The sequence below is a fragment of the Manihot esculenta genome, chromosome 15 (assembly GCF_001659605.2).
Source record: "Manihot esculenta cultivar AM560-2 chromosome 15, M.esculenta_v8, whole genome shotgun sequence".
NCBI lineage: Eukaryota > Viridiplantae > Streptophyta > Magnoliopsida > Malpighiales > Euphorbiaceae > Manihot > Manihot esculenta.
Window position 1 is genome coordinate 11,781,794 of NC_035175.2, and position 60,948 is coordinate 11,842,741.

The following is a 60,948-nucleotide window of genomic DNA, read 5'->3' on the forward strand; positions in this document are numbered from 1 at the left end:
TTCACAACCTAGAACAAAACACAGATAATACAAGTGGCATTATGATCAAGAAACTCCAAGATTGCATGAACAAATCAGTGACTGAAAGAATTCAAAAAAATCATCTAGTTTGCAGGTATACCTCAGTTCTTGCTAATTCAGGCACTCCAACAAACTTTTGAAGCCGTGGAGATAGGGCACATAGCTTCGTAAAGCCACCTCCTCTTTTCTTGCCTACTTTTTCAACCTTATTTGACCTAAGGGATAAATTGAAAAACCAATATTTAGCATCATCAACAACAGAAACCTGCAGCCATAACGGTTGGATACTCCCAAATATATTAAGCACTAAAAAGAATGAAGTTCCCTCATCATCCTTCATATCATAAACAACTACAGCTTATGGAGAACATGTCTCTGCATTCTTTTTAAAGAACAAAAGATGTGATTTAACTTCTAAAGTGAAGCTCAATGATTGCACGCAAAACTGAATCTCTGAAGACCCATAAGAGAGAACAAGCAAAAACTAAAAAGGAAGAAATTATTGTATGAGAAATATAAAGCACAGAGAAGAAAGGTACATTAATCATAACAAAAGATGTATGTAGTTTCATATACAGTTACCTAACTTCCTTCCCAATTTAACCAATAACCAATTCCTTTATGATTGTTACTCATCAATAAAGCTTATTGAACCTGAATCTTTCATTTCCTCCTATACCAAAACAAAAGATAGCCTTTCAAGAAAAATAATTTGAGGAAAAAGAAATACCTTTTTCTTTTAGTTCCCCGTTCCTCACTCTCCTCTTCTTCCTCCTCCTCCTCTTCCTCCTCTTCTCCTTCTTCTTCAACGGCGTCGATTTCATTGCCTTCCTCATTCTGATTCACATCCACTGGCATATTTTCTTCTTCGTCTTCATCCTTATGCTCATTCTGTAGGGTTTCGAGGTAAATGTCGATTTGTTCCCGAATAAACTTTTTCCGGTCCGATAAATCGACGCCTAAATCCTCCTCCAACTTCCTACGGACACTGCCAGCGGTGGCGGTGTCGAGGTCAGAGGTCCGGAGGATTTCTCTAAGGCGGGTCACGAGGTCAGAATCCGAAACCATATCGTATTTCGGGCTTCGATATCGACGAAGCTTTCGGCAGCGGGAACTCGAGATATTTTTGCGGAGAAGCGAGAGCACCAAATAGTCTTTTTATTCTGTCGACTTTGGATTATGGCGTGCTCGTGGAGGTTTCCGTCTTACAAATTCTACAATCTGTATTATAATATATTTAATTTTTTAAAAAAAAAATAAGGAAGGGAAATTGAAGTTGAAAATTTAATCGCTTAAATTTACTTAAATATATTTATTATTAAATTAAATATATAAATATAATATATTAAATTATTATTAAATTTATTTTTTTATGTATATTAAATAAAAATTAATTAATAAATTATTATCTTAAAAATAATTTATAATTTTAAATAAAAAAAATCTATTATTAGGTGGAAAGAATTTTTTGTTGTGTATAAAATTAGCTGCTTGTAAAGTCAAAACTTCAAATCCCACACACCATTTAGTCAAAAACTTTTAAAAAAATTTTCAAAATAGAATTCAATTGTGTTTGCATTTAAATAAATAAATAAAATATTTATTTATTATTCAAATCTCTAAATAAATATATAAAATGTTTTTTTTTCTAATTATGTAATACATAAACTTACTATACATTTTCCAATGACATTATTTATATTATTATATAAAATATATGAGATATATAAATTTATTTTATATTTATTAATATATTATTAATGGGTTAATAGGTTTGTTATTGATTAGTACAATAATTTTTTTTAAAAAAAAAAAAAACATAAACTTCACAATAAAGTATATATTTTTCTAAAAATTTTATTGAACAATAATAAATAGTTAATGATATATCAGAAGAAATGGCTTCAAATTTTGGTGGCGAAATCAAAAAATTGGCGATTTATAAATATATGGAAATGTGAAGGCAGGACAAGGGAAGGATTATACAAAGCTTATCAGCCACAAAATCCTCTATTGGGCTTTAGCATAATGGACGAAAGTAAGAGACGAAGTGGTCCATTTGGCAACATAGGAAACCAAGAATCATGCTTGCTGATTTTTGTTCATTTCTTTCCACACAATATCACAATAATAACGTGAAATGGGGCACCCAAAATTCATTAAATTTTAATTTTTATATATATTTTGATGGAACTGAATAGTTGAATTTTAACAATTAAGAAATTATTTTGTAAATATGATTAAAATTTAGAGATTAAATTATAATTTTTTTAATATTATTTTGATTGTGTGTGGGTAACAATCCTATGTGAAGGGAGGTTGATATTTTATTTAGGTTATTGTGGTAAGTGTGGGAGATGGTAGTGCTACACAAATTTGGAACATGCATTGGGTTGCCTAACCACTGATTTGTGCATTTGGTCAACAACTCAAACATGGATGAAGTTGTAGTTCAAGATTTGATGCTGCAAGAAAAAAAGAGCTTGGGATCTGAATTTGATAATTGCCACTGTTAAAAAATGTATTTATGCATTTAATTAATTAGTCATGCTTCTTGTTCTTGATCAAGCACAGTCTGTTTGGAGAGCAAATAGTTGAGTTTTTAATAGAATTTTTATTTTTTACATCTTATTTTCTATTTTAAAATTTAATTAAAACATTTCAACATTGGATTATAATCTAATTTATTTATATTATCAAAAATAATATGCTATTATCATTAATCGATTCGATTCGATTTTTTTAATTTTTTTTTACTAAAACTGAATCGAATCGAATTAAATTGAAATAACTGAAATTTTTTAAATTAAAAATTAAATTAAACCGAAATAAATAAAAAATTAAATAAAAAATTTAAATTAATTCAATTTGTTTGAGACTAGAGTATACTATAATCTTCATTTAATAATCATTTTTCACTGATGTGTTGCATTAGCTAAAAAAGAAAAAAACATTTAAAATTATTATTTTATTTCAAATAAAATCTCTACTTTTCTTTATTTATTGTATTGTTCTAATCCCCTTTATTTTTCTAATCCTCTTATCCATTTTTCTCTCACCCTCTTCTTTATCATGATCCTTTTCTCAATCTTCCACCATTCCTTCATATCTCTTTTTTCTTATATTAGATAATCCGCCCATCTTTAATGCTAAGGTTTAATCCAATATTTCAGCGGTCGCATTAGAATTCCTTAACATATAAGAAATTAAATGAAAGGTCATAGGGCAATCCTACTTTCATCCCAAGTGAGGATAGGTTAATTCCACTCTTTGAAAACCTTTTCTTGATTTTGCCTGACAGTTAGGTCTCTCTTAATTTGTGGATCCTCTAATTTTGCAGTTTGAATTTTTTTAAGAGTGAATTTTCTTTCCATTTTCTGATTTTTTTTTTCTCTTTTTATTTAGCTTTTCACCGTGAGATCTAACTATACGAAAGGTTTATATTCAAAAACAGATTTATTAAAAATCCAACAATTAAATAATTTAAAAATTAAACTCAAAACTAAAATGATTTACTAATTTAATTACGTTCACAATAGTTAAAATTTTTTATTTTTTCATAAATTTTTAAATTTATAATGGATTCTGACATTCTTTTTTCCAAGGATTCTGAAACTCACCTGTAAAGAAGTAAGAGAGAATTGCTATTTATAGATAATTGCTACTTACAGATACCAAGTCAGACTGGTCATCTGACATCGTGACATACATCGTACCTAACAGTTATGAAAAATTATTGAGATTAATTCAATTAAGATCCACATTATTTTGATTGGATAATCAAGCTGACCTAATTTGTGAACCATAATTTGTTGCACTTAAAAAATTAAAAAAAAAGAAAGAAATGATTTAATCCCTCTGACCCTTGATGACAAGCTATGCTTGCATTGCATCAACTTCCAGAAATTTCACGATGATGGAGCTGCCTTCATAGTTGTCTTCTCTTGATTTTGTGGCTATAATTCAATATTAGTTTGCCCATACTATGTATACATTATAAAAAATTAATGTAATTTTTCTTATTATTTTAAATTCACTTTTTTTATACACAATAATGTTTTGAAATTAAAAAAAAAAAATTCAAGTATATATGAAAAAACTTGGTCCGTAAGAGTCAACTTTTCCTCTTTTATTTTTTATTTATTTTATAATGACGCATAATTGCAGAGTTATACGTATAGGTGTATCTGTCTGTCCATTCTCATCAGACAGTTATTTAATTTCTTTTCAGCACGCATGTATTGATAGGGTCATAGCATAATTGAGTATGCTCTCCTACTTCCGTCACATCAAATAAGCTGAGTTCTCTTCTGATAGGTCGGGACCTGAATCAATCCAGTAGCGAATTGGATGGTGTGTTGATTAGTCGGCATACTTATTGGATTCAAATGGGTTTCGAGCCTATTTTTCTCTATAACTCGGCCTCAATCCGGATGTCAGAAATCCAGTGATCATCACACAATAATTTATTTATTATCTTCATTTTAAGATAATAGCAAAAAATAAATTTATAAAAAATATAAGAATAATGATATCTTTAATTATATCAATATTTTCTTAAAGCATAAAAAAATAGAAATAAATCTAAGAGAAAATCTTTATATAAAAACAAAAACAAATCTATTTTTCTAAAAGGGTTGATGAGCTCATTGTTCAATCTATTCAATGCATTACTAGATTTTTTTTTTCTTGAGTGGTTCAAAGTGGGAAGGGAATTAGGTTAATCAGTGATTAAATTAATCATCCAAGAAAAGAATAATTCTTCACATATACTTCTTCATAGATATATATATATATATATATATATTATTTTAAATTTTAATAATTTAATTTTTTTATATTTTAATTCTATCAATTATAAGTTATTTTATCTAACTTTTTATCAATTATTTTTGAATAATAAAATATAGAAATTAAAATATTGAGTTTTAAAAAATAGAGGGATATATATGTATTAATTTAGATATATTTAAGAAATGTAATGGAAAGTTTTCATTGTTTTAGAATAGATTAAAAAATTTTAAAAAATTAACAATTTATTTAGTGGTGCAATATTATACTCCTTCCATATTAGTTATTTCAATATTATTTTAAATTTCTTTTATTAATTTTAAGAGAATCACAAAATTTTTATAATATTTAAAATTTATTATGGAGTGATATTTAAAAGCTACTACACGTACCGCTTTTTATGTAACATGCAAATATTTCATTATATAAAAACTCGTAAGAATATATATAACATTAGACTCGAAAGTAAGTTTATCTTCTCACACCAATAGATATAGATCTATAGACTTAAATGAACTTCAACCTAATTATTAATATGGCTATTGCTGCTATTTTTTCCGCCTCCATAGCCTTCATCACCATCATCGACATCCAACGAATAATAGAGAACAGAGAAATGATCTTTATATTCTCTATTGTCGACTTTTTAAGTAAAAAATATTAAGTATCAATGTTTTAAAAGACAGTAATTAACAATAGAAAAAAATAACAAAAACTCAATATTTATAATTTTGACATAGTTAAAAAAAATCATCTAACCGATTTTTAATATCGGTATCATAGCTTGTCACTCAATAAAATCTCTTTTTGGATATATTTTAAATACGTAAAATATTGTCACAGTTTTAAAATTGAAGAGATTATATTTTAATTGGAGATAATATAGCCAGCAATCTGAATTAAAAAAATATTATTTCAAACTAACTAATGTAGTTTTAAAGTAAATTTTTTTAATTATTTACTCTTTATAAAGTTTATATTAAATTTAGTGATTTTGTATTTTAAAAATAGTAAGATTTATGTATTAGACATAGCTTTCTTCTTGCATAAATGAAACACTAACGGAAAGGTTTTCTTTCCCTCGTGAATTGTGAAACCTTATCTAAGCAAGAAGCCTAAAACAGTAATTTCCAGTCGCTTCAGGTTCAAAATACACCTATGGTTCACTGAAAGGGTAAGGGCATTTCTGTCATTTCATCACAACTTCACTGACTTTGAGACAAATAATTGACCACTGTCCAAAAGAAGAAAAATAAAAAGAAAGAAAAGGTGAGAAAATATCCTCTCTCTCTCTCTCTCCTACAGGTTTGGATAAAACCCACGCACAACGCAAAAGCAGAGCAAAGTCTCACATAGAGAGAGAGAGAGAGGGTTGTTTCCTTACAGAGAGGGAAATCATGGGAAAAGGGGCTGGCTCTGGTTTTTTATATTAGAGAAAGTTCGAGTCTTTTGAGGTTTTAGAAGGTGGAAGAGTGTGAGGTATACAGTGTAAAGATAAATATAGCAACTTCACGAGCTGCTTCTCTGCCACCCTTCCTTCTTTCTGTTGTTTATATTCTTAAAAAGAATACACACAACCCCATTTAGCTTGGTGTCCACTTATTCATCTACCTTCGATTTCTCTGGATCAGGACTTCCTCTGATGATGATGATAATGTGAAAGATTGTCTAGAGCTTTTTATTTTGGTGGGTTTTCGTTTTTTTTCTTGTTAGTGGAGATTGAGAATACAGAGAATGGATCGATCGGCGGTCACCGTTGGTTCAAGTATGGATATGCGGATTATGCATGATAGTGGTCGTTACGAGCTGGTTCGAGATATTGGGTCTGGGAATTTCGGGGTGGCAAAGTTGATGAGAGACAAGCAGACCAACGAGCTTGTTGCTGTCAAGTATATCGAGAGAGGTGAGAAGGTTAGTGTGGTCTAATTGCCTTTCTATTTATGTGCTTACTATTTATTAGATTGGTTTTTGTTCATTTGTTCATTTCTAGTTAATGGTTTAAGCTTGTGTTTAATCTGTGGTATCGTTAGGTGTTTGAGCTAGAATTTTCATTGGCTAATCAGCTTGATATGCATCTATGTTTGGCTAGATTTATGTTTCATTTTTGTTCAACTTTAAAGATAAATGATTTCTAATTTAGGATCAGATTTAATTGCATGATCTATCTATGGTTTCAGATTGAATTCATTTCGTAAATCAATGAAGTGATTTGGTCTAGTAGGTGTTTGCTTTAGTGTCTAACTAAACCAGCTAATTCATTAATTTTTATTTTCAAACGTATAGCAAGCATTAATTTGAATAGGTTTCATTAAGCTGCAATTATATATTAATATTTCTCTTCTGGAACTGGAGGATTCCACACCAAGGTACCAGTGGATGAAATGAGAATTCGTGGATGCCCATGGAGTCTAGAAATTTGTTTCCTATATATTCTGAACGTCAACAATATTCATTTGTTATAGAAGACAAGACTATGGTGGAAAAAAGATTGGTTACTTTTCACAAAAAGTAGCTTGAAAAGTTAGAAGGATCGATGAGGACCAAGAATCTTCAAATCAGACCACTCATTTTGAGTTTTCATTCTGAAAATGATGTGGATAGCACCACTTTAGTTGGATTGATTCTATGTAATTTGATTCCCTTCCAAGCTTTTTTAGAAATTTCCACTTTTGATATTGGGATTTACCTTGCTTTTATTTTTTTGTATAACAGATAGATGAAAATGTACAAAGGGAAATTATTAACCACAGGTCACTGAGGCATCCTAACATCGTTAGATTCAAAGAGGTCTGTGAATTCCCATAACTTGTTTTCTTCTTCTTTCCAGAGGGATTATCAATAATTTATATATTGCAACTATAGGTCATATTAAATCCAACACACCTTGCTATTGTGATGGAGTATGCATCTGGTGGAGAACTTTTTGAGCGGATTTGCAATGCAGGACGCTTCAGTGAGGATGAGGTTCTTGCTCAACAAATTTGATTTTATATAAGTGGTCTTCATAATTTCTTAATTTGATCTGGGTTATAATGCAGGCTCGATTCTTCTTCCAACAACTTATATCAGGAGTTAGCTACTGTCACGCAATGGTTAGTGAGAGATTACTCTTTTTATTTCACTAAAAAATTTTACTGACAGGGTTGATCTCCTTTTGATTCATCCTTTATGAAGCAAGTATGCCACCGTGATTTAAAATTGGAGAACACATTGTTGGATGGAAGCCCAGCACCTCGTTTGAAGATTTGTGACTTTGGTTACTCTAAGGTAAAATGATTCTTTCTTGTTTTTGCTCTTAATTGTTAAGACAAATACCGTAAGGTGATTTCTTGAGTGTCCATGCGATTGCTGCCATTGATTGTTCATATTCTTTTGTATCATCTGCTTTTAACAGTCATCAGTTCTCCATTCACAACCAAAATCTACTGTTGGAACTCCTGCATACATTGCACCTGAAGTGTTACTTAAGAAGGAATATGATGGCAAGGTAATATTCCTAATCTCTTTCTCTCTCATTCTCTTTGATTAAAAACTTGTTTTAAGCTATATGAACTTATAGGGCTGTCAAAATTAATATGTTGTACTCTTGAGTATGTGGTCTTCTTCTCAAAATCATGTTATTTTTTGAAACATTTGTATCAGCACTATCTGAACTTCTATATTAGTTGCATCCCTTATATACAGGTTGATGCTTGTTTGGAAATTAATTTAAGGTTTATGAGGCCAGTGATACAATTAACTAAACTGTATAGAAGTACTCTCTGTAATTAAGACTTGATTAGAAATTGCAAAACTCATGCAGAATAAATATAAGCAAGAGGAAAATGTAAAAGTAGGTTAAGAAGAGTGAGGTTGCATAAAAGTAGGAGATAGAAGGATTGCATTCATGAGGCATGTTCTAAGCTAGAAAGTTTCTTACAAATGCTTCACAGGAAATGCCATTGGATTTTGAATATCTTTCAACAATTTCAACTTCAAAATTGGAGTAAAATTCTAACTTCGTGGATTACCAAAATCAAGAATTAGATGAAAATTTCTCCTATTTGTCTTTTACCTTGCTGCATTAACTTGTCCCTGTTGTGATGCGATACTCGTTAGCATCAAAAGAGCTGCAACTTTGAAGAAACTGATATTGCATTGGGCTAAAAGTTGAGGAGAACAGGTTGAATTTCCTTTCACATTGTTTCTAAAATATGATGATTGAATGCATCAGTTCATTTGCAGTGGTTGGCCTCCTAAACAAAAATGCTCAATAATTTATCTATTTACTTTACTAATCATTGGAGCGAGGAAATTATTTTCACTCGAAAATATGCGTGTGCTGATATCTATACTAATGTTTTGCTCTTATTTTATCATTAATCAGATTGCAGATGTATGGTCTTGTGGGGTAACTTTATATGTAATGTTGGTGGGAGCATATCCGTTTGAGGACCCTGATGAGCCTAAGAATTTTCGGAAGACAATACATGTAATTTGCCACCTTAAGATTAATGTGCCATCTTTTCTGAGATACTTCAGTGAGATATTATGTTCTTCTTGCAGCGAATTCTGAAAGTCCAGTACTCGATTCCTGACTATGTTCAAATATCTCCGGAGTGCCAGCATCTAATCTCTAGAATATTTGTGGCTGACCCTGGAAAGGTCAGTATGCTCTTCCTGGTTACCGAGAACATGATTAGATACTTATATTATATGTGAATGTTAAAACACTCTAGTAATGGCAATTGTTCTGAACATATCAGAACTGGAATAATAGGAATCCTCTTATGTATTGGTAGGATTGAGATCTGATACGCAATAACATAAAACTTGGAACAACCAAAGTTTTTGTGTAACCGAGCTACTAGATAAGCATAAACCTGAACTTCTAGCAGACCCATGCAGCTGTAAATCCAACTCCTTCAGCTGAAGTTTTCCACAACAGACCTTTTTGTACCTTGGTCCTTTGAGTTCCCACTGGGTTCTATTTATCAGTTTTCTTCTGAAATTCCAAATCTTCTACCATTCAGATTGGTCAGAAACTACCATATCTGCTTGCAGAGTGCCTTGAACCCCTCATTGTGAAACTTGTATCCAAACATAGCATTAAAGAAAACATGGAGAAAGTTGAATGGAAATTTGAAAATTGGGCAAGGGGAGGCTTATTGTCGTTCGGTTTAATATTTTGTACATTCTTCCTTATTTTTACCTTGACCTTTTTCGTTATAATTATTTTGCTTCATCAACCTTCTGTTTAATTAAACATTTGCATTAGAACAAATATAGATTTTCTCATTTGAATACGTTTTTTCAACAGAGGATAAGCATTCCTGAGATTAGGAATCATGAGTGGTTTCTAAAGAATCTTCCAGCAGATCTCATGAATGAAAATGCAATGAACAGCCAGTTTGAAGAGCCTGATCAGCCCATGCAGAGTATTGATGAAATCATGCAGATAATATCTGAAGCCACCATCCCAGCAGCTGGTGCCCGTAGTCTCAATCAATATCTGGCGGGAAGCCTGGAAATGGATGATGAAATGCAGGATCTAGAGACTGATCCTGAACTTGACATGGATAGTAGTGGAGAGATAGTATATGCTATGTGAATGACTCAGAATCAATCTACGACAATCCTATAGTTAGGAATTTGTGATGTGTGGCCGAGAATCAATGTACAAGAATCCTGTCATCCATCACCGCTTGTGGAATGCATCTACTCTTTTGTGATATGGTTGCCACTTCATAGTGGCACATATAGACTGTAGTGCACCCTCTCTGTTACATGGTAATGTAATAAAAGACGAGTCTTGATCTTGAGCTTTAATTGTATCACTTGCTGATGTTCTCTACAGGATATATCCCATAATTCTGACTGGTGGAGTTAAGTATTTACTTCTTAGGCTTCTCGTTATTGGCTGTGGTCGGCTTGTGTCTCATGAGGCTTTTTCCAGCTTTTACGGGTCGACCTCTTTCCCCCACCATCAAAGCTGTGGGTGGATATCCAACGGGCAACCAGCAGGGTGAATAATTAAAGATGTTAGATTAGACCTGATACTTGATGGAAGATGGACAAGAAGTAATTTGGGGTATAGGTGGTTCGAACCACAAACTCTGGCCTTTACAGGGCCTTGCTGAAGAAAATCTGAAAAGACGGGATTTAGTTTTCGAAGGCAGAGTGGGCAAGCAAAATATCACATTAATGGCAGAAGCATTTAACAAATAAATATCACAAGCCATCTTGCTGAAGACCAAGGAGTTCCAATGTTCCATCTTTATGACGTAGCCAACCAGACCCATATGAAAAATTCGACATAAACAAAAGAATGCCAATCATTGTGTTTAACCTTCCTGCCAGTGAAGTTGCAACGTAATATCAAATGCCAACGGTGAGAACTGGTCTCATCATTCTGGTTTACACCGGACCAGAAAAACAATGATTTTTTTTCTTATAGAACTTCCAATCCAACCAAAATCTAGGACCAAATCTGCTAAAATATCTCAATCGTTTAAATGGACTCGGCTAATTTTACTTCTTTTCAAGTTCAAATGCAGCTAACGTTAAGAATAAACATACAAGACAATTTCCAAACACTATAAGCCTAGAAATGGAAACCCCTCCCATGATACAATTTAGTGTACAATCGCCAAACGGGACTCATTTAAATGAACATTAGGAAAGTGGAACAGACAATATAAAGGGATAAATTCAGCTTTGAGAAGGAACCGGTTCCTGCACGGCAGAATTTGAATTCCCATCATGAGTTTCAGCTCCATAAGCCAATGATTGTGAATAACCATTGTTTGATGGCTGTGACTGGGGTTGTGTGTCCTGAACATAATTTACTGCTGCAGCAGATGGCTGAAGAGGATATCCACCTTGTCCATAAACTGGCTGGGGGGGTGGGGGCGGGACTTGACCTGGTTGCATCCCTCCATAAGCAGTCTGGGAGTACCCCGTTTGATCATATCCCATTTGTGGTGGTTGGCCAGCATAGCTTGAAGAAGTCCAGTATGTTTGAGGATTGGCCACTGGTTGACTATAAGCAGTAGGTGGATATGCAGGTGCTGCTACTTGAGATTGGGAGGAAACTGCCCCATCTGGTTGAGATGATACAGTAGCTGATCCATAACTAGAAGTTACATATGGTTTCTGCTGTTCTTGTGTTGGAGTCTGACTAGGAATGTTTTGTCCATAGCTTGGTGTCTGCTGACTGTAGCCATGATCATAAGGTGTCTGATTGTAGCTATAGCTAGGATTAAGAGGAGCTGATCCCAGTTGAGGTTGTCCATAGTAACCATATCCAGTCATTTGCTGAGGTGTTTGAGACATGGTCAATGGGTTTGACTGATCCCATGCTGGTTGCTGGGTGTAGTTGCCATAGTAAGAAGAGGTTGTAGGTTGAGTTCCTGGTTGAGCATACCCATATTGGGGCTGTTGTTGCATGGTAGGTTGTCCTGGCTGGACCCAGTTAACAGCAGCAGTATAAACTGGTTGTGCATAGCTATTGGCTCCAGATGGGTTTATGATCCGTTTCTACAGGAAAGAAACTAAATAACAATCAGGTAAATGCACATGACAAGCAGGAATGCAACATCCAGAAGCCATACGTCTTATAATCATGACTTAATGCTTAATTTAACCCTTGTACTTATTGGAGATGCTCAATTTCACCTATTTTCAACTTTTTGTGCTAGTCCAGAAATTTCAATTTAGCCTAAAAATTAAAAAAAATTAGCTTTGTTTGGGGGGCTCGGGGGGCTAAATTAAGAAATTTAGCCTCAAAAATCAAGAAATCGAGCTATTGATTTTTTGGCTAAATCAAGAAATTTAGCCCTTTTATTTTTTGATTAAATTGAGCTTAAACTGAAATACTTCGGGGTTAATTTGGATAAGAAGTTGAAAAATTTACTAAATTGAACATCCTCAAGAAGCACAAGGGTGAAATTAAACATTTAATCTTACAATAATAGATATTCTGCTTTCTACTTGACATGTAAGTTTTAGTTGGCATTGGATTGAGAGTACAACTCCTACTAAGATAAATGCAAAGGTGCTTTTTTCTGTATATTCTATTTTTTATTTTTACATTCCAGCAGTGTGCTATCAAACACAAAAGTATTGCCCAACTTAAAGATCTAATTTCATAGTAGGAATGAATAATTATCAACTTTTTCTTCTTTTGAAAATGAAAAACTACAAGAAGCAAAAATCCTCATTTAGTACACTATTTGTGCTCACAGCATGATCATCCAATTTCTTGCATGCCAACATTTCTAAAAATATTTTGATCTTTTAGAAGCACATGCAGTAAGTAATAGATGAGAATCAAAAGTATTACCAACATGACTTACCCCGCTGATCACATCATTAACCAATTCTTTGGCTGCCTCAATCTGTTCTGTTGAACCATTTAAATATACTGTTCTCTCTGCCATTGTGTCACCAGGAGGAAGGTGCAGGGGAATAATCTAAGGAAAAGAAAAAGCGTTTAACAACTTCCATGCATAAAACATGGAAAGAGGAGGAAATGAGAAATGAGATTCCAAGAGTAGAACAAAATGGACTATGAGGACCAGAGTTGATAGTATTGACCAATTACTTCAAATAAGAAACTACGTAAATATTGAGATTAGAATGGGAGGGGAAGTGATGTGTACTGTGCATTCATATCATAAAATTGACTAAGAATCATGGTTAGGAGGGGAACTGATGTGTACCGTTCAACCATATCATAATACTGACTACCTAAAAATCATGGTTAAATTACATTTCAATACAATAAAAGAAAATAAAGAACTTCAACCAAAATTATTTAAAAAAACTATCATTGATTACTTTTTTTTTTTAAATCTCGATCATCACAGAGGAAGTGATTTTTTGAATCTCGATCATCATATAGGAAGTGTAATAACAGTCAAGGGGGAGAAAGTGCTAGGCAAACACACTTAGTTATATCTTATGACCATTTACCATCCAACATAATAAGCAACCTCACATTCTTGACGGCTTGATTTATGGTCAGTTGAATTTACCATAAATCATGTCATGAATGATTAAAATTTGAAAATCTATGTTTTCACTAATGTCTTGTAAAGGATAAGACCAGCCTAACAATAGAATTGAACTGTCTAGAAACATGGAATCCTAAATGATTAAATAAGTGCATCTAGAGTGTGGACACAAAGATTTTCTGAGATGGTGAGGAAACGAAGCTCAAAGAAGGAATACATTTATACCAATGTCCACATGAATATTATTCTGGAATTAATTATTTTCCTCCCTAAGGCAAATAAAATAATAATAAATTTATACCAATGTCCACATGAATATCATTTTGGGATTAATTATTTTCCTTCCTAAAATTCATATTGTTTTATTCCTCAGATTATTAACTTCCATATCCTAGTTAGAATCAATCAATCTACTCTCTACTCTTGCAACAGCACCGATATGGGCAAGACTCACAATTATAACTTCAACACGGGCAAATTACGTACTCGGGGGGGGGGGGGGGGTTGGTTAAAAAGTGCTTTTAAATCAGGATATTTTTTTATATACATTTTGATTTATTTCCAATTTTCTGTTATTACACACCTGCATACGAGCCCCTGATCTGCTTTGCATGTACTTGATGGTTTCACCGCCCTTGCCAATGAGCAATCCAACCTACAACTCTTAACAGCACAAATTAGAAAAGGTAGTCTTAACATTTTCATTTTACTTGCACCAAAGTTGAAGATGCTAGATCTAGATTCACCTTGTCATTTGGGACTTTCATTGCAAACTGTTCAGCTCCAGATTGCTTTGTGTTTAATCCATGTTCTGCAGACAAAGCAGAGCCCCCTGCATCTGCCTGTTCCAACAATTAGGTGATGGCATAACATAATGAATGGATCCTCTGATTTTCTAAACCAAGATTTTCAGAGGCACAATTTGAGCATAACTACACCTCTGTAATCACATCATTGATCAATTCTTCTGCCCTGCTAATTTGTTCTGAAGTACCCATCAATTCTACGTCCCTTGTTAAAGAATGGGGATCGGCATCTTGATCCTTGGTAATTTGAATTTTAGCACCTGACTGCAGTTGAATATGTTTTATTGTTTCTCCTCCTTTCCCTATAACCACACCAACCTAGAGGAATGTAGGACTATATAAGACAATGACATCTGATGATAGTGCATTATGTTCAAGAGATAGCAAGATAATGTCATACCTTGCCACTTGGAATTGTAATCTTCTTGCCCATGCCATGCGAATATAGACTTGGTTGGGCAGCAAAGGGAACTGGAACAAGTTGTATCAAGCAATCATGAGGTAGAAAATTCAAGAAAAATGAGATATGGCAACATCGACAATGACAAATGTATAGCTTGCTTCAGAATAAAATCAATAGCATGAAAATAGTATATTACCATACTGAAACAAGTTGCATCAAGCAATCATGAGGTAGAAAATTCAAGGAAAATGAGATATGGCAACATCGACAATGACAAATGTATAGCTTGCTTCAGAATAAAATCAAAAGCATGAAAATAGTATATTACCATACCAATTAAGAAATGCCACAACAGTGACAGTAAAAAAAAGCATTTAAAAAATTTGTTGCAACAGGAAGTCTCATGTGGAACAACATTTAATACCATAGCTTAGAGTAAAACGCACTACCTCTATTACTAAACAATGTTGATGGAGAAGTTAGAGACTAAACACTAGCCAGAGAAGTACTGTATACACCAAGCCATCCCGAGCTGGCTGAAAGTACTAACTAGCCAACTGAGTGCATTAATATCAAGAAGCTTGAGAAATTCTTATTTAAACACCACATTGACATGCCTACTGTATTAGGACATTAACCCCAAATGAATAATAAAAAATACCCCCTTAGTATAAAACCCTTTCAGCTCTGTAATCATTGTCACCAACTTTTAATGGTTATTCAACTTAATTAGTGATACAAGTTCATCAAATGTTCTAGACTATGTAATATTCATCTAAAAACTCTATTAGTTATAGAACTACCATTATACATACATAAATGAGTTATTTTTTATTCATGATCATATATATTTACACGAAAATATTAGTTATTTTGATATCTGGATGAGAGAAAAATAAAACTTATGTCTATACAGATGCATGTACGTAATATAATAATTTTAAAATTATGTCTATACATGAAATCAGTATGATTGAAGATATGAATTATAATTGAGAAAAGACAAAAATACATGAATGAAAAAATATGGATTTTATGATTTAAGGCTTTTCTGGGTGATTTTGAACCAACATGAAAGGATTAGAAGTCAAGAATGGTATTTTCATATCCAGACTTCAGCAAAGTACTTCACTAATAAATATACTATTTTAGGATGATAGTGTCATCTCAACAAATTATACTAAGCAGAGGATCCATGTCCTGTCCTTTCTCTCTTTAGGATTATAATGTCATCTCATCTAGAAAAAGTTGAACACAAATCAGACCTCCTCCATTTGTAATAAAGAATTTTGTGAGAATTTAATTAAATTGATTTTTTTTATTAATTCAATTGTTTGAAATGAAACATTTTTTAACTCAAAAAAGTTTTGATTTTAATTCGTACGAACTTACTTAAAATTTTTTTATTCCAAAATGAATCATTCAAAAAGAAAAATTTTCCTTTCGTACAACATAGTTATGTTTCGTTTCTTTTATTTTATTTTCTTCAAACAAATAATTATTGTCATATTTATACATGACCAATGATAAATTGCATTATCATGCTTACCAAGACCTTAAAAGGGAAGGATATTCAAGGTTCTCCCTAAAGTGTGCATGAGCATTACACGTCATATATTTGGAGATTCAAAAATAATATTCTCCACAATGACAAAGCTATCATTCAAGAAGTGATATCACCACAAGGTTCTTCTTCCTCCTTTGTTCTCAAGAACAAACAAATCAAATATAGCAAGCACCTAATAAAAGAATCCTCGACTAGAACAAATATAACCACTACAAGGGAATTCGATTCCATGAGCATGTCGAAAGCAACCAAACAACAGCCAAACGTTTCGTGAATGGATTGGAGTTATGAAAAGTATATAACTTTACACAAAGAAATAGCTACAACGTACACCCAAACCCTAGAAACCGCAGACAAAGGTAGAGTGGAAATTACCAGGGAAAGAGAGAGGAGCAGAAACGGAACTTGAGAACAATGAAGGCTCGGACGAGTTTTCAGAGACGAGTCGAGGGCGTTTCAGCTCAGCGTCACTAGCGATTCGAGAGGCGATTTCTTGAGCTCTCTGTTTAGCGAGTTCGAAAGCGTCCAGCTTTCTCTTTCCACCGTCAGCGAACTCTTTCTGCTCATGTTGCTGTTGCTCAGGTTCTAATTCTCCCATGGCTGTGGACTCGTTTCCGACGAGGAAAGACACGGTGAGCCGCCACCGAATTCAGTGGCTGAATTACGCGCAGAAAGGAAAGAGAAGAAACAGACAATTTCTGTTTACAGCAAATTGGATAAAACCGTAGCATTCCAGAAAGGAGGGAAGTTAAAAAGCTCATGACCGACCAAAACGGTGTGTTTAAGGTCAAACCGTTAGAAGTTGTGTCCTTTAATTTAAGAGTACATTCTTTAAACCTCAACACTTAAATTTATGTATAATCAATTATTTAAATTTAAATTTTTTTTTATTTATAATTTTATTAGTTAAATTAATAAAAAATAAATATTTAAATATTTAAAATATTTTCTTAAACACTTACATTTTTTAATATAAATGAAAAATTTTATATTATATAAATTACACTTTTATTTTTAAATTTTAATATAATCGATAGATTAGTTCTGATATTTTTACATTTAAATCTTTAAAATTTTTTTAATTTAATCAGTTTAAAATTATAATTTTTCATTCGTTATAAATATTAATTTAAAATTAGCTAATAATCAATTTTTAAAAGTATAATTTTTTTAAAATAATATTTATAAAAATTTATAATTTATTTAAAAATTATTTGATAACATTTAAAAATAGCTGAAATGGTTTTAAAATTATAAATATTTAAATATTTTAATAAATAAAAATTAAAAAATAAAAAATGTTAAAAATTAGTTAAATCAGATATTATAAATAAAAGTTAATAGGGATTTAAGTATTATTTCAAATAAAAGTGAAGGATCAAAATATTTAAATTACTAATACGAGGATAGATTGATTATAAAGAGATTTAAGTGTATGATTTTAAAAATATAAAAACTAATATGATGTTCTAAGATCCAATAAAAAGTTGAATTAGATATATGTACGTGAATTTAGCCCAAATGGCTCAGATCTTTTTTCTTTTATTTGTGTAATCGTAGCCACCTTATTATAGTACAATATGTTGTTATGTTGTTGTTATATAGACTCGTACATATAGATATATCGTGTCTTTTTCCGTCCTCAGGCGGCCATTTAATTTCCTCCAGCAGCACCTGTGTTGACATAATTCCAGATGTGTAGGGATCTATTGTCTCACTGACCCATCAAGTCAGGATCTTTCTCAGTTAGGCCTGAGCTTCACTATGTCCATTTTACTGGCGTGAGGTCTAGATCGCGCTTACATGGATGGACCGGCACGTTGGTCTTTCACATGGCTACAGTTTGGTCTTCCCTTATGGGTCAGCCGTTGCCTGAGTATTCGAGACTCAATTATTATTACAATCTATTAATTATGCTGAAATTCAATGATTTAAATATAATTTATCTATCTAAAAAAGGGTAAGAAAAATATTTTTACACTTTTAAAGTAAAATGGAAGGATTTCTAATTTGGATGGATTGATTATAGAAAAATTTAAGTATTAGAGATTTCTAATTTGGATGGATTGATTATAGAAAAATTTAAGTATTCGATTTTAAAAATATAGAGATCGATTCTGTAACGACCCCAAAATGGACCGTCACCGGCGCTAGGATTCAGATCGGCTTAAGGCCGCCAGAACCCGTAGCAAGCCTGCTATATTCTCTGAGTACCTATAAATCTCATACATGGTCATACATTTTCTGTGAAAATAAAAACTTTGCTCTGGATCAAGACTTAACCTGTGCATGCACTATCTCTGTACTCTGTACTCTGTACCCCTGACTAGAGCTTGCTCTAGATGGGTTCATTTATACCTGTTAAGCCTGATTTTTCACATACTCTGTAAACAGTTCTAGGAACAAACCATGTACACAAAAGATTTACAACACAATAACAGCTAAGTCAAGCACAACTCTAACTTTATACACAACTGTTACATCTCTTTAAATTTACATGTCCACTATATTCTATTACACAATTCTTCTCTCTTTCTGACCTCTGCTGGACTGTCCCTGTACACTGTACACTGAACCTGCAAAACTGGGGTTAAGGGAGTGGGATGAGCTCTATAGCCCAATGAGTAGAACAGTAAAACAAGTCATTCACACATGATCTTATGGAATGCATCATATCACAGACAATCCACATCAAGGGTAAACCTGTCACCACATAGTCCCGGTAACTCTGCCGTGCCAGGGCGTAGAATCGAGCACCTGGTCTTCCTGTCATATATGTATATGTGTATATAACACCTCTGTACTTACCGTTGCCAGGGCGTAGTCAAAGGCTCCTGGACTTTACTATATACCTGCCAGGGCGTAGTCAAAGGCTCCTGGACTTCTCTGTGCCAGGGCGTAGTCAAAGGCTCCTGGACTTCTCTCAGAGACTATTGGATCATTCAGCATTCACCCACAACAACAATTAACTATGCAATGCAGCATATTCATGAATTCTAATGCAATCAACCTATTATAAACTCATGATGCATGAACTATGCTGAAAGCAGTTTAGTTCTCAATTAAAAGCATTAAGTTTAGTTCCACTCACCTCTGGCTAGCTGAACTGACTCTGCAGGTTCTGACAACTCTGGAGCAGTACTCACTGCTGCTCTCTCTGGTTCCTCTGGTCTGTATAGATACAGATAAACTCAAATGAGGGACCAAACTAGCTTATGAACAACTCTATTAAACTCCCCAAGAATCCTCTTAAACTCACTCTAACATCCATGCAAAGCATGCAAAGGAAAGCTGGACAGAACACTTTCGGCAGCAGGTTCGGCGGCCGAAAGTCCTCTCCAGAGACGAAACTCAAGCACCTTCGGCGGCCGAATCTCTACTTTCGGCTGCCGAACCCTTTCGGGGGCAAGTTTCGGAGGCTGAAAGGCACTCCAGAGACGAAAGTCTCTAACCTTCGGCGGCCGAACTTCCCTCCAGAGCCGAAAGTCCAAAAGCTCGGGGACAAGCTTGGGTAGCCGAAGCCACCTCCTCATGGGTTCGACGGCCAAATGTACCTTCGGCGGCCGAACCTGAGTTCATCCGCAAGGCAGAAACTTGCTCTGCCTCTCGCCAAAAGCACAAAACCCCTCTCAACTCAAACACCTCAATTCCTCAACTTGCATACACCTAAGTATATGCTCAAAGGGGTCAAAACCTACCTAAAAACCCCAACAACACAAACTACATAACACAAAAACAAGCTTTTCTCACAAAAGCATCAAAACTCTCTTTTTAAACCTATTCATGCAACTCTCTCCATAAACCCCATAAAACCATAAAAAATCATAAAAACAAGTTCAGGATCTTCACTTACCTTCTAATATTAAGTAGATGAATGATCCTAACGTGGAGTTTTGAAGCAACTCTCCTTCAAACTCTCCAAATTTCACAACTTTGTGTTTTTAGCTCAAAACCTTCAAAATAACATAAAACTCAATCAAATCTTTGCAAGATTGGATGAAAACATGAAAGAATACTCAAAAAGGACAGAGTCTCACCTCAGCAGGTGAAAGAAACGGCGAAGCTTATCCTTTCAACCGACTGAGGGCCGTTTTATAGGTGGCTGGCCAGACCACCTTCGGCGGCCATACGTGAAACCGAAAGCCATGCACGTTCGGCGGCCAAACCTCAACTTCGGCGGCCGAACCTGGCTTTTCTGCCTTAGTTCATTTCACTCAAAAACTCATTTCCTTATGCTTAAAACTTTATGAACATATCAAAACATTTTAGAAAACCATAAATCGAACCCTTCTAGAGACTTCCGACATCTCGGATTCCACCGGAAAGTAGAATTCTGATGTCGGACTCCAGCCGGGTATTACAGATTCGTTAATTATATTAAAATATAGAGATTAAAATGTAATTTATCATTAATTTAATAATGGTTAATAATCCATATAAATGCAAGTATTTCTCTAATTTCTTTAACACAATTGTGGTACTTCGAGTTATTTAATTGTTTACTTAATAAATAATTTAATATTTAAATTTTTATAGTTTATATTGTAAAAATAAATTTAAAAATAACTAATAATTTGATATTTACTTTTAGTAAATCTAGTACTTGTTCTTTAGAAATATGATGTAATGAGAATAGTTTTATTCTGCCCAAATTGTAGTTTGGGGCATGGTATTTGCTGATCTTGACGATGGGTTAAAATAATAGAGGTGGTTGGTTTAGTGGGACGGTAAAATTGAAAAATGAAAACTGAGCAGAGCTCAGATTGTTTTGTGTATTTTTGATGTGGTTTTCACCGTAATTAACCATGTGGATCTCAGTGGGTATGATGAGAATTCTAATGATGAAGAGATCTCCAAAGTCCCACAAATAGTATCAATTGATATTCTCAAATTTAATAAAAGATTGGATTAGGTTATGTGTGTAGGAATTTAGGCCGAATAGCTCAAGCCTCTCTTCCTTTTTTTTTTTTCCTTTTTGGTTTTTAGTGACATGTAACCGCGACACTACTATAGTATAACATGTCGTTGTTACGTACGTACGGATATACTATATATTTCTCCATCATTAAGCAACCATTTAATTCTCTCTGTTACTTATGTTAGACATGATTCCGAATGTATAGGGATTTATTGTTCCACTGATTTATCAAATCAGTTGAACTGGATCTCTTTATCCGTAGTACCGGCGCGTATAGTCTTCTCTCGTGAGCTCACCTATGGTTTGGATAAAATTTAACAATTTAAATATAATTTATCCATTTAAAAAGGTAGAAAAAATATTTTTATATTTTTCAAGTAAAAATAAATAAAGAGATTTTTAATTTGGACAGATTGATTATTAATTATTTAAATGTTTAATTTTAAAAATATATAAATCGATTCGTAATTATATTAAAATATAGAGATTAAAATATAATTTATCCTTAATTTAATAATCGCTAATAACCTATATGATGCAAGTATTTCTCTAATTTCTTTAACACAACAACTGTGGTATTTGGAGTTATTTAATTGTTTATTTAATAAATAATTAATATTTATATTTTTATAGTTTATATTGTAAAAATAAATTTAAAAATAACTAATAATTTGATACTTATACTTGTTCTTTAGAGATATATGATGTGATGAGAATAGTTTTATAATGCCTCAAATTGTAAACTTGAAAATAAAAGAGTTTTTGAATAACTAATACTTTTATTTTAGATAAAACAAAAGTTACGTTTTATTATTTAAATAAATTATATAATAAATTATTGTTCATAAAATACATATGGTCTGAAAATTTCTTTTTAATAATTGTAACAGTTGAAGAAGACAGCTTTTATTTAACTTTTTTAAAAACAAATTATTTTGAATTTTAAGAAATGATTTGATTAAGTGAAGTTAAATACAACATTAATTTAAATAATAATAAAAATATAATTATAAATAATATAAAAAAATAGAGTGTATTTTTTCCAATTCCATTATTATCCCTTCCACTTTTACATATAATATAAAAAATATATTAATTAATCTCTACCTTTTCAAATTATAAACTATTCAATTCATTATCCCTCCATTTAAAATAAAAAGTTTTATAAAAATTCATTTTAATAAATTTATTTTTTAACAATAAAAAAATTTAAACATGAATTTAATTTTTTTTTTTTTTTTTATAGAAAAGCACGTGAATGGCATAAACAAAATAGTCATAATTTTAAAATTACAGAAATTTAATAGCAACGTTTTGTGTCATTGAAAACAAAAATATTTTAATAATTAAGATTTTAAATTATAAAAATGGTCAGTATAGGCTACCCGCATGTTTCCATTTGGTTTAAATTTATAGAGCAGTTTACAAGATTAGACGTCCCAGTAGGAATGTGGGAAGTTTCCTCAGTGATGCCTGGATAAATTCAGGTGAGAAAATTACATTAATACTAGCTTTCAGGTTTCCTTCATACAAAAATTCAAGACCAGACTGTCAACTTTATAGAGAAACCTCTCCTGAGAAGGTGGAAAAGAAAGAAGTACAGAGAAACCATGACTAAAATCTCATCAATCTAGCCATTGATTACATCTTATGGATGTCTAAAATCAAATTAAACTTGTGAAAGGAAAAGCTAAGCACAATGAATGGATGCTGTTGATTAAAACAAGACTGATAATTATCTTCCCAACACTAGGAAACCTTTGTTAAATTGCTGGGGAAATTTTGATGAAGATTTCTTCAATCACTTTATCATTAACTTTAACCACCACCAACATTGATGCGCAGAATCTTTAATATCGCAATTAAAATCGCCCCCAATTTGAGACGTACGCAAAATGTATCACTTGAACTGTGTTCACTGAAAAAAAAAAAAAAAGTAAGAATGTCAAACAGTAGGATGAATATATATATATATCATGAGGCACTGGAATTTCCAAAAAAGCTGAAGATGAACATGCACAACTATATCAACAGAAATTCATATATAAAACCTCCACAACAATGACAAGATGTTCTGAGAACATTGAAAGATTTTTATTTTTTATAGTATCGGCAACAGTGCAACTTTGACACTTTTCTGCCATCTCAAATGACCAAAAGAAAGTGATTGATATTGAAGCCATCTCAAGAACATAGAAACACACATACTCAAAGAAAATATCAATGGGCCATGAGCAAACACTTGTTAGCAGCCTTTCTCCAACTATTGAGGATTATTTGTTAGATATTTCTAGAAATATGAGGATGATCCTTGGTGCAACACTTAGGTTGCTTCATTATGACCAGGACATCTTGGGTTCAAACTGGAGAAACAATAACGTAAGATGAAGGTTGTGTATATCAACCCCTTCTCAAAGTCCAAAAGGTGGGAAGTGGACATCAGCACGCACAAACATTTTTCTCATATGCTAACATGCAGTAAATCCAAGTATATGAATTTAGTTTTGAACCAAAAGATACTTAAGTGATATCAGCAATATGCCCAGACAAGACACTTGAGTGATATCAGCAAAAAAATTTACAGCAACATTAATTTTACTGCTATATGGAATAATATACAACAATAATATAAATAATTGCCGCTAATGATACATAAAAAAATACAACAACAATGAAAACTGTGGACATTAACAAAAGTTTTTTTTTTTTTTTTTTTGCTGCAATAATTATTGGCAATAACTATTTTTTCAGCAGCAAACAGATTTTTATTTGTAAATTTTATAATTTTGATAGCAAAAACTTTTGCCGCTAATTTTAGTATTTCTTGTGGTGCCAGGTGCAACAACTTATAATGCAGACAATAGGTTCAACATAAAAAAAAGGGACATATGTTTTCTGCAAGTGTAACATTAAGTACCTCATAATATTAGAGTTCATTTGTTTCAGATTGACCGTCATTTACCGAATTTTTGTGTATCACTTCTCCTGATCCCTTTCTGGGTCTTCTGTACCACAAAAATACAGACCATAAAGTTCTCCATAATGCCCCATTCGCAATGTGAGGAATAAATATCCGGCCCCAGTATGGATAATATGGACCTGGCAATTTGATCAGCGTAAAAAATATTGCTGAGGCAATCAGATGCCATGGAACTTCTGCATCCTGCCAATTAAACCAGAAGTCAAGTCATAACAGAACACGAACTAGAAATTCGTTTAGAAAACTTTTTCTTTTCTTCCCCCTCAATTTTACATATCTTGCCATGACATCTGCTAATTTATCAGCACAAAAGACATTATAAATTTATATTAAACACTGTGTACCAATCTGCTAAACTAAAGTTTATGGTTCCAAAACAGTTATTTCTCATTTCACTAATATAGCAACCTTGAGAAGTGGTGATAGTTCCAATGCAGTTTCTTTTAGGACTCCACCAACAGCAATGCCAATAAGGAGTGGCAAAGGAACAAAAAGTAGCTTCTTTTGATGCGCACAATATGACATCTCGCTGAGGGAGGAAATTGCCAGTAAAGGTACACACAAGTATTTGATAACTGCAATGCTAAGATCAAGGATGAGCTGCACGAAGTTCTCCAATGCTCTCTTCCACGGAAAGGTCTTGACTGGCCGAGGAGAACTGTCCCATAATTTTCTTGCCTTGCTCATAAAATGGTCAAAATTGAACTTCTCAGGTTCACCTGATTGTCCTGCAGCCATATTTATTGCACTAGAGCTATTGAGCCTAGTATTCTGAAAGAACCCATTGGGTTTAACACTAAAACTCTTGCTGCGTGCTTCCAAAAACTGAAATGACGCCTGCCAATTAAACATTTTTTTTATTAATTAAGGAAGACTATATACTAATTATTGCCAAAGTTAGAAATTTGAAGCTAACATGCTTACATACTAAAATGGTTCTTCTATCATCACAAACATCATTCTAACAAATATGGACTAGCAGGACTCATCTTGGTACTTGAGAATGTCAAATAAGCTATGCAATAAGGGGCAGTTTTCCCCTTCCATGTTCCAACCCTAACACAAACAGGATTCAGAAATGAGTCCTCTTGATGGAGTCTCAAGTTTGTAGCACCAAATTGTACCCTTGGAAACAATTACAATACCCTAATTCAAAAAGGCACCAATCTAAGCAATTTAGCGGTATTTATTTTTCCCATTTGGGCAAATCAGCACTGACTTGATCTTTAATCCATTATTTCAGCACAGTTCTCTTGTCAAATACATAACCAAATTTAGGGCTAGGGTTACTAGCCACATGAATTGGTTTAACCAATGTGTTAGAAAAGCAAAGTCCAATAAAATCAACTGACAAAATAATCCTATGCTCAGCAAACGTCAATCAAATAGGATATGTGGGGGAGAAAATATATACACTCAAAAGGTCATTATACCATTACTGACGAACTGTATCTGCTTCTTTGCTAGGCAGATTGCAGAAACATGCAAAATACTAAAAACCTATCAAATTCAAAAGCTAATTTCACTATGAAAGCTCAAACATCCAAGTACTTAAGAAGTTCCCACTTCCCAGACTACCATGAAAATGTACAAGTCCCATAAAACAGCAAGCTAAACATACAAACTCAAATCCTTCATCTAGTTAGACATATAAAATCAAGTCCATATTCATAGACACACTATCATTTTAACTTTGAAAAGCTTAGAGACTGCCTTTTGTTTGAAAGCAAGCATCAAAACCCTTAAGGATATTATCATTTATACGAAATGATTTGCGCATTCCTGCATATAGCCTATTAAAAAATTTGGTTTCACAATAAACCCAAAAAAAAGGGAAGCAAACCATACACTGTCACCACACAATACCAATTGTCTCATTAGCGTAATAAAATTCTATTTAATTTATGAAATTGACCATCTTAGCTCAAAATTGCTAGAACCCATTTCCTAAATCTTCGTCCCATCAAACAAAGCCTCCAGCACAGAAAGAAAAAACTAACCTTGAGTCTGTGAATGGGAGGAGAATGAACTCTGAGAGCCATTTTAGTGGAGGATTGGAGATAAGGGGAAGAAGATAACAAGTATGAGGGATGCGGAGTCGCCATTTCCAAGGGATGATAGAGCTAATGCTTGTTCATAGCTGGGAACCCAAATGCCAATCGAGAATTGAGGAAGGATAAGATCTTTAGTTATGGGAGTTCGCTCGAGAAAGTAGTTTCAGACGGAAGGTTTAAGGGGTGGGAGCCATAATCCACTGATGCCGATTCCAGGTTTGTTGCGACAGGGATTAAATTTTAATTTATCACTAAATTTCATATAATTCTCAAATTTTAGTTCATATCAGTGAAAATATTTAATAAAATATTAATATCACAAATTAAAAGATAAATAACCTATCTTCGGAAAAAATATAAGATTTCTTCTATAAATTAATTCCGATAATACATATATGATTAATAAACAGATTTTCAATTATAAATCATATTAAATTAATAAATAAGAGTCTTTTTCCAAATACAAATTAGATTAAAGTTCGTTATTATTTGACAAAAACTTAAAATGAAATTTTAATAAAAATCTAAGCTATCAGCAATATTTACATAAATTAAAATTTTAATTTTTCAATGAAAATTAATTTGGTAATGATGAAATATTTGAGAAAAAAATAAACGACCATAAGTAAAGTCCCATTATCAAAATGTCACATTAATTTTTTTAATTAATTTTTTCTTATTCTATGCATGATGAGGATCTAAATTATCTTATAATTTAGGAAATGAACCAGCACAAGGGGACAAATAATAATAATAATAATGAAGTACGTTCCATAAAAATAAAATCTTGAATGAGAGCAGCCCTTATTCAGAATTTACAGAGTTATAATTTTATATATTATAATTCCTGCAAATGACAAAATATTTCTTCTATTTCTTTATTTTGGTAAATGGTTAGATTAGAACATTATCTTTATGATGATAATTTATGTTTTATTTGATTAATGTTTCAAAACCTCACAAAAAAATACATAATCAGGTCTACCCATGCTAAAATGGCTGTTGGAAAGTAACTCTCATTCATTCGCTTAAGCTTGCAAAAAAACACAAAAATTGAGCCAATAACAACACCAGGAACCATTACAACTCTAGCAACTCAGCTCTCCAATGGCTTAGCAAGCTTTCCTGCTTCCATCATCTGATTGCATATGAGGTCTTATTAAATAGGCCCATGCTTGTTGTAAAGCTCAATGGTTAGCTTAATTCCAGAACTTCAAGACAATAGCAGCTCTCAGAAACAAACATTTCACAACACCTGCAACAAATAAAGAATTGAAATGAACAAATATTGGGTGAGGATGGCTTGATGATTCACCCAAAACAAAAATTCTCCGAATGGAATCAAGAATTTCTCAATAATTCAATTCAATTGATATCCTCTTTAACAATTCTCTTATTTGGAATGAGAAAATTCAATTCTTTTTAACTTAAAAATATTTTATTTTAAAAAAAAGTAGAAATCTTGTATGATTTTGCCAGAATTCATTTGAATTCTTTTCTGAAATGAATCAAAAGGCAAGTTTTATGGTTGAATCAAATGCTAGACTCCTGAAAAACCAAAGGTTGAAACAGACGAGTCACTTTAGTTTGTGTGGAGATACCCAAAAGATGGCCAAAGTTTTTCGAATGCACTATGAAGGTAAATGCTCTAATAGATTCATGTATCAGAATTATGTTGTCAGCAGAGGTGATCTTCCACAAAAAGCAGTTTCTTTCTAGAAGCTTTAGGTAAAGAAATGATGGCCTATGGAATAAATTGGAAGCTGAGTCGTAGAGAGTCACCAATGATGTTTCAGGCAAAAGGACTGCAAAGTGTCAAGGGAACAAGGGGAGGTAGCGAAGCCCGGTATTTTCTGGAAATCCCATCATTATGTTCAGATTTTGTAGAGCTTGACCAGAAGCTCCCTTCACAAGATTATCGATCTGCATCAGGTTTTAAGAGATTAGCCAGTGTGAATACAGAAGAACAGCAGTATACTAAAAGCGAGAATAAAGTTGGGCGTAATGATGGAGGAACTGATACATACAACTGATATAATTATAGCTCTACCAGAAATTCTATCTGGAAAGACATTCATGTAGCAATAGTTAGAACCTCGAACATCGTGAGTTCGGGGAACAACTCCTTTCTCCAATAACTTAACAAATTCTTCATCCTGTGATGGAAAAACTAAGAATGAACAGAAACTCGATTTCCTATACTACAATATCATTTATCAGCAATATATGTATTGGTATTTATTTAAGCAACAGAAACGATTAAAATATACCTCATAGGAAACCTTCAATTGCTGGTACAAATCCTCAGCTGTAACTCCAGAAGCCATTTCCACATATATAGTTGATTGCATCCCACGGCTCTAGAGAATTGCAAAGGTAAATACTTTAAATGCAAGCAAATAAACAAGGTGAATCAGTTTTCACATACATTGGTAGACAGCTGTTACCATTGGCATCAAGTGTGGGGTGAAACTGACAGTTACTTTTGAACGTGCAGCATCAGATAGTCCCTGTTCAATCTCTGGAACTGCAATTCAACGCCATAATCCATATTATTGCCTCGAGTACCAACTGAATATGATCACGCACTAACAAGATACATCAATCATACATCACAAGAATCCTCCAAAATTAGAAAAATTAAAGAAAATGTGCCATATAAATAAGAGCAAATCAATACTTCTAATGATGTAGATTTAATTCTTTTGAGTTACATTCAAGATTCAGTGATTCATATCACAGATGCACAAACTGAAATCCTATGATTGAGGTTCACCATGTCGATGCCTTGTAACACCATAAGACATAATTCCTTCCGTTAATTCAGTATAGAGATTTGCCACCTTAGCACCACGTCCTGCACAATGTACCAGCCATAAAACCTGCTGAAGAAATTGATATAAAAAGCAACGAAACAAAATTCAGTTCAATATATAGGATGCAGCAGAGAAACCCATACCTGCTCCACTCACGCCAGATTTTGAATCAATAATGATATTTTTATATTCAATAAGCTTAGCCTGCAATAGTTAGAAATCACCAGCATTAGGAAATCATTGATGGAAAGGGACATAGCCTTGTTTGGTATGCATTTCTTACAAGAAAAGAATTGAATTCTATTAATAATAAAATTCAATTCATTTCTTTTCATAAAAGAATTCATTTGTTTAGAATCAATTTAAATATAATAGAATTCAACTGAACACAAATTAATAATAAGTTCAAATTGATTTAATTTATTTATTGTTTTATTATTTTTAAACTAAATACAAATATTTATTCTTATAAATAACAATCATTTTTATCATATTGATTGAAAAATCATTATTAATATTTTTATAATATTTAAAATCTGAATTTTACATAATTTTTTACCATTAAAAATATAAAGATTGTTTTTTTTTAAATTAACAAAATAATATAATAAATTTCTTAATATTAATTATAAATGAATTAAATAGTAATAGTCAATATTAAATTAAGTTAATTTTCGTAAAGCGCAATTATTAATTAAAAAATAAGAAATAAATTTAAAATTAAAACAAAAGATAAAGGAGGAAAAGAAAGAAAGAGCATTCCTAAGGGCTAATTGAGTAATTTTGATGTAAATAGTCTTAAGTGAAATCATTTCTTGCAAAATCCTAACAACTTTGGCAAAATTTACTTTTAATTCAAAACCAATTCTCACAAGAATTCAAGACAATTAAATTCTTACACTATTAGTTTTGCCAAACACAAAAATTTAGGAAAAAGAATTCATTTCTTTTGAATTCTTACAATTAGGCATTTCAAACAGGGGCACAGAGAAAGTCATGTAAGAGAAACCCTAAAATGGAAAAAATTATGTGCCTGGAAATAGTCAAAAGAAAACACTGACATCTTTACGCAGCAGAGGACAGAGTTTCTTTCTAGGGGTGGGATGGAGGAACTGGCATTGGTATTGGCAAGAAGAAGTGGGGTGGGACTGGGGGGTCGGGAGAATGACTGCTGTCTAATATTACCGTTGATCCATCTGGTAGTTATGCAGCCTAAGCTTAAATCACCAATGTGGCATCATCTTTAACGTTCCATTAACATAAGCTCCTATGTTCTAGTTGATTTTCTGTTTCATTTCCAATTAATACTTCAAGCTTATCCAAAGAAAATAAACACAAAATGCCTTCTTTCTTTTTAAAAGATATTTAGCAGTCCATACAGCAGCTACCATGACAGAAATGTAACAGTGTCGCAAAAAAATTTCCGCAACATAGAAAGCTAATAAATCATAAAGCAGGCAATAACTTCAAACATTACATTGGACACAAACCTTTAGCAAAGGCACAAGAGGCAGTTGAATTGATGTTGGATAACAACCAGGATTAGCAACCAGGCGTGCATTTTTTATTTCCTCTCTGAAAATCTCCGTCAAACCATATACTGCTTCTACCTGGATCCAGGTAAAGAGAACTAAATAAGATTAGAAAAACATGCATTGGGAAGCAAACAATAACCATTTCAAGAATGATAATGGAAAAGTTCCAGATGTTATATGCTAATCCTAGCATGATATTTCACTTTAAGAAACAAAGTTATCATAAGAGCATCTTTCCCTAAATCAGCCCCCAACCAGCAATGGGTCCTAATCTCTGATGGTTTTTACCAGACCAACTTGCTTATACTTCTATTCTTAAGTTGTTATACCCCAGATTTGAAATTAAAAGAACACATTATCATCACAAGTAGGAAGTGAACCACAGTCCACAATACCCAGTCATCCAACCACTAGCACACAAAGTTGAACTCAAGGTCAAGGAAATGATATGCACAGTTGAAAACTTGATAAATGTAATAGAAACTTGATACAGTTAAAAGTTCAGATTTGGCTACTAACAATTGTATGTCCAAATCTATTTAAAGAGGCTTCAGCTTGCACTACAGTTCTCTTCCAAAGATAAAAATCTTCAGGCAGAACCACACAAATAAAAAATGTCATGTTTACGGGCAGAGTTGAGAAATCAGAAAGGAAATGGATCTCAAGTATGATACCTGCAAATCTGTTGCTCTGTGTGGCTGGCCATACCATTCTTGATATTCAGAAATATCGCGAAGCCGGAAGTCCTGAAATATTGTCAAGAAATATTTGGTATAAACATATTCTGAAATTTCATATTAGAGCATGATACCTTAGAAACTGGACTACAGAAGAACACAAAATGGTGAGTGAGGGTTCAAAGCATACTGCAGAAAGATCAACAATCTTTATCCCCTTGGGAAGAGCTTTGATGATTTCCTGCAGAAAAATGAACCAGTGATGAAGACAAAGAGACTAAGTAAACAAATTTAATCTTTGAGAAGATAAACTTCACTCATTAAGCCCTGAAACTATAAGAAAGATGGATTAAATGACAAATGGGAAACAGAATGGACCTGTGTGGTTCCATGAGGCAAACAACAGAATACAGCATCCACGTCAGAAAAACTTGCATCATTGCTAGAAACCAAAATTGGTAAATCCTGCAAATACAAAGGAATTCAAGCATCAGCAATGAAAGAAAAGGACAAAAAATTCTCAATCTGATATTTCAATCAACTTTTTAATCAACATAAAATAGCTTAGTTTTACTATAAGGCATTTAACAATAAGGTTAATGTCATAAGAAATTATTAAACAAAGAGACAAAGATATATTTCAATTAAAAACTTCAATAAACTTTCATCAACAAAAAATAGCTTAATTTTAGGAGAACGCAGGTTATTGATAACTTTCTTAACCTCTTTAGCAATAAGGTTAATGCCATATAGTTAGGGACATTGCATTCTATGCCCTCTCACCTAGCAATTTCATTCATAATTATTCTAACTATAATTAGTACATCATTTGCTCACATGCATCCACACATATACAAAACACAGTTCTGTCCTTGACCAAAGTTCTACTGAACATGTGAAGAATCATACCTTCTGTGTGATGAAATGAGGAAACACAGACTCCATTGATTTGCCAGCATTTCTATCAGCAGTCATTAGAGTGATGCCAAAGAAAGGATGGTTTGCAAGAAGTCGAATGATCTGCACCAAAAAAAAAAAAAAGATAATTTCACTTGTCTTTTCTTTTTTTTAAAGAAAATGATTATTTTCCAGGTGGAGAATTAAAATTTCAAATCCATCACAGTAGTGAAATTACTGTAACAGATAAAATAAGAAGAGAACAAGTTAGAAAATTCAGCTTGAAAAAAAATTCTAAAACTACTACATAACCATAACTGACTAAGTTTTCAAAAAATGCCTTTCAAACTTGCAGCTAGCAACATATACCACGTTTTCTCATTATATTTTATATATATACAATATGTAAAGAATTGAGAATCCAATAGGAGACTAAAGATAAGACCCTTCTCTTTTATCCAAGAGAATAAAATGCCTGCTTAGCTGTGAAAAGGAAATTTCTCCCTCACATAAACAAACAACGTATACATTTTAGCTGAAGTTAACATCTTAACATCTTCCCCCTCCCTCAAACTCACCATCCAAAAAAAGGAAAAAAAAACTGAAAAATGCACAAACCTCTGCACCAGTGTAACCACTTGCACCGAGAAGAGCAACACGAACGTCCTTTTCCTGCTTAGAATTTCTAATCTTCAAGCTTCTGGGTGACAATGCCGTCGATCTCCCAACATAGAGCCTATGACAATTTCGTTTTCCCAATTTGGAAGATTTCACTTCACCCTGAAATACTTGTGAGTAGTCTTGAATGTGACATTTTTATAGAAAAATAAAAAAAAAATGATTTGGAAATAGAAATTATCATTTCGAACACTGACCTTCCACGAGCAACCTCGATCAAAGTAAACTGAGTTGAATAGTGAAGTACTCATCTTCTCTACAAAACTTTACACAACTAGAGAGATGTCAAATTTGGGGTTTTAATCAGAAACAAATGAAGAATAAGGACAGCATTTTTAATTATTAAAGTGAATTTTATATTCCCTTCAAAAAGCGACAAAGAAAAAAGCTAAAACCCTAGAATTGAGAGCGAATTAAAAGGACTTTTTTTAATAATAATAAAAAAGAAAGTGAAATTAGAGATAGCATCGAATCCAATTTTTTCTAGTAGTCAATTCCACCCGATTTTAATAATATAAATTTAAGTAATTATAATTAATGTGAGGTAGATTTAAATTTAAAAAATAATATTTATTATGGATTTAAATTGAAATATATATTTATTGAATTTATTTATATAAATAATTAATTTAATTTAAAATATATATTTTATAATAATATTTATAATTTTTTTTTATATTTTTATTTAAAAATTAAAATTTAAGTATTTTTTAAAAATATTATATTTTTTTAAAAAAAATTATTAATAAAAAATAGATCAGTTCCTCACCCACTAATCTTAGGCAAGGCTATGGGGTGGATTACAATCAATACAGATGGTAGTATGCGTCAAAATTCAGGAGCTGCAACCGGTGCGGATTCCTTTCGAGACAGTTATGGTAAATGACTACTTGATTTTCGTTGTGTGTTGGGAGTTTGTAGTGTGGTTGAGGCAGAATTATGGGTCATATATCATGCTTTGAATGTAGTTTGGAGTAAGGGATGGCGGAAAATTGTTATCCAAACTGATTCTCAAGTTGCTGTTCAGCTTCTTCAAGGTCGTGATGTTTATAAATTGCAGTCTTTAGTTATTAATTGCAGAGCTCTTATCCGGCGGGAATGGAAGGTTAAGGTCGTGAAAATATATAGGAAAGCTAATATGGTAGCGGATTATCTTGCGAATAGTGCGCATGGTGGAGTTTTTTGTATGAGTCTTATTGATTTGTCTTCATCTAGTATTAAACTCCTCTCGAATGCTGACTGTATGAATGTTTTTCATGATCGTATAATAAATTAAAGGGCTCTACTCCTCCTTTTCAAAAAAAAAATATTTTTTATATAAATTATTAATTAAATCAAATTAAATGGATTTAAATTTATACGATTAATAATAATGAAATTCGAGATAGATTTAAATAATTTAAAATAATTTTTAATTAAATTTAAAATAAATTCAAATATTACTAATATAAATTAATTTAAATTTAAATATTTTAATTTTTATGGATATCCACCATTTCATATTCCTAAACAAAACCATTAAAAATAATTAAGTACGTATTTAACGATATGAAACTAAAACTTACATTCAATTATCCGTCAATTTTATGGTAATTATATAAGCAATAATTAAAAAACACTTAAAATAAATTACATTTTCATTTTTAAATTTTGTAAAACATAATTCATATGTCTACAATAAATAATTAAATTTGATTTGCTATTAAAAAAATTTTGTACAAATTTTTACTATTTAAATTAATTTTAGTACTTATATTTGTATTCAGATATTAATGGAAATAATATTCTATAAAAATTAAAATAGTTATTAAAAAATCAATTTAAATAAAAATTGTTTTTTTAAAGAAATCATGTATATTAATAAATTTATAATTCTATAATATATATAATAAATTTATAATTCTATAATTATATATAATAATAGTAAAAAGTGAAATAATGGGATTGCCAAAATTATCCTTTATGATTTAATTATTAAATTATTAATTAATCTAATTTAATAAGCGATGATACATAAAATAAATCGAACATGTGGTTAAAATGAAACTGCAATAGATAGAAAATATGAGGTGGTTGGCATCTACGGCAGCTACTCTGACGTTTAAGTCAGTAAGTTGAAGAGAATAGCGAGTATAATGTTTGGAATTTAAGAATAGTTGTGTGAGAGAATAGCTGTGTGAGAGAATAGCGTACCTTTTTTTTCTGTGATTGTTTCCCTTTTATACTGTAAGAAGGTAAGGATGAATATAATATTTTCTGATAATCCGACGATGATGTGATCGACTCGTTGGTAAGGGATTTTCACCGGCTAATTGATCGAGAATTCCGTGATCGTAGACGTAAAAGAGATCTGCAGGATTGTAGCTTTTTAGCAGTAATATTCTTATAGAGACTCGCCCTGAAGTTGAGAGGCCGAGTCTGTTCGACTTGAGGCTGACCTGTCCTGAAGCCGACCTGAAGCGCGCGAGTCTTATTTTCTACGGATGGGACTGCGTATAGGTTTATCAGATTCTTGCCACATGGCTCTGTCTTATGGTGACAGCTCATTGCCTACTTTGGATGAGTCTTATGTAGTATCAAAAGTCTCAGTTGGAATCGATTTTTTAGATTCGAAGGTAACAGTTGTCTTAATGATCTGGGTCATGTGGCTTGTTTGTCCGGGATGAGCGCATGATGTCCTTACTTTCTTCTTACTTGTCCTGCCTACTAGATAGATCTAAGATCTTGTCTGACAAAAATTAATCCGACTAATACAGTAATGCCTTGACAAGTTTCTGGGCTTTCTCTAACCTTAGATCATCTGGACATCTTTTAGCCATTATGAGCCCCTTGGCCTTTTTCAGCCTTATCGAACTTCCGGATATTTTTCAGCCCTGGCGTATTTTCGAGCATTTTCATGCTCCAACCAGCTCTGACGAGCTTCTGTGCATTTTTCTACATTGGACAAGCTTTTGAGCATTTTCTCAGCCCTGACGAGCTCCTTGGCTTTTTACAGCCCTGATAGGCTCCTTGGCCTTTTACAGATTTGACAGTCTTCCATGTATGGTTCTAGTCCTGACGAGTTTTCAAGCATTTTCTCCTGACAAGCTCTTTGGCTTTTTACATCCTTGATGGACTTTCGTGTATTTTTCCAGCCTTAACGAGCTTTCGAACATTTTCTTAGCCCTGACGAGCTTCTTGGCTTTTTACAGCCCTGACAGGCTTCCTAGCCTTTTATGGCTGTGATGAGTTTCCAAGCATTTTCTTAACCCTGATTAGCTCCTTGGCTTTTTATAGCCCTTACGGGTTTTTTGGCCTTTTACAGCCCTAACGAGTTTCTAAGCATTTTCTTGCCCTGACGAGCTTTTGGTCATTCACCTCCTTGCAAAAAGTTTTAGATTTTTGTAGAGTGATTTGAAAGAGTAGCGACACATGCCTATGATTCTCTTTGTGAGATGGGACCAATATTCTTGGTCGCGTGGTCTGGCTCACACTGCCTTATGCCTTAGGCATCAAATGCATCAGAAGCTTCTTGTGAAGCGAGAATAACTCCCGGTTGTAAGTCGGAAACCCATCAAGTCAAAAGACCAGGTGTTAGTCCCACTAAACAACACCATGAGTCGAGAATCTATTAGGTCAGAAGACTGGGTATTAGTCCCACTAAAATAAGGCCATAAGTCAAGAGCCCGTCAGGCCAGAAGACCGGGAGTTATTCCCGCTTCACAAGGTATTTCTAAGGCATTTGATGATAGGCTTCAAGGAGGAAATACATCAGGCCAACCAACCTGTGTTAGTCCTGTTTCATAAAAAGTTTCTAAGGTATGTAATGTCAGGTCGTAAGGCGGGTATATGCTAGACTGACCAACCGAGTGTTAGTCCCATTTCACAAGAAATTTCTAAGGTATTTAATGCCAGGGCAGAAGACCGGGTGTTAGTCTCACTTCACGAGAAATTTCTAAGGCATTTAAGGTATTTCTAAGGCATTTCATGATAGGTCTCAAGGTGGAAATATGTCAGGCCGACCAACCGGGAGTTATTCCCACTTCACGAGGTATTTCTAACGTATTTCATGATAGGTTTCAAAGCAGAAATACATTAGACTAACTAACCAGGAGTTGTTCCCACTTCGCAAGAAGCTTCTAAGTTAAAAATGATTAATTTAATTTATGTATTTCAACTTTATTAAACTGTAAATTATAGTTTTTAAATATAATATGATGAATTTTTAATTTTGATAAAGTCAAAATTTAAGAGTTGAATTATTGATCTATTTCAAAAAAAAAGAGTTGAATTATTGATATATGTATTAATTTTGAAAAAACTTATCTATTTAACTTTTTCAAAAAAATAAGAAAAATAAAATCTCGGTTATGAAGGGAATCATGTAGAGGATATCTTGCTAATATATAATTCATAAAACCTTTATTTGATATGCATTTTTTATATATAAAAAAAAGTTGAATTCTACAATTTATTTCTATTAATAAAAAATTCATTTATTTAGAATCAGTTTAAATATAATATAAATTAATTAAATTTTTCATATTAAATAAATAAATAATAAATTTAAATTAATTTAATTTATCCATTATTTTTATTATTTTTAAATTAAATATAAATATTATTATAATAATTAGATAATTTCAGTTTGTTTTTTCTATTGACGTACGTGTGTATATATATAAATTATAAAGTTTTGTTAAGACAACTCCTTAGAATTCTCTATCAATCAATTAGGTTATGATTATGTAATTTGCTTTAATTATATACAAATTATGTTTACACCCTAGCACTCCCCTCAAGTTAGAGTATAGATATTTATCATACGTAACTTATTAAAAAAATATTCTATTCAAGACCCATTTGAAGTTTTGGTGAATAGATCACTCAGTGACTCTCTTGTTTTCACATAATTGGTAAAAATTAAATTTTCTTGAATTTTCTCACAAATGAAATGACAATCAACTTCAATATATTTAGTTTGTTCGTGGTATACTAGATTGGAAGTAATTTGAAAATCAATATGATTATTACATCAAAGTTTCGCGGATTACGCAATATCTGTACTAACTTCTTTCAGCAGATAATTTATCTACAAAATTTCATAAGTGGATTGAGTCAAGGTCCTGTATTTTAACTCGGCACTGGATCTAGATACCACAGTTTACTTCTTATTTTTTTAAGACATTAGATTTCCTCCAATAAATATACAGTAGCTTGTAGTTAATCTTCTATCACTTTTGGATCCCACCCAATCTGTATCAAAAAGACACTCAAGTGCAGTATGCGCATGATTACTGTAGAGTATATCGATTCCATGGATCCCTTTTAGATAACATAGAATTTGTTCTACAGCAGCCCAATGTTTCACCGTAGGTGCAGACATGAACTGGCTTGCAATACTTATTGCAAAAGCAATATCTGGTCCAACCATTATCATAAGGTAGTTCAGCTTTTCAATCAACTCTTGTACCTCTTTGGATTGTCAGAAGGGTCTTCGTCATCTTTTGTGAGACATATATTAGGAAGCATTGGTGTGCTACAAGATTTAGCTTCCATCTTCCTAGTTTCAGCAAGTGAGTTAACGATATACTTCCTTTGAGATAGAAAAATTCCCTTTTTACTCCTCAAGACTTCGACTTCCAAGACATACTTAAGCTGACCCAAGTCTTTGGTATGAAAACTCGCATGCACTATCATTCCCTATCAGTATCAACAAGACACTCAAGTGCAGTATGCCCATGATCACTATAGAGCATATCGAGTCCATGAGTCCCTTTTAGATAACATAGAATTTGTTCTACAGCAGCCCAATATTTCACCGTAGATGCAGATATGAACTGACTTGCAACACTTATTACAAAAGCAATATTTGGCCCAACCATTATCATAAGGTAGTTTAGCTTTTCAATCAACCTTATGTACCTCTTTGGATCGTCATAAGGGTCTTCGTCATCTTTTGTGAGACATATATTAGGAAGCATTGGTGTGCTACAGGGTTTAGCTTCCATCTTCCTAGTTTCAGCTAGTAAGTTAACGATATACTTCATCTGAGATAGGAAAATTCCCTTTTTACTCCTCAAGACTTCGACTTCCAAGAAATACTTAAGTTGACCCAAGTCTTTGGTATGAAAACTTGCATGCACTATCATTCCCTATAATGACAATGTCATCAACATATACAACAAAGAGAATAATACCGGTATCTGAATTTCTATAGAAGACTAAATGGTCACACTTGCTTTTTTTCAACATAAATTTTTGAACAACTTCAATGAACTTGCCAAACCATGCATAGGGACTTTGCTTTTCAGCATTGGCCTTTACACCAGTTAGGGAGATGAACAAGCGAACTGAGGTCATTTTTTTCATAGGAGAAAAAGTGTTAGAATAGTCATTGCCATAGGTTTGTGCATAATCTTTGGCTACAAGACGGGTCTTAAGCCTCGCTACGGAACTATCTGGATTGACTTTGATGGCAAAAATCCATTTACAGTCCACAACCTTCTTGCAAGAGGGTAAATCAACTAGTTCCCAAGTATAATTTTCACCTAGAGCCTTAATCTTCTCAAACATTGCATTACACATTCCAGAATGAGCCAGAGCCTAACTATTTTAGGCAAAGAAATGAAATTTAGAGAGAGAATTAAGAAGGTAGAAGGAGACAGGTGATCATAAGACCGAAAATTAGCAACAGAATAGGTAGACTTACACTGTCATTTACCTTTACAAAGACTAATGGGGAGGTCAATGTCACTCAGTGGTAGGTCCGATGGGAAAGAAGATTCTGGTGCAGGACATATATCATCAAATACTGGTCTCTGAGAGTAAACTTGAACAACTGATGGTTTAACAAGAGGCTAAGTACTACGATAAATGTTACTATCAAATTGTACAGCAAAAGACATACTTGAATATTTCTCACCATCATGTATGATTCTATAGATGAGCCATTCATCGTCCCGCTCTTGACTAGTAAAGGTTTGTGCAACAAGATAAAAAGAAATTTGCTCAGAAAAGGTTACATCTGTTGAGATCAAATATTTGTTGAGGTCTAAAGAGTAACATTGATACCCCTTTTGAAAGCGAGAATATCCAAAAAAAAAAAACACACTTTAAAGCTTTAGGATCAAGTTTAGTCACATGAGGTCTGACATCCCGAACATAGTAAGTGCTGCTAAAAAGTTGTAGTTTCATAGTCACATAAGGTCTAACATCCTGAACATAGCAAGTGCTGCTAAAAAATCGTAGTTTCAGAGGAAATAATAGCTTCTTAGGAAAGAGGACATTATAAGGAGTATTACCATTTAGTATTATGGAGGGCATACAATTAATGAGAAAGCATGCAGTAGAGACAGCATCGGCCCAAAATTGCTTAGGAACTTGCATTTGAAACAATAGAGCTCGAGCAGTCTCAAGGAGATATCGATTCTTCCTTTTAGATACACCATTTTGAGCGGGTATATCAACACATGATGATTGATGAAGAATACCATGTTGAGTCATATAAGCCTAGAATGATTTTGACATATAATTTTTAGCATTATCACTTTGCAAAATTTGCACAGAAACATTAAATTGAGTCTTGATTTCAACACGAAAGGCAGAAAAATGAGAAAATACTTCTGAACAATGCTTCAGAAAATAAATCTAATCATCTACAAAAGTGATAAAATATCTGAATTCAGTCTTAGATTCAACTGGACATGGGCTCTAAACATCTGAATGAATTAATTCAAAAGTAGACTCAGCTCGTTTATTGACTTTAGGACTTAAAGAGTTTCAATGATATTTTGCAAAATGACATGACTCACATTCCAGTGAGACTCACATTCCAGTGAAGATATCTCATGAAATTGAGGGCATAGCTTCTTCAAAACTGGTAAAGAAGCATGTTCCAACTGACAATGTGCTTTAAACGGAGAACAACACTGTAGCAGGCAACAGATAGAGGCATCCATGCATCCAAAATATAGAGACCCCTAGGTACATGTCCTTTACCAATAATCTATTTTGTCACAAGAACCTAAATGAGACAATGATCAGAAAAAAAAAGAAAATACAACAATTTATGTCTTTGGTAAGTTTACTCATAAAGATTAAATTAAAGGCAAGTTTAGGTAAACTTAGTACATATGTGTAATACCCGGCTAGACCCCGGCATCGAAATTCCTACCTTCCGGCAGAATCTCCATTGGAATCCGGAATTTTCGGATGTCGGAGCCTTCTAGAAGGGTAAAATAAAGGATTTCTAAAATGTTTTTATATGTTTTTATTGTTTTAAAGAAGAAAGAAATTGAGTTTTGAAAAGAAAAGAGCTTGAGGGAAAAACCCAGGTTCGGCCACCGAACCTCATGTTCGGCCGCCGAACATAGGGCGGACGCGGAGACACTTTTGGCCCCAAAGGTGGTCTGGCCAGCCACCTATAAAGGGCCCCCTGTCCGAAAATGGGCGAGTTTTCTCTCTCCATTTCAAGGCAAGATGAGTCTCCGCCACCCCTTGTTGATCTTGTGCTTCTCCTTCAAGTCTCTCATGATTTTTATGAGTTTCTATCTTGTTTTTGAAGATTTTAAGCTAAGATCAAAGTTTTGAAGCTTGGAGACCCCCGGAGCTCGATTTCTCCCAATCTCCAAGTTTGGATAACCTCTCCTCTCGATCTTCAAGAGGTAAGCGTAGATCCTCACCTTCTTTTATGTTTTAAGTAAGTTTTAAGAAGGGGTTGAGAGTTTTGATGCATGTTTAGGCTAGTTGTAAAATGTTAGGGTTTATGTTGGTTTTATGATGAATGCATGCCTGTGTTGTTTGTGTTGATGTTTGTTGGGGGGTTTAGGTTAGTTTTACCCCTTATGCTTGTGGGAGAGAGTATGCATGTTTTTAGTGGTTGGGTGTGAGGATTTGAGAGTTTTGGAGTTGGAAATGCTTGTGACAGATTCGGACCTGCCGTTCGAAGGGAACCAGGTTCGGCCGCCGAAACCATGTTCGGCCGCCGAACCTGCATGGGAGGCAACCTTTTGGCCGCCTAACATGCCCCTGAAGGCTGGGCTTTCGGATCTGTGAAGTTCGGCTGCCGAACCTGCATGGGAGGCAGCCTTTTGGCCGCTTAACATGCCCCCGAAGGCTGGGCTTTCGGATTTGTGAAGGGGTTTCGGCCGCCGAACCTGCCCCCGAAAGTGCCTGACTTTCGGATCTGGAGAGAACCTTCAGCCGCCGAACCTGCTTCCAAAAGTGCATGACTTTTAGATTTGGAAAGGACCTTCGGTCGCCGAACCTGCCGCCGAAAGTCCCCTGTCCAACCTTCCTTTGTTGGTTTTTTATGCTTGTTTTGTGAGGTTTTAAGGGGTTTTTGGGGAGATGTTTAGTGTCATGATAGAGTATGTTTGGTCCCTCATTTGAGTCCACCTGTGTAGGATCTGACCTGAGGAACCGAGGTGATCAGCAGTGAGATAGCTGCTTCAGAGTTAGTTCAGAGTCAGCCAGAGGTGAGTAGAACTAAACTAATATTTTATTTCGAGAAATCAAATGTTTTAAGCATGTTCATGCATCATGTATATGTAATAGGTTGGTTGCATTAGACCTCACAAATATGCCGCATTGCATAATTAGTTGTTGATGTGGATGGACAACAGGATGACCCATTAGCCCTCTAGATATTATGTTATGTAATGAAAGACCAGGGCTGCCATTCTATGCCCCTGGCACAGAGTACAGGAAAGACCAGGTGTGGCCTGCACTACGCCCCTGGCACACAGCTTATGTTATGTAATAGAAGTTCTGAGGAGCTCCATCGAGGGCCGGGCACAGAGTAGAGGGATTTTTGGGTCAGTCCATCCGTGATGTGAATTGTTTGTGTTGTGATGCATTTCATGAAAGCATATGTTTAATGAACCGTTTTTACTGTTCTGCTCACTGGGCTTTAGTAGCTCACCCCTTTCCCCTAACCCCCAGGTTGCAGGGCCAGAGATAGCTCAGGAAGTCAGCAAGGGTAAAGGCTATGTATATGTAATAGATTAGTAGTGGACATGAAATGACATGTAATATAATGTAATGAGGATTAATATTATGCTTGGCCTTAATGTATAGTTAATCCCTTTTGGTACATGATCTTTATGAAATGTTTTTAATGATGATATGTGTTGAACCAAGCTTGATGTATGAAATGTTGACCCAACTAGAGCATTTGATGAGGGCTCTAGTATAGGGTTTTTAGGTATTCAGTTATGGTGCATGCACAGGTCAAGCTTGGTGTATGAAAAATTAAAGTTTTTATGGAAATGTATGATCATGTATGGGATTTTATCAGGTACACAGTATGTATAGCAGGCTTGCTACGGGTTCCGGCGACCTTAAGTCGATCTGGATCCTAGCGCTGGTAGCGGTCCGGTTTTCGAGTCGTTACAGAGTGGTATCAAAACCCTAGGTTCATATGGTCGGACCTAGAGAGTGTCTGGCTCATAGATGTTCTAGAAGGGCAAGTACAATAGGAAAAATCATGTCCACTAGGATAGGATGTAGAGTCCTGTCTTGATGATGATGTGTAATGCCATGACTATATGCATGTACATTAATGGTATGCTATGTATGATGTGGGTTCATGTGTTTCCACATGAACCATAAGATTGTAATGTTTATGTGTTTTATGTCGTTTTTCAGAAGCAGAATGCGAGGCACTCGTCGATCTGCGGGATCGACTAGAGTTCCACCTGAGACGGAGGGTATGGATACCTCTCCCCTTGCTCTGTCGAGAGCACAGTCGTGACTAGCAGATGGGAAACATCAAGGGACCCTAAAAGGTCTTTTGATGTAATCAGAGGAGGAATGGATCCAAAAAGGATGTCTGTTGCTGTGAGGGAAGCAGAGATGGATATTTAGAGAAGAGATGAAAGTTTGGGAGTAGGTGTGCTAGAAGAGGGCATGAGAGAGTCGCAAGAAGGCGCTCAGGCCTCGGGTTCCACAACCTCGGGTACAGGGAAAATTGATCTGTATAGAATCGAATTTGGAAGACCGTAAAGGCTTGTAGTGGGATAACTGCTTTTAGGGTTAGGTGTGTGTCAACCAAAAATGAGTAGAACTAAACTAAATTATTATTATTTCAAAGAAAGTAAATGGTTTAAGCATGCTTATGCATCACGAATGCCATATATATATATATGATTTGGGTGCTTTGTATTAGAATTCACGAATATAATGCATTGCATAATTTATTATTGTTATGGATGAATGTTGGGGTAGTTTTAGAGTTATAAAAGTTATGTTTGGTCTTTCATTTAAGTTCATCTGTATAGAATCGATCTTTCACCGTAAAGGCTTGTAGTGGGATAACTGCTTTAGGGTTAGGTGTGTGTCAACCAAAAGTGAGTAGAACTAAACTACATTATTATTATTTTAAAGAAAGTAAATGTTTTAAGTATGCTCATGCATCACGAATGCCATGTATATATATGATTTGGGTGTTTTGCATTAGAATTCACAAATATAATGCATTGCATAATTTATTATTGTTATGGATGAATGTTGTTTGACCCACTAGCCTTCGAGTATGTTATGATATATTATGATAGATATGGAAATATTAGGACTTGCCCATTCTATACCAATAGCACTATGTAAAAAAAAAAAAACCAGGGTTGCCCATTATAGGCCCCTGGTACTATGGATATGTTATGTTATCTGAGTTTATTTTATAATTCCTGTTTTATGATCTTTTCATGTAAAATTTTTAAATATAAATTATGTTTGAATTAAACTTGAGATATGTAATGTTAAACATACTAGAGCATTTGATGAGGTCCGAATTAAAGACAATCAAGCTCAGTGTAGAGTGCACAGAATATTCAAAAAGATGGCAATTTCAATTTCCATTGAATTATACATTTAGTTATTTACAAGGAAATACAGAATAGTACAACAAAAGGGGGGAAAAGATTGATATACATTTCCAGGAAGAATCAGAAGTAAAAGAACCAGGAAGTTAGCAAAGAATCTGATACACCTCCTTTTGCAGGCAGCTAGTTCTATCTGTCTAAAGCAGAAAGAAAATGAGTTTGGCCCCTTCCCGGAGTTTTACAGTTCTCATCAGTTAATGAGTTTATTGGTGATCTTTGAGGCATTAGCTCAGACAGCCTTGCTCTTTCATTGGTGATTTTGTTCTGTAATAAAGTTTGGAACTTCGTTAATTCTGAGCTACATGTAATAGAAACAGGAGCAGCATTCTCTTTGTATATTTACCTTGAATGTCAAATCTTGGCATTCTCTTTCCAGCGAAGCAAGTCTACTTTTCATCTGCTCAAGTGCCTCTTCAGCAGCCGCAGGGCTTAGATTGGCCGCAGGTTTAGTTATTCCTGCTGCCTGGATGTTTCAATAATGTCAGAAATACTTCCTGTTTTGGAGTGAAAATAAAGACCAAGTTGCTAATTCAAGCACTTACTTTCAAAATGCTGGTACACAAGCCTACCAACTTCTGTGCTATTTGCACCCTGTCATCCTCAGTTTCCTGTAGAAGACTTGCTTATGATTAGCAATCGACTTTAGATAATATTGATCAAAATAAAACAAAAAGGTTCTCTTTGAACTAACCTTCAGTTTGCTTATCAATTGTTGTTCCTTGTCAAAATTTATATGGGGACTTTTTCCGGTGGAAGCACGATAATGTGCAAGCTCTTCTTTCACCCGTGAAAGGATGATCTCTGTACGTTGCAGCTTAGCACTAAGATCTTCACTCTGACGTTTTAGCAAATTGTTCTCCTCCTATTGAATCATAAGGGGCCCACTTCAGATTCATTTGGAAGAAGGGAATAACGAGAAAAAAACAACAGATATTTGCAAAAGTAATACTGTGCCAGAATTCATTATGGTTCAAAAAAATTTCAAATTGCCATTGATTCTATCTTGCCTTAATTTTTGCATGATGATGAATGCGTTGCTGGAGGTTTTGCTGGCCAGACAGCTTCTTTACCTCACCTTCAAGTTGCATCACCCTCTTCTTGTTATTTACATTCTCCATCTGGATGGTTTGATGCAATTAAAGAGAAAATACCATTAAAAGGAGGCAAAGAAAATAGAGATCTCCTTTAATATGAGGATTAATTCCATCAAATGCACTTCAAAAGAATATTCCATGCCATAGGGTAAAATTTTAACCTTCAACATTTCATTTTCGGCTTGAAGAAACTGATCTCGTTGCCGAAGCTTTTCCAGTGCTATTTGTGCTGCAACCATCTCAGCCTGCCTCCTGTCAATTTCTTCTAGCCATCTGGGAAGAAAAGTTGAAAATTCATAAACAGGCTGCAGACTTTTTTGGTTCCTTTTTTTTTTCCGGCAGTAAAGGGTGTGAGGGTCAGGAGGTAAGTCATTATTTTGAAGCAAGACATGCTTACCCTCGCCTCTCCTCAATAAATTCATTAAGCTGCTGTTTGAGCTTCATGATCTCCTGCTGCTCCTGCTTGGCCAAGGGTCACAACTAAGATAAAGCATATAATAATTATCCTAAATCCACATCACCAAGCAAAGAATACCTTGGATTGAGATTCTAAGCTATTAAATTGAGCTTTTTCTGCTATCTTCTGCAGTTGCTGATTATCCAACAGTGACTGTGATTAACACAAAAGGGAAATTTAGATAGAGAGGCCCACAAAAAAATTTTTCTTTCTATTTATGTTATCCATTTTCTTTCCTTGTTCAAATCTATGAAATGGTTTTATGTAGGTTGCAGTATTTGAAGCTGAATGTGAGAAATTATGATAACACAGCCTTGATTTGACAGTCTACACAAAAACATACACAATCATGGTGGTTATTGAACAGTTATTATGGGATTCACATCACCGAATAATGAACCACACAAAAACCTTTGTTCATTTATCTTTTCCTTTATCCTTGTTCAAATATCAGACATGGTTTTATCTTTTGCGACAAGATTTTATAGTATTCAGAGCTGGATGGTGACACAAACCCTTGATTCTACAAACAGAAACACACACGCGTGAACAAAGTAATATCTAGAAATGATAAAAGAATGTGCTGAACAATGTAAATTTCATACATAAAAACATCCTGATGGCTATGGAATAATTAAAGACATTTCGAGTCGTGTAAATTTACCACATAATTTGTCATATCCAATTTCACTCCCAATAAATCTCGAATGACATCATGGGTCATGCTCTCCGCAGCAGCTAATCTTGCATTCAATGCAAATATCTAGGAAACAAACAATCACATTTAGTAATATGGACGTTGTAATTTGAAATTACGTTTGGATTGGCAAATCCTACCTCTTTCTGTCGACTTACTGCTAGGGATTCTAGCTCTTCAATATGCAACCTAGCAGCTGCAAGCTCCTCATCCCTCTCAGATTTTATTTGTTGCACCAATCCCAAACCAATGCATTTGAAAGGGGAACCAGAACCCCTGGACTTGGCAGCATTTTTCTCGAATTTGTTCGATGAAGAATTTGCAATGTGGGAGAAATGGCCTTCAGGTTTTACTTGCTCAGTCATTGCTTCCAAGGCCTTGAACTGTTTCAAAATTTGCTAGTTCACAAACTTATAGACAGAAGAAAACAGTATACAATTTAAATCCTGACCTACCTTCTCCTTGTATTCAGTAGCCTGGGCTTCTGCATGTAAATTTAACTCAGAAATATGTGCCTTGCATTGAGCAATCTGATGCATGGTAAAAAAGGGAAAAACTTTACACCTCATAGAGAACACTGGGTTGATTATCAAACTTGGTTTAATCATCATATGCATAGGACAAAATTAAAATAGTTATAGTAGGACAAAAAACCTCACCTCTGCATCTTTCTCAGCAATATCCCTCTCGAGAATTTGTATTTGTTTCAGGGCTTCTTCTAGGCCTTTCGCCTTCTCATCCAAATGCCTATAGATGAAACAATACTTTATACTGTTATTGGAAACAACTTTTAGCAACTAAGGAACAAAACTGCAAATGAAACATATAAATCTAGACAAGTGACCTAAACCTTTTAATGTCAGTGTCAGCACTTTTAATCTTCTGCATCTGATGATTTACAGCATGAAGCTCCACTTCTAGCTCTTCTCTTTGCAATCTTTGTCTTTCAGTTTCTCCATTAAGAATTTCAAACTAACAAGAGACAGTGCATAAGAATGGTGATAAAAAAATAAGTACATGTTTTGACTGGAGTGCAGAAATTCCTTAAAGAAAATCAATATAACAAATGTGGATACCTAAGACAGAGTGATTATAAAAATTTATGCCCTTAATCAGAGTTCACAAATCAAACCTTGCTTTCCAGTACATTTATAGTACATTCTAGCTCTTCAACGGACCTCTCTAGCAGCTTTACCTCCACTTCCTTTTCTTCAGCATAGACTTTCTTAGATTCAGCTATCTGGCATAGAAGTTAAATAAGATAGAATTAGGGGAAAAAAACAAAGAAAGAAATGAGAATTTTAGGTCCTTTCAACATAAACCCCAAATATTCGTGAACCAGAAACATGGAACTTATGCTTTTAGGATATGAGGCAGACTAGTTCTATTCAAGTGCCTATGGCAGTAAGCTGCTCAGAGTTTTATGAGAATTTTAGGTCCTTTCAACATAAACCCCAAATATTCGTGAACCAGAAACATGGAACTTATGCTTTTAGGATATGAGGCAGACTAGTTCTATTCAAGTGCCTATGGCAGTAAGCTGCTCAGAGTTTTATGAAGTAACTTATTAGAATTACCTGTTGGGCTTCCAGTGCAATAGCTTCATTTTCTTCTGCCCAAGCCTCTGCCTTTTCAAGCTGTTCTTTCAAATTATGCATCTCCGTGTGAAGCTGGTCTCTCTCATTAGTAAGATCATCTAAGTTGTTTCTTAAAGATTCAATTGTACTATTCATTTGTCCAAGAGCATTACCCATTTTCGAGAGTTCCATTTCCAAGCTTTCAGTCAAATTCTTTCTCTCTGTTAACTCCTCCTCAAGAGAATTTTTTGCACCTAATGCTTCTTCTATTTGAGCTCTCAGCTCCAGATTTTCACGAGAACACAATTTTAGAGACTCGTGCTCCTTTGCAAAATCCAACTCAAGAGCAGAAATAATGCTCATCTTCTCCTGCAACTGACTTTCAAGCATCTGACTATGAGCAACAGCCTCAACAAGATCACCAGACTTCAAAACAAGCTCATCATCCAAAGCTTCCAAGGAGGCCATCATTTCCTCAATCTTATCCTTTTGGTCCTTAGTATTAGATGCAGACTCTTGTAACAGGCTCAAATCAAATAACAAACCCTTCAAAATGTCATCCTTCCTTAATAGCTCAGCCTGGAGACCGGTGTTGTCAGACACCAGCTCTTTGGCATGACACTCCAAAGACTCAATTTCTTTTATGAACTTGAATGTGCTCTCTGTAGCTTCACATATCTCATGGAACAGTTTTTCTACAACTGTATTGTATTCTTTCTCCAGTAAATTAAATAACTTATGAGAAGTAACATCCACATTGTCCAGTGAATCAACACACTTCACAGTATTAAAGCTTGATGAGGTCAGGGCGTCCAGCATAGCTTTCTTGTGTGATGTAAGTTCATTTTTCCAAAGAATGTTATCATTCTTCAATGTGTTGACTTTTTTTACAAATATTTGCAAATCCTGACCCTTTGAGCTTAAATCTTCCATGACAATGGACTGGGAATGCAGGAGTTCATTCACCTTAGCACTTTTGATCTCCAGATCAGTCTCTAGACCAGCAATATGAGTCTCCAAGGATAAAATTCTATCATGTAATCTGTGATTTTCCATATCTGAGATGCTTATACGGCTCGAGGACAATTCAATTTCAGAACTCTTCTCCTCTAAATCCTTGACAAACAAGCTATTATCTATCTTCAACTTCCAGACCTCGCCTTTAAGTGACTCATTTTCCTCTTCCAGGCAATTCATTCTCCTGAGCTCTGCATCTTTATTGTCCAGTTCACTTTGAAGTGTGCTCATCGAAGTTTCCCACAGGCAAATGTCCCCCTGCAACTTCTGATTTTGTTGATCAAGTATGGAAATATGACTTGAACAACTATTCAATTCTGTTTCTTTAGCCTTCAAATCCTTTAGCAGTTTCTCACATTCAACTTCAAGTTTCTCAACCTGGCTTTGCAGTCTCACATTGGTTTCCATAACTTCATCCAATTCCCCTTCAAGAGCCCTGGCTGCCTCATCCATCTCCACAGCTCTTAAATGGCTTTGGTTCAGCCTTGACAATAGATACCGAGCCTCCTTTTGTGCTTCTTCAACTTCATTTTGTAGAAGAGAAACCTCAGCATCCTTGGCCAATAGAACTTGATCTTTCAAATTTCCATCCACCATTGAAAAAATCATCTCTTTCTTCAAAAGCTCAAGGTCAGAACCACAACTGATGTGCTTTCTCTCAGTTATATCTTTCTCGATAAACATCTCTTTTACATGTGATGCCAAGACAAGTGACTCCATGTCTTTTGAGCACAACTCTATCATAAATATCTCAGCCTGAGAATTTAGAAGTTCCTCTTTCTCTTTCAGCATTACCTCTTGATTAAAAAGGGATTCAGCAATGTTTCTGTTACTGAAGTCTAAATCCTTCATCAAAATAGAAAGCTGCGATCCCATATAGTTAGACCTTTGTAGCATCATTTCCTCTTGCAACTGTAAATCAAAGATCTTTTTCTCAAACGTGGTTAACTTAGTGCTAAGCTCCCCAGTTTCTGCTTCTTTTCTCAAGATTCGGTCAAAGCTGTTCTTCATGTCAGCCAATAATTTCCCCTTCAAAGTTCGGCACATTTGGAGCTCTCTGTTTGACTTAGAATTGTGCTCTCTCAGGCCAGCTATGATAGTGTTTGATTCACACAAGCCATGTTGAAGCAATCCATTTTCTGTGTTCAGCCCTGTTACTGTTTCCAATAAAATGCCCATATGACAGAGATGAAGCACTGATACTGCACAATCCTTCACAATTATCTCAGACCAGACATCTTCGAGCCATGACCGCACCAGCTTCCCTGAGTCTAAAACTAAAGCCTTAATGGAATGAAAATCGCATGCCAGAGAATTTAAATTTTCCTTGAAAGTGGTCTGGAACTCTGCAATAATATCCTCCAGCTTCACAACCAGATCACTTGTTTCTATCAAGTTTAAGCCAAACTGCTTTTCAAGGTCCTGAACCTGCAGATCCTTGAGAGAATTGAGCGATTGTAATTGATTAACCTCATTAATTAGCAAATCCTTATCATTAGTTAATGCAATTTCTATTTCTTTCAGCCTTTTCATATCTAGCTTCATTGTTTCATTAGCTATTATCAGCTCGTTGATCATGATATCAGCTTCTTTCATGGTATCTTGGGCCTCTTCAAATTTAGCAACAATGCAAGAAGCCTCCGCTGCCTTTTGGGCTGCAACTACCTTTGCATCACCAACTTCCATCTCAAGAAACTGCAGAAGAATCATTGAATAGAAACTGATGAGATAGTTTGGATAAAATGAGTACCTAAATGCATGACAATTTATATTTGTGTCATCATACTGGGAAAAGGCAGAAAAGAAAAGAATTGCATGAAATTCCAGTCATTATATCTTTTGTCATATCATCTAAACATTGATATTCTTACTCAGGTAGATAGCACATTAATAGATAGTAGAGATCAGTAAGTGGAGATGATTTATTTGTCTTGAGGAAACCCAAACTAGCAATGAGTTACAGTAGAAATTTGATACAAATATAGAAAATCTAATAAATTACCTCTTTTGTTTGACACCAATAAGTTCCAGCTTCTTGGACAATCCGTTCAAATGACTGTAACTTATGATTAACAGCATTCATCTTTATTTCAAACTGCTTTTCAAAATTACTCATATCTGCTTGAATTGCAAGTATGAGAGTTGTGAAGCATTCTAAGCTCTCCTGTTTTCGATTCTCAGATATCTGCATTTCTTCTTTCTCACTATGTAGTTTAGCCATCTCCACTTGAACCTCTTGCAAGCTTTCAAGGGCAGTCTCTATTTCCTTTTTGAGGAGAATAATGGTAACATCCCGTCCAGATACATCCTTGGAAGTCCTGAAAATCTCAGATTTTCTATAACAGGATCCTTTTCCAACAGAACACTCAGGGAGATGAGCTCTTAGGTCCACTCCACCATCTGTCTGCAACAACATCCAGATATAGCAATTAAACCTCTAAGGCTTTAACTCCCTTCCTTTACAGACAACTGAGATATAAAACTGAACATAAAATAGCACCAACTGAAAGGAAAGCAACATCATTAGCTTACCCGTCCATTACTGCTGTCAAGAGGTGGACAAGCTACATTTGTATCAGAACTTCCGTCATGCTGCAAAGGGATGCTCATGCATGACATGAGTGAGGATACACCAGTTTTCAGCTCAGTTAGTTTCTCTCTTGTCTTCAAAATTTCATTCTCTTCTTCTTCAAGCTTTTGCTCCAACAAATTAGCACGATTCTCCTCTTCCAAGAGTCTCTGTTCTAGTTGCGCACATGTTTCCTTCAACTGCACTTGTTTCATTCTCAAAGACTCAATCTCTTCCTCAGCCTCTTTAATCGCAGCAGCCTGATCATCTAGAAGGGCACATTTCCTCTGATTAATCTCTCTTGATTCACAAAGTTGTAAATCCTTGTACTTTAATTCATCAACATTATTAACATTCAGTTCTGAAAGCCTGTTCACAATCACAAAAGCAGCTGTTGCACAAACTGATGATCTATTAGCATGAAGATGTGCCAGCTTCACCTTGTCCTCTAGCTCTGCAATGGTGGTTGTTTTCTCTTTTAGCAGAGACTTCAAGAGAAAATTTTCTTTCTCCTTTTCATGGCACTCCTGCTGATGTGCTTCATTGATCACCAGTGCTGCTCCTCTCAAAGACTTAAGCATGGACTCCACATCGCTTCTTTTATTGTTTGCATCCTCCAAACATTTACCAAGTTCTTCAATCAATAACTCCTTTTCAGATATTATTCTAATTAACCTACCAAATTGTTCAGAGATCCAAATCCTTTTATGTGGAAAGGTACTGGATATAAGGTCAAGCTGATCAGATGCATCTGTAAGTGCTTCCTGCCCCTCTGCAAGAATTTCTGCTATCTCACCAGCCAACAATTCCCATTCAGCAGATAATTTTCTCAGTTCTCCATCTTTATCCAATAGCTTTCCATGTAACTCATTGTTGTCCTCAGTTAAGAGGTGTAACTTTCCATGCAGCTCCTTTAATTCATTTTCCAGTAGCATCATAGACTTATCGGACTCCATCTCTTTCAAATGGCAATTATTGACCTGCTGCTGAAGAATGGATAGTTCTTCCTGCATACAGACAATAACCTCAGCAGTTTCAGCTTCTGCCTGTCTACAAACTTCATCCATTTCTTCTTCATTGCTTGCCTTAAAAGCATGATTGTTCTGATACCACAAATTCAGTCTCTTGGCTTTCTCAAAGGAATCTTGCATCCTCTTCAATTTTAGTTGTAAAGTGGAGTTCTTTGCCTCTGACTGATTAGATGGGTGATCCCTTAATTCCCTTCTAGAAAGTTGCTCCTTCAATTCCATTATTTCAAGCTCTTTTTCATGCAAAAGCTCCACATAGCGGTTGTTACATTTTTTCAGGTCTTCCATCTCATTTATTGCCAGTATTTGTTCAGACTCGAGGGCTTCAACAACTGACTTTGCCTCTTTCAGTTCATGAGTTGCATCTCCACATTGCTTGCTATAAAGCAGCACCTTTTCTTCGGCCAGTTCAAGTTCTCTACTCAAGCATACTGTCCTTTCTTCTACTTCACCACGGATAGATCTCTCTTCTTTGAGGATAATCTTCAATATATCCAATTCCAGCTGTAAATCCAAGATTTCTTCTGCATGTTTCATCACTGATAAAACATGCATGCTCTCCACCCCATTTTCAACACCCTTAAGTATCTCAATTTCAGAAGCTAGAGCTTTTGAGGGATCCTGAAAATCCTGAAAATGACGAACAGGTTTCAAGATATGCATGACCCAGGACAAACCAAAAAAATAGCCAAGTGCATATACATGCATACTGACATACATATGATTAGCAATTGTCCTACTTGTCAAATTTAGTGACACTAGACAATGTTACACATCTTTTCATGAATTTACATATTCCAAAACTCAAAGGTACCTTAATGCTTTTGATGTTACCATCTTTGTCCTGGGTGGTAGAGTTGAGATTATCTAATGTAAACTGCAGATCATTTATTTCTCTGGATGGAAACAAAAGTACATCAGAAATGGCAAACTCACTCCAAGAATTGAGAATGCACACTACAACTAGATTTCAAATGAACTTACACAACAGAATATCGAGATGAACTTGAAAACAGGAGCAGAATTCTCACCTACTTAGTTTTTGGTTCTCCTCTAAGCAAGAATTTAAGTTTCGCCTGCACTCCTCTAACTCATTGAGGGTGTTATTTAACTGAAAAAAAGAAGGAAAGTTAGAGTTACATGTGAATGATGTAATAAAAATTTCAAAGAAGGAAAGAAATTACTATTTATTATTAAGAAACCAGTGAGCAACCTCTAAATGGAGAGAATTGTCTCGGTTGCTGATGTACATAGGTTCCTGTCCATGAAGGAGAAAGTATCCAAACCAGTAAATAAAATATAGCTACCGAATATTACATCAAAACTTAGCACTCATCAGTTGCATAAAGAAGAGTTAAAAGAGAAAGCAACAAAAGTATAAGCTGCAAAGCCATTTGTGGTCCTTCAGACATCAACTAGGGTATGTTGAGATAGGAAATTCAGAAGATTCATTAAAGCAACAAAAAATAAACCTGAGGTTGGCTGTCGACTTGTGGATGGTTTTGCCATGTAGATTTCCCATCAAGATAATGAAGCAGCTGCAAAAGGTGGTATTTTAATTTCACTAGTTCCATACAACAAATACAACAAAACTAAATTTTGATTTTGCATCCAATTCCACGAAAACCTGTTCCCGAAGTTTGGATACTTCATCCAGTAGTATCTCCCTCTCCCCTTCCTCATAGAATTCTTGAAATCTGTTAGGGGAAGAGTTGAAACTTAGTAGAACATGTAATGTCTTGGACCACAATTTGATGCAATGAAAAACAAAAAGAAACCTTCTAAGTTGGTCTAAAAGCCTTATATTCTCCAATGCAAAGCGAGTTACTTCAGGGTTTTTATCTACTTTAGCTTGAAGCAACTGGATCTCTTCGTGGAGGGCTTTGTTCTCTTCAAGCAAATAAGTATCTTGAGGGAACGAACCACCAAGAAGTGACTCCATTCTTTGAATTTTGTCTTCTCGAAATCTGACCATCATTTTTGTGCTCCTGGTCTCTTCCTCTCTTTGACGAACCTGACAGTCAACTCCAAATAACTCAGCTTACAGTTCCAGCAAATGGAAAAGAGGCATTCATGCAAAAATATATCAAAAGAATTTACCAAACGGTTCAAATGCTCAATTTCAGCTTCATGTTTCTTGATGCAAGTATCTGCCATTTGCTCTCTTCTCAATGCACCAGCAAGTGTTGTCTCCAAAGACTTCAACTGTTTGGGCATCAATTTTAGCAACTGAAATATATGCTAAAGCTAAAAATTATATATGGAGGAAATCAGATGCAGCATCCTATCTGATAGTTTTCAAATCAACCAAGCATCGAGGGATAGGAAACATCTCGACAACAACTAAATAACACACCAAATCACATGGTTTCACTTCAAATGACCATCAGTGGGTAAAACAAAATTCCGTCTCAACATGTCACCTAAGCAACAGTGACTTTCTAATTAAATGACTAACTTGATTATAATCTTTATCAGCTCCAAAGAAATTAGACCTATTTTGATACAATTGCCATAATAACACTATATTACTGAAACATCATAGGCCAAAATGACCAAGTATACCTGCTTAGTAGACATTCTAATGATGCCTTTTGATTCAAATGCAAGTGAACCATCAACATGCTGTTGTTCTGTTTCATACAAGTCCTTAGAGCAAGCAGTATCTTGTTCTTGAGTCATATCTTTGATAGTTGAACCAAATGACAAAGATCTGAAGACATTTTGACGTTTCAGAAGAGAGAGCTCCTCCTTTTCCGCGAAAGACCCAGTAGTTTTAGTACAAGTTATCAAAAAAATATGATTAATAAGTTGTCAGATTTAATATCACACCTTTAGAAGCCGTATTTGATGCTGTAGTGCAGTGACATCCCCAGTGGAATCTTCATTCACCACGGCCTATATACCATAAGAGATTCATAAATTAGTGAAACTGATCAATGCCCCGGAGAAAGTCAACCATAGTACATTTATACAGAAACAAGCTTACATTGTTCTGTATAAGTTTTGCTCTCTGAGCAAACTTTAAAGTGTTTAATGTTTCAGCTGCACAGCTGCAAAAGGTAGAAATTAAAGAAAGAAAGCCTTATTAACTTTACGAGCATTCGGAAAACTGAAACAATAGGAAAGCAGTTTCAAACAGGTGAACCAACCAGATAGAAGGGCTGACATTGGCAATGATCATTGTTTTTGAGTTTCCACCGAGAGAGTCCTGAATTATATTATGTATCATATGTTACATCATGACTTAAAAGTCAATATTGAAAGAAGATACAGTAGCATGATAAGAATTAACCTGAAGAAGGAAGGTCAACCTTGAATCCCTATAAGGAACATGCTTTGGTTTCCCGTTTGCCACATCTACTAGAATCATAATTACATGACTGCAAAGGAGAGTTTGCATCCATTATATTGAAATAAAAACATTCAGCCAAAAAGAAAAGAAAAGAGACTGAAAGGCACCAACAGAGGGTTGCAATACCCTAATGTGGACAAGGATTTGTTTATGTTTGCAGCTTCCTTTAGACGCTCACCTTCAGCACCTGAACTTTTCTGCCTACAGTTGATAATAATTAGGCCATGATTCAGGAATAACATCAAATATGATGGGTATGGGTAATTCAGCAAACTTTAGAACTTGAAATCAACATGATTACCTTTCTGAACCCGCAAGATCAACTAAGTTCAATCTAGCAAACCTTAGGTTAGTTGTGGAATCTTTTTCCCACCTGCTCTCAATTGCACATGTAAAAACACTGTGTGACCGACTGCTCTCTCTGTTCATGTTTGTTGCCGCAACTTTCCTATTTACAGAACCCTAGGTGCAAAAAGGTTTTTGCTTATCAAGCACATCAACGCAAGTGGACACATGCATGTGAACAAGGGGGAAGGAGAGAGAAATAGTGATAAAAATGGGAAAACATAAAAGACTGGTAACCTCAGTCAATATCTTCAAAATGTCGCTCACTGTTTGAACTTCAAATTCCGAGAGATTTTCTACATAGACACCCTGCTTAACATCCTCCCTCAGCTACAAAGTACAAAACAAAAAATGACAACTAAAAATATCTCAAAGCATTTCAAACATAAATCATTTCAAAATAATCAAACTCACAAGCAAATTGGTAGATGAGGGATCAAGGAGATCGGTAATTTGTTCATTGTAAATCTCTAAGAAAGAGCACTTGCAACTGTATTTTAGTCTTTCATCCCTACGACTTTCTTCCTCCTGAATAAATGAAGTAAGTTACACATGTAAGAAGAAAAGGCATCATAGAATATCTATGCTTCAACCTACACCTAAGAACTTTTTACATTGCACAGTTAATTATTTCTATAAAGTATAAGGTTTAAAAAATATATGCTTATATGCATGTGTCAAAAGGTCAACCGGCAAGATCAGGCAAAGCGTTACGTACAGCTTGAATTCTTGCAAACAAGAATTCAAATATCCTTGGTATCATTCCACGATGTTGGCTGGGTTTGACTTCTAAATCATCAATTTCACCCAGCATTGTGTATGTCTTCCCACTTCCTGTCTGCACAATCAAACTACCTCTTGTTAATTTATGTTTGATATATAATTGTATGGGGACGTTATTAAAGGATGTATGCTACATCATTTATTTGTAGCTCTTTTAATTGTAGGGAACGTTGGAATCTATATGCCAAAGATGGAAACTGTTCAGGTAAAACTATTTTTTCAAGTTGTTAAGGTTGCTAAGGTTGAATAACAAATAGATTCTCCACTCTAATCCATGAAGGAGAAAGCTCTCTCTCTTTCTCTCATAGGAAAAAAATAAAAAGAAACAAAATGCACTGAAGAATGCTCAAGGGTATCCCCAGTTATTATAGGACTACATTCTTAACAACTGATACATAAATCATGGATCAATTAAGTTCTCTCCAGGACTTGCTTAAGAATAAGAAAGAGGTAAATACCATGAAATAAGGTTTGATCCGGGATTCTATAAATATTCCATTCTATCACTATTTAAACAAAGACCAATGGGGGCTACTGTGGTGAGTGGTGGTTTATAAAATTACATAAAAGAACAAATTAGGTGAATAGATTTAAAAAGAAAGTTCTAAGCAAGCTATCATTTCCATGCCGTCATGCTTATTTGTAGCCCAACATAGTGGCAGTTACTTTGCAATGTGGAAAACTCTGACGGTGCTAAATTTACATACATGCTAAATTTACTTTACCTATATACTTGTATGGAAAAAATTGTACATATTTATAAATATATGCTAAATTTTATATTGGCCTCCCTTAATTTTTGGTTTTGGCTCCGTCATTGGCGTAAAAGCAAGTAGAAGAACCACATCCGTGGTATCAAAAGAATTCTGATTACCTGACCATATGCAAACATACAGCTATTGTAGCCGGACAAGCAATTCTCCACCATGGGAAGACCTGCCATCCTAAAAAGCATTTCCTGAAAAAGTGCAAATGACAATGTTATAACACTATTTTAACTTATAAAATGTGTGTGTGTGGTAAAATTAACTTTGTTTTTCTTTGTAAGCAGACCTGATCTACTGTTTCACAGGATACGTGGTCAAACGTGAAGCGAGTTTCTGGTTGTCCAATCCAAGTGATACTTTGAGCACTTTCTTGCTTCAAGCACCTGTTGTAACCATGCATACTCTTCTCCATGCTATTAAGCGGGCGCACGCGGATGAGCACCTAGATAAATTCGTCAAATTTAGCACAACTTGCAAAAAATATGGAGCAAAATTACAAAATTCCACCCAATTTAAAATTTAATCTTTGAAACATCATTAGCAATCTCTACACTAGTAAACAGAATCCTTCATCTCTTCAAAACACTCTTCAGTATTCACCTTGTCTATAAACTAGGCCCTAGTAAAGTCAAAATATTGAGCAAGGATTGCAAAATTGACACCTACACTGTTATTGCCTCAGTTCTCACAATAAGAAGTTAACAACATTTGTCTTTTGTAAAATTGTCTAACTAATTCTAGGTGCTATTCAAGCATATGAAAGGAAACAAACGCCTTAATCAAAGCAAAAAAAAAAAAAAAAATGAAAACACCTGTACGTTGTGATCCATCCAAAATGATGGATCCTCCTTCAGATCAAAATGGGGGACTTCAACAGTATTAACAACAGTACTACTCGAACCTCCAGTAACCGGAACCCCCCTATACAATGCAGCAAAGTTTCCCGCACGCCCTCCTCCAACACCCCCATCAAACTTACTCCTACACCCTGAACTCGGAGGCTTAGAAACACTCTTGGTTGGTGTGCTTTGCGTGGAATTAGTCTCAGAATGACTGGGAGTAGGCCTCCCCATCGTCCTAGTAGACCTTGGAGTCATGTTGGGCAAGCTCCCACGACTCGGCTGCACTGGATAGTTGTTCATATCAGGTCTCAATTCATCACAAGCTTCACTCGGAATCGAGCTAAGCTCATTCCTCTGAGCCCACCCGAATCGTTTTTTCGCATGAAATGCCGCTCCTCCATGTTTATCTGGCGTACGGAGAGGCAAAGTGGAATCAGAGTTTTTGGGTTTGGGCTTGGTTGGTGTTCTATCAATTTTACTTTTACTCTTTGCTGCTTCTTGTTCAAATTTAGGGTTAGGAGGGTGGAAAATTGGAGCTGGGTCTTGAATCGTATTCAAAGGAGGCCTAGAGGAGTCAGCGCTGGTTTGACTCGCTAATGAATCTCTAGGATTTACAGGCACATTCTCGATTTCCTCACTCTGCTTGCCCGAATTTCGGCGCAGGAATTTCAAATCTCTCAACATCCTGATACAGGAAATAAAAATCATTTCAAATAACAGTTTCCTAAATTCAACAGCTAAATGAATATTCTGCATTCTTTTAACTACAGAAAGCGAATAGAAAACTGAAGACTCATACCTGAAACTGCTATTGAAGAACAGAATCGGCAGATTTCGAGTGACTGAAATTGTTCCTTTTCCCAAATACAGCTTATTTCAGCTGGGGTTTTTCTGGGATTTTAGTGAAAATCTGAAAAATGAAAACTGGGTAATTATTGGATTTCAATTTGAGTAAAGATCTCACTCTCCCTCTCTCTCTCTCTGTGGATCTTAGTTTTTGAGCTTAAAGCATCACTATTTTTCTGCTCCTCTTCTCTGTGCGTGTTTGATTTCAAACTGCGCTTAAGCTCGAAACAAAAGGTTTGTGTAGGAATGGACGGTCGAGATTGAAAATAGATTTGAAAATGAATGGAGAGATGAGGGTGTCGCGGTTTTGGGATTTGAAATGGGGGGGGCTTTTTGGTCAAGCAACATAATTTTAAATTTATAAGGAAATATTATTATGTCTCGGATTCAAATTTCAACGGCTATTTTCCTGTCCATTTTTATAGCCCATAAGCCTACCGGTATATTGACCGGCCCGGGTTTGGATGGATGGATCCATTAAAATTTGACCAATATGGCAATATCAAATTTCAATATATCAAATATGGCTTTAACAAATAATAAAAAAATATATAAATAAACTGCAGTTTAG

At 34.5% G+C, this 60,948-nt stretch overlaps 6 protein-coding genes across 13 annotated transcripts in view; 1 reads left to right on the forward strand and 5 right to left on the reverse strand.

Moving 5' to 3' along the window:
• LOC110601770 (gelsolin-related protein of 125 kDa) overlaps positions 1-1,218 on the reverse strand; it is an 8,563-nt gene extending 7,345 nt beyond the window's left edge. For all 5 annotated transcript variants that reach the window (XM_021739073.2, XM_021739071.2, XM_021739069.2 and 2 more), the window contains exons 1-3: positions 752-1,218; positions 122-236; positions 1-8 (exon numbers count right to left, since the gene is read on the reverse strand). The exon at positions 1-8 is cut by the window's left edge and continues 167 nt beyond it. In XM_021739073.2, coding sequence (XP_021594765.1) covers positions 1-8; positions 122-236; positions 752-1,089 — 461 coding nt within the window. In that variant the 5' untranslated portion in view covers positions 1,090-1,218. The remainder of the gene's footprint in view (positions 9-121; positions 237-751) is intronic.
• Positions 1,219-6,074: 4,856 nt separating this feature from the next.
• Positions 6,075-10,620, forward strand: LOC110600751 (serine/threonine-protein kinase SRK2E). Its single transcript, XM_021737611.2, has 9 exons — positions 6,075-6,723; positions 7,525-7,599; positions 7,675-7,776; positions 7,851-7,904; positions 7,987-8,079; positions 8,207-8,299; positions 9,179-9,283; positions 9,358-9,456; positions 10,112-10,620. The coding sequence occupies exons 1-9, from the start codon at positions 6,547-6,549 to the stop codon at positions 10,400-10,402; spliced, it is 1,089 nt and encodes a 362-aa protein (XP_021593303.1). The 5' UTR covers positions 6,075-6,546; the 3' UTR covers positions 10,403-10,620.
• Positions 10,621-11,108: 488 nt separating this feature from the next.
• Positions 11,109-17,311, reverse strand: LOC110600750 (far upstream element-binding protein 2). Of its 2 annotated transcripts, XR_002485720.2 has the most exons (8): positions 16,960-17,311; positions 15,015-15,085; positions 14,747-14,932; positions 14,555-14,650; positions 14,392-14,463; positions 13,149-13,265; positions 11,365-12,330; positions 11,109-11,189 (listed from the first exon to the last, which is right to left on the reverse strand). XR_002485720.2 is itself a non-coding variant. In XM_021737610.2 (7 exons), exons 1-7 carry the CDS (start codon positions 17,180-17,182, stop codon positions 11,503-11,505), a joined length of 1,593 nt encoding a protein of 530 aa, XP_021593302.1. In that variant the 5' UTR covers positions 17,183-17,311; the 3' UTR covers positions 11,109-11,502. The 2 variants fall into 2 exon arrangements, 1 of the variants encoding a protein (XP_021593302.1); XM_021737610.2 differs by having other exon boundaries at positions 11,109-12,330.
• A 5,661-nt stretch (positions 17,312-22,972) lies between these two features.
• Positions 22,973-26,729, reverse strand: LOC110600766. Of its 2 annotated transcripts, none has more exons than XM_021737631.2 (4): positions 26,483-26,729; positions 24,891-25,319; positions 24,465-24,665; positions 22,973-23,420 (listed from the first exon to the last, which is right to left on the reverse strand). In XM_021737631.2, the coding sequence occupies exons 1-4, from the start codon at positions 26,585-26,587 to the stop codon at positions 23,418-23,420; spliced, it is 738 nt and encodes a 245-aa protein (XP_021593323.1). In that variant the 5' UTR covers positions 26,588-26,729; the 3' UTR covers positions 22,973-23,417. The 2 variants fall into 2 exon arrangements, with proteins under 2 accessions (XP_021593323.1, XP_021593322.1); XM_021737630.2 differs by having other exon boundaries at positions 24,420-24,665; positions 26,483-26,725.
• Positions 26,730-27,452: 723 nt separating this feature from the next.
• Positions 27,453-33,503, reverse strand: LOC110600808 (probable N-acetyl-gamma-glutamyl-phosphate reductase, chloroplastic). The gene is made up of 14 exons (XM_021737694.2): positions 33,337-33,503; positions 33,080-33,241; positions 32,474-32,584; positions 31,943-32,029; positions 31,755-31,805; positions 31,562-31,633; positions 30,843-30,962; positions 29,496-29,556; positions 29,313-29,393; positions 28,984-29,063; positions 28,807-28,896; positions 28,564-28,692; positions 28,319-28,459; positions 27,453-27,791 (listed from the first exon to the last, which is right to left on the reverse strand). Exons 1-13 carry the CDS (start codon positions 33,388-33,390, stop codon positions 28,352-28,354), a joined length of 1,206 nt encoding a protein of 401 aa, XP_021593386.1. The 5' UTR covers positions 33,391-33,503; the 3' UTR covers positions 27,453-27,791; positions 28,319-28,351.
• An 11,445-nt stretch (positions 33,504-44,948) lies between these two features.
• On the reverse strand, positions 44,949-60,667 carry LOC110600783 (kinesin-like protein KIN-12D). 2 transcript variants are annotated; one of them, XM_021737650.2, is made up of 38 exons: positions 60,331-60,659; positions 59,502-60,216; positions 58,976-59,131; positions 58,797-58,880; positions 57,858-57,977; positions 57,554-57,667; positions 57,377-57,469; positions 57,096-57,256; positions 56,921-56,995; positions 56,735-56,822; positions 56,592-56,650; positions 56,429-56,492; positions 56,272-56,337; positions 56,005-56,190; positions 55,540-55,644; positions 55,218-55,453; positions 55,067-55,136; positions 54,912-54,977; positions 54,653-54,697; positions 54,471-54,550; positions 54,254-54,335; positions 52,375-54,069; positions 51,845-52,246; positions 48,826-51,537; positions 48,381-48,488; positions 48,099-48,220; positions 47,908-47,995; positions 47,704-47,778; positions 47,389-47,631; positions 47,216-47,314; positions 46,630-46,704; positions 46,492-46,553; positions 46,256-46,367; positions 46,008-46,118; positions 45,692-45,862; positions 45,543-45,608; positions 45,344-45,463; positions 44,949-45,264 (listed from the first exon to the last, which is right to left on the reverse strand). In XM_021737650.2, the coding sequence occupies exons 2-38, from the start codon at positions 60,213-60,215 to the stop codon at positions 45,130-45,132; spliced, it is 9,060 nt and encodes a 3,019-aa protein (XP_021593342.1). In that variant the 5' UTR covers position 60,216; positions 60,331-60,659; the 3' UTR covers positions 44,949-45,129. The 2 variants fall into 2 exon arrangements, with proteins under 2 accessions (XP_021593342.1, XP_043807116.1); XM_043951181.1 differs by lacking the exons at positions 44,949-45,264; positions 45,344-45,463; positions 45,543-45,608; ... (2 more) ...; positions 46,256-46,367; positions 46,630-46,704 and having other exon boundaries at positions 46,492-46,574; positions 60,331-60,667.
• Between the last annotated feature and the right edge of the window lie 281 nt (positions 60,668-60,948).

What these genes read in the sequence shown, in the direction of transcription:
- LOC110600751 (XM_021737611.2), top strand. Translation starts at nt 6,547, where the DNA reads ATGGATCGATCGGCGGTCACCGTTGGTTCAAGTATGGATATGCGGATT. An exon ending in ACATCGTTAGATTCAAAGAG is followed by an intron (nt 7,600 to 7,674) that starts GTCTGTGAATTC and finishes TTGCAACTATAG; the next exon opens with GTCATATTAAATCCAACACA. An exon ending in TTGTGGCTGACCCTGGAAAG is followed by an intron (nt 9,457 to 10,111) that starts GTCAGTATGCTC and finishes TTTTTTCAACAG; the next exon opens with AGGATAAGCATTCCTGAGAT.
- LOC110600750 (XM_021737610.2), bottom strand. Translation starts at nt 17,182, where the DNA reads ATGGGAGAATTAGAACCTGAGCAACAGCAACATGAGCAGAAAGAGTTC. An exon ending in TGAAAGTCCCAAATGACAAG is followed by an intron (nt 14,464 to 14,554) that starts GTGAATCTAGAT and finishes TAAGAGTTGTAG; the next exon opens with GTTGGATTGCTCATTGGCAA. An exon ending in TTAATGATGTGATCAGCGGG is followed by an intron (nt 12,331 to 13,148) that starts GTAAGTCATGTT and finishes TCTTTCCTGTAG; the next exon opens with AAACGGATCATAAACCCATC.
- LOC110600766 (XM_021737630.2), bottom strand. Translation starts at nt 26,587, where the DNA reads ATGGCGACTCCGCATCCCTCATACTTGTTATCTTCTTCCCCTTATCTC. An exon ending in CTCCCATTCACAGACTCAAG is followed by an intron (nt 25,320 to 26,482) that starts GTTAGTTTTTTC and finishes TTTAATTGGCAG; the next exon opens with GCGTCATTTCAGTTTTTGGA. An exon ending in AACTATCACCACTTCTCAAG is followed by an intron (nt 24,666 to 24,890) that starts GTTGCTATATTA and finishes TTTAATTGGCAG; the next exon opens with GATGCAGAAGTTCCATGGCA.
- LOC110600808 (XM_021737694.2), bottom strand. Translation starts at nt 33,390, where the DNA reads ATGAGTACTTCACTATTCAACTCAGTTTACTTTGATCGAGGTTGCTCG. An exon ending in ACAGAGCAACAGATTTGCAG is followed by an intron (nt 30,963 to 31,561) that starts GTATCATACTTG and finishes ACCTGGATCCAG; the next exon opens with GTAGAAGCAGTATATGGTTT. An exon ending in CCCCACACTTGATGCCAATG is followed by an intron (nt 28,897 to 28,983) that starts GTAACAGCTGTC and finishes GCAATTCTCTAG; the next exon opens with AGCCGTGGGATGCAATCAAC.
- LOC110600783 (XM_021737650.2), bottom strand. Translation starts at nt 60,215, where the DNA reads ATGTTGAGAGATTTGAAATTCCTGCGCCGAAATTCGGGCAAGCAGAGT. An exon ending in TGTTTGCAAGAATTCAAGCT is followed by an intron (nt 57,668 to 57,857) that starts GTACGTAACGCT and finishes TCATTTATTCAG; the next exon opens with GAGGAAGAAAGTCGTAGGGA. An exon ending in TTGCTGAGAAAGATGCAGAG is followed by an intron (nt 47,779 to 47,907) that starts GTGAGGTTTTTT and finishes ACCATGCATCAG; the next exon opens with ATTGCTCAATGCAAGGCACA.